Below are 71,566 nucleotides of genomic sequence, written 5' to 3' on the forward strand. Positions count from 1 at the left end.
CAAACTTTGGCAGTAGTTACTTTCAATTACATCCTTCTCAAGGGAAGAGGAATATGTGTCATAACCCTAGTAAAAAAAAAAAAATATTCTCACTTCCCATATTTGAGATATCACGAAAATCCCATTAGAAAAGATCTGGGGAGTTTTAGCATAATGAAAGCTTGAAATATTTTATCTAAACTTGCCAGGCCTGGTATAGTTTGCAGACAAAAGCATCACAAAGTGGGATGAAACCAGTCAGAAGTAAACCATGGGTTTGTTGAATTAGGTAAAATAGCTGCTTAATTCACAGAGAAAAATAACCAGTTTTGCTTTGTATCCAACCTACTGCAGAATTTAGGAAAAAATATTGGAAGCTGAATGGTCAGGACTGGGATGCTGTTTTGTGCCAGCCCAAGTGTGCAGCACAAGGAACACTTTTTCGAGGATGTAGGTACAGAAATTTCCAAGTTCAGCTTTAATTTTAATGGAAATAAGTATTGTCATTACTACTCAGATCTCTCAATTCATGTCCCATTAAGAGTGCCAGTTGTAAAGTCTATTCTTGTATTTCCCCTGTACTCAGCTCTGGTGAGACCACACCTCGAGTCCTGTGTCCAGTTCTGGGCCCCTCAGCTCAGGAAGGAGATTGAGGTCCTGGAGCAGGTCCAAAGGAGGCAACTGGGCTGGTGAAGGGACTCAAGCACAGACCCTATGAGGAGAGGCTGAGGGAGCTGGGGGTGTTGAGGCTGGAGAAGAGGAGGCTCAGGGGAGACCTCATCACTCTCTACAACTCCCTGAAAGGAGGTTGGAGCCGGGGGGGGATTGGGCTCTTTTCCCAGGCAACTCTCAGCAAGACAAGAGGGCAGGGTCTCAAGTTGTGCCAGGGGAGGTTTAGGTTGGAGATTAGAAAGAATTTCTTTCTGGAGAGGGTGATCAGGCATTGGAATGGGCTGCCCAGGGAAGTAGTGGATTCTCCGTGTCTGGAGATATTTCAAAAGAGCCTGGATGTGGCACTCAGTGCCATGGGCTGGGAACTGCAGCAGGAGTGGATCAAGGGTTGGACTTGATGATCTCTGAGGTCCCTTCCAACCCAGCCAATTCTATGATTCTATGATTCTAAGGACAGCCTGAGAAAAGTGGCTTCAAACTGGGTATTTTCCTTCCTGATCTCTTGGGAGTTATTTTTTGGAGGGATGAACCAACAGAAAACTGAACTCACCCCCAGCATTTGCAGTAGAGGAATTGGTGCCTCCTTTATGGCCGTTTCAAAGCAACAATCTGAAAATATTTTGCAAAAAAAGAGCTAGAGATGCATTTTCAAGACCAACAAAATCCCACTTCATGCCCCAGATTTAACATTCCCCCAGCCACATTCCACTGGGGAAAAACCTGACTTCTGACATTGCCTTATGCAATGTTGCTTTAAAAGGTTATTCCCACTTTTGTCTTCAAAAAGCAGTTCAGATGCTTCCAGTTATCACTTGTGTGAACAAATCATTACACATTTGTGCAGTCCTGGATAAATCACCCTCTAAATTGAAGTTCCTACATTCCTTTATTTTATTTTATAGCTCTGCTCTATAACTCTGCAATGAGTGAAGTCGAAAACCATATAAATTCTCAAGTAGTTTATATTTTCTGAACTTTTTCCCCACTGTTTGGGTCATTTCAGGCAAGCTTAATGAGGTGTGGAAGAACACTGTGTATCCTTGTAGAAGTCCTAGATTTCAGAGATTTTGGTCCTGCATTTCATCATAATTCCCACTCGAACAGAGATCTCACTTCTGTGGCATGAGATGTCTTTAGCTGATAAAACTTTTGACAATTCTTTTTGAAAGTATTTCATGCCAATTCCTGGAGGCCTGGAGGTTTTTGTTTGGGTCTTGTATTTGGGTTTTTTTTGGTTTGCTTCTGTGTAGAGGAGAGAAAAAGTCAGAAATGGCAAAGAAAAAACCAAATATTTGAATATTGCCACAGTATGGAGGGTCTTAAAGTCAATTCCTCCTGGAGCTGGAGCCAATCAAACTGTGTCTTGCATATATGAGAATTAACTAAACCAACAGATATTATTATTTCTCTGCCATCCTTTGCATGTAGGGAGGGCAATTGGACATTTTAAAGAATCTTCTTAAGGAAGAGGATGTGAACATTTTAGAAAATCAAAAATAAAGCAAAACCACAGCTTTGTCCTCCTGCTTTCACTCAAGGAGGAAAACCAGCTGAATACTGCTGATGCCAACAGACACAGCTCATATAGGATTAAAGGAATATATTTTATTAATGATTGCTGCTATAATGACAGTTTTGGGGGTTTTCATGCATATGGATACATGGCATTTATCTGTTAACAGATTCAATATTTCAGCCAATTTTTTCCTGCCCTGCAGATGTTTATAAGAAGAGGAGTCTTCATATATCATATGTGATGGCTCTTGTGAGGCTTTTACTTCTCCATTACCTTTATCAGTGTTGATAAAACTTGCTTTTTCAGCACTGTTTCAAAGTCAGATCAAATAATTACAGTGCTTATAGAAAACATTTACAGAAGCTCTTTAAATTCTGGAATCTGGACAGTAACATAGCACAACAGAAAAGTATTAAGAACCATTCATTTCTCTCAGTAACTTAATGCCAGGTGAAAAAGTAGTTTAAATTGTGAAAAAAAGCCAGGTCAAGGGTTCTTATTGAAGGAGAAGCCCTTGTGGCCTGCCTTTACTCCACTCACCACATTTTTTTAACCTTTCCTGGGGTTCCCAGAGTAATCTGCACTAATTGCTATTGATTTCTATTTCTTTCTACTTCTCAGAGCTGCCTTCTACCTGCCCTGCCCAGTCTGCCCCACAGCCAGCCATGGGCTCTCTGATGAGATGAAGGACATACAGACTGTAGAGCTTCTTGTAGGCATTGACCCCCAGTTCTGGGCTCTTCCCTGTGCTGCTTTTCTTCCAGAGCCTTTCCAAGAGTCATGTTCCAGCCTGGAAGCAAACCTCAAAAGGTATTTCCTAACCCTACCTCCAGGATGCACCAGGGTCTTTCCCCTGCACACCCAAAAGCCACAAATAAAACCCCAAAACCAAACCATCATCAGTGAACCTCCTTCAGAAGAATCATAGAATGGTTTGGGTTGGAAGGAAACTTGAAAATCATCTAGTCCCCACCCCCTGCCATGGGCAGGGACACCTTCCACCAGCCCAGGTTGCTCCAAGCCCCATCCAACCTGGAATTCAACAACTGCCAGGGATGGGGCAGCCACAGCTTCTCTGGGCAACCTGGGCCAGGGGCTCAGCACCCTCACTGAAGAGAAACAAGATAAACCAGGTGCCTCAAGTTGCCAAAGAGTGGGTGTGAGTCCACCTGTGCCTGGTTAGGGCAGGTCCTCTATTACCAGGGGCCAATAAAGGTGGGACACACACCCACAGAGAGAAGCTCACTCTGGTGCGAGGCAATGGAGAGGTCAGCAGCTCGTCGAGCCTCAGGAGCAAGAAAGGCTCCTCCTGCTACACCTCACAGTAAATAATTTCTTCCTAATATATACCCTAAAACTCCCTTATTTCAGCTTGAAGCTGATCTTTTGAAACATTTTTGACATTTTGAGTTAATGTTTTGGTTTCAGCACCTGTGTGCTCACTCTCTGATTCACAAACCTGGATCTGTTCTGCTGCCAATATCCAGTTACAGTTTATAATTCTGTCTGCTACATGATTTTCTGGTTCTTACAGACTGGTTTCTAGGTGATCATCCTTTGCTTTATTAAAGCTGGCAAAGTGACAAATCCCAAATCAAGTTACCAGGAACTTACATCACTTACACCTTGTGTTCCAAAAACTGAATCTTCTCTTCCTGACTGTGATCAATTGATAATTAGTCCAGACAGGGAAAAACCAAATAAAAAAGTCATAGCACAGCTAGGGAGAAGTCACAGGTCTTCACTGTGCTGAGTAAGAAGGAAAGCAAGCTTTCTGCATCATATTTCCAGAATTTTCCTGAAACTTCTGTTTTTTTCCTATTGTTTACCTGTAAGGCTTTGGTTGTCCAAGATATCAATATATGGAGGAAATCAGATCCTGTTCTCCAGGAAGCTTTTCAAAACAGAGCATTTAGGGTCAACAAAGAATGCAAACTCAGATCAAAACCTTGTGTAACACTCATAAAAGTTAATTTGCTGGGGAAAAAAAATGAGCAACTACAAGGCTGCTACAGAGACCAACTGTGTAATGCCTCATCAGGAACTGATGTCTGCATTCTCTGATCTTTCTCAGGGGAATCAGTAGGAATGGATCTAGAACCTCAATACCAGTGGCCATCCAGAGTATCAAGATAGCCAAGCAACTGCCATGAGGACTGGGGGCCATCAAATGGGGTGAGCAAAATCTTATTTAAATACTGTCACTCTCTGCTTGTTAATGCTGAACTTGGGACTTTATCTTCCACAGATATCTTTTATTTGATATCTTTTATCTTTTATTTGATTCTGTTTTATTATCTCACCAAGTCTTAAGCACCCTCAGTTTCAGTTTCCCTTCATCTTGTAAGAGGCTCAGAGCTCCACTTGGTCACAAACCAGGCCACAGGAGCCACTCTCTTATTTGGGGAGGAGAGACACTGTGATTGAAGTTCCTGCTATGCCACATGCCAGGCTGTTTGTCCCCCTGCCACGTGCAGATTGCACCACCCCAAAGTGAGTTACACACAGTTATTTGGAACCATATGGAGATTTTCCATGGGTGTCTGCCATCTGAATCCTTGGAGTCAGGCAACACTTTTGACATCAGCTTCCCTGGGCACTGGAATCTCAGACAAGTTCAAATATATAATTCTGTGCAGAACACTTAATTGGAAACATTATGCATTATTAAAGAAGAAAAACTGAAGGTTTATGCTCTCATGTGAATCATTTGTGGGCTGAATCCAACCTAATTTTGGATGTGTAGGATATATTACTTGCAGCAATTAGTAACACTTTCCAGGATACAGAAGGTCAGCGTGGTTTCTGGACATCTGCATTTCTGAATTTAGTTTTTAAAAAAAACCTGCAAGACCCAAAACATTAATAACATGGCTTAAAACTTCTTCCACCCATTTAATCCCCAATATACATGAGGACATTGGTTTCTCAATAGCCACTTTACCAAATTCAGAAAATGATTAAATTTACATTTTCATTTGCTGTAGTTATGGAGTTGCAGATGGCTCTTAAAATCACTCTTCTCTTCCTTGTCCATCATTCTTTCACAAAGAAGATCTTTGAGATTTCTTCTTCCTTACATATTTATGTCATGGACCATCAGGTTGTCAGCAACATGGATTGAAAAAAAATCTTCCTTTGAGTAGGAAGGAAGTAATCAAATTACTTTTGGTAATAGGTCCTGGAGCAGGTCCAAAGGAGGCAACTGGGCTGGTGAAGGGACTCGAGCACAGACCCTGTGAGGAGAGGCTGAGGGAGCTGGGGGTGTTCAGCCTGGAGAAGAGGAGGCTCGGGGGAGACCTCATCACTCTCTCCAACTCCCTGAAAGGAGGTTGGAGCCAGGGGGGGGTTGGGCTCTTTTCCCAGGCAACTCTCAGCAAGACAAAAGGGCATGGTCTCAAGTCGTGCCAGGGGAGGTTTGGGTTGGAGATTAGAAAGAATTTCTTTCTGGAGAGGGTGATCAGGCATTGGAATGGGCTGCCCAGGGAAGTAGTGGATTCTCCGTGTCTGGAGATATTTCAAAAGAGACTGGATGTGGCACTCAGTGCCATGGGCTGGGAACTGCAGCAGTAGTGGATTAAGGGTTGGACTTGATGATCTCTGAGGTCCCTTCTAACCCACCCAATTCTATGATTCTATAATGTAGTGGAACAAAGCAACCAGATGCCTCTAATTGACGAGGAGTGGGTGTGAGCTTGTATCAAGTCCACCTGTGCCCAATTAGGGCAGGCCCCCTACTGAGCATGTGCAGGACCAGGGGGCCAATAAAAGGTGAGGCTCACACCCACAGACTAGCTCACTCTTGGGCTAGTCAAGAGAGAGGCTGGTAGCTCTTCGAGCAACAGACTGATCTGGGCTAGTTCCACTTTGTGAGTGATAGACTTAGAGCACAGGTCACAAGTATGTACTGCAACACCTAGTTAGACCTTGAGGCGCGGATCCCTTAAGAAAGGTTTGTCTCGCAACACTATGAAACGGTAAACACATCTTTTCTCAGATTGAGGGGACATTTCCAAAGCTCTGAAAGACTCCCAGCATCTTTCCTTTTGCCCATTCTCTGGGTTATTTAGTGGCATCTATTGCAGAGTGCCTCACACCCCAGGCACAAAACTCTCTTTTGTTGCTGGGTAAGGATGTGGTTGCTCCTTCTTCCTTCTTGGAGTGCTGGGCTGAAAGATCCAGTTGCTGATTCTGAATGCAGAGCTCTCAGCTGTCTCCTTCAGAAATGACAGTGCCATGGCAGGTCAAGGGATGGGGAGCCTGTTTTCCCAAGGGAATCACCTTCCTGGGACACAGAACCTGGGATGTGCCACAGCTGCCTTCACACCTGGTGACCTCAAGCTGCCAGGTGCAGAAGGAAAACTTGTTTGGAAGGAGCTGGTTGTCATTTGAGGAGGTTCCAGATGTGGGGGCATGGAGCTGAGGATCTGGAAAGGTGCAAACACAGCTGTGAGGCTCTTCGAGGCAAAGGACAAGGCTCTGCAAGGCTCCTGCTCTGTGCATGAGTCCTGGCCTCACTTCTGTGCATGGTTTTCAGTGTCACTTCAACAAGAGACATTTGGCTCAGGAGAAAACCTGAGGAGCTTTAAATGCAAGGAGAAGAACTGACAAATCTAAGGGAACGTGGTCTGTGAGGCACAGAGAACTCTTCCTGACAGGATACATGAATTAGTTACAAATCCTGACTTCAAACAGGGGTTTGTACAAGGGAAAATGCAACAGCACACACTCTGGAATCCTGGTTATTCCCTGGGGGATCCCAGGAGCTCCTGGAGCTCTGCCTTAAGGCCCTGGAAACTAAAGAAGTCCCAGGAGCTTTCAGAGGATTATTCATGCAGTAATTATTATTACATAAAAGAGGAACCTGAAAGAGGCAGACTGTGCACACATTTTCATGTCCAAACTCACAGAAGAATTATTTATGAGCTGAAAGCTATGCAAAATCTATTTTTACTATTTTTGGGTGTTTTTTTTTCTCTCTTATGATCATCCACAGCCACATTCTCTGTATGTACAGTGTGAGGAATATTGGAGCTGAAGCTGACTGGCATGAAGTCTCTCCCAGTGGGTACCATGAGTAGATAAGGAGCAGGAGAATGTCCAAGGACACAGAGAAAAAAAAATGAGACTTAACAAAAAATAACTAAAATTAATGAAGTTAGTGGCTGCTCAGGCTCCTACAGAATTGATCTCTGGAGGCATAGATCATGTCCTTGAAAGGCAGCAAAGAAAAAGGAATAAAAACTTTCTCTACTTCTAAAAAATAGTTTAAAAAAAAAAGGATTTCAGCTTTCAAGGGCAGAGATTTTGGGAGGAAGGTTTTGAGAAGTAAGTTCCAATTCTAAAGTGACCTGAAAAGGGTCACACAGCAATGTGCTGTGTCTCATGAGCAGATTCCTTGAGAAGAGAGTTGGAAAAGACACCAGCTGCAGATTGTTTCTCCAGTGCCCATATGCACTGAAAAGGAACAGCACTGTTTGCATCTTGTGACAAAGTGACACTGCAGACATTTCAGAAACTTGAGGCTGAGGATCTTGCCGACTTTGGCCATCTAGTGGCATCTTTTTCACTACAAAAAAACCCAACCAAACAGATAACCAATTACTATCCATCTCCATTCTGAAGAGAAACAAAGCCCCAGAGCCTGTGCATGAAGGTGCTGGGAGCTACGTGGTTCCGACTATCTCCTGAATGTTTTGGCACACAAATCATCTCTGGATCTTCCAGAGCTTTGCTGCTTGCTGTGCTCCAGTGCCAATGTTCAGAGTTCTTGCAGCTGCTTGGGGATGAGGCTGGGGATGGGTTGTCTGAGGTGGCACCCAGTGCTTTGCACTGCTGTGACCCAGGGGTGGCTGCAAGAGGGCTGTCACTGCTGCATTTCTCCCTTGAGGAGGTAACTTTGGGGCAGAAATCACAGGATCAGCTGGGTTGAGAAGGACCTCTGAGATCATCAACTCCAACCCTGGTTCTCAGACCACATTCAGAATGCCACATTCAGTCTCTTCTTAAAAACCTCCAGGGATGGAGAATCCACCCCCTCCCTGGGCAGCCCATTCCAATGTCTGATCACCCTCTCTGCAAATAATTTTTTCCTAATATCCAACCTAAACCTCCCCTAGCAGAGTTTAAGCCCATGGCCTCTTGTCTTACTGAGAGCTGCCTGGGAGAAGAGGGCTGTCACTGCAAGAGGGCTGTCACTGCTGCATTTCTCCCTTGAGGAGGTAACTTTGGGGCAGAAATCACAGAATCAGCCAGGTTGGGAAGGACCTCTGAGATCATCAACCCTGGTTCCCAGCCCATGGCACTGAGTGCCACATCCAGTCTCTTTTGAAATATCTCCAGACACGGAGAATCCACTACTTCCCTGGGCAGCCCATTCCAATGCCTGATCACCCTCTCCAGAAAGAAATTCTTTCTAATCTCCAACCTAAACCTCCCCTGGCACAACTTGAGACCCTGCCCTCTTGTCTTACTGAGAGTTGCCTGGGAAAAGAGCCCAACCCCCCCCTGGCTCCAACCTCCTTTCAGGGAGTTGTAGAGAGTGATGAGGTCTCCCCTGAGCCTCCTCTTCTTTAGGCTGAACACCCCCAGCTCCCTCAGCCTCTCCTCACAGGACTTGTGCTGGATCCCTTCACAGCCTCCTTGCTCTCAGCCTCAATGGGGGGGATGAAATCTGCTGGAGCTGAGAGCGGCTCCTGCAGCACCCACAGCCCTGGAGCTGAGCCAGGGAGCCCTTGGTGTCCTGAGCTGCCTTCAGGTACCACAGACCCAACCCGGTTCTCTTCAGCAGACCCGGCCCGGCCCGGCCCGGCCCGGCCCAGCCCAACCCAACCCAACCCCCGGGGCCACCTCTATGCCCATGTCCCGTTACCCTTCCGGGCTGCCAGGTTAAAGCCAACAAGCAGCAAAACCCATCTCCCCTGGGCTGCGTGGCAGTCCTAGAGCTCGCTAGAGCTCGGGCGGGACCTTCCGAACCCGGTTCGGCCCACACCCCCGCCCCGGAACTGCCTTTACCGAGCCACAGACCCCGTCGGACCCCGTTAGGAAGGAGCCGCGGCTCCGCTTCCGGCGGGGCGGTGCTGGGCAGGGCCGCGGCGCCATCCGCCACCGGCAGCCCGGGCCGGGCCCGGCGCTCCCCGGCCTCGCCATGCAGCGCTTCACGGTGAACATCAAACTGCCCGCACGGACCCTGACCGGAGCCCTCAGCCCCCACAACAGAGGGGCGGCGGATTGGTGAGGGGCCGGGAGGGCTGCGGGGGGTCGATGAGGGGAGAGGGGGCGGCTGAGGCGGCCCCGCCGCTCCTTCACCTCAGCCCGGGCCGGCTCTGCCTCTTCCCGGTGTCTGCCAGGCTGTGGAGAACCGGCTGGCTCCTCCTGCCTGGGGTCCGGTCCTTTCCGGGTGGGGGTCACCGAGAATATTTTTTGGGGGGGTTTTGGGTTTTTTTCCCTCCACGCCGCGCTGGGGTGTCCGAGGCACCTTGCCAGGCACTGGGAAAGCTCCTGGGATTCCCGTTTTCTCCCCGTTCCTTGCTGGAGAGGTGGGAACCCGCTGGAGCTGCTGCTGGGAGGCTGTGAGGGGAAAGGCTGTGGCCATCCAGGGCCCTTCTGGCAATGACATTTGGAGCTTTGGCCAGGATTTTGTTGCTGCCATGAACTGTGGAGATCAGAGCAGCTTCTTCTCATCTCTGTTCTTTTCCAGAGTCTGTTTGTTTGTTTGGGGTTTTGTTTTTTTTTTTTTTAAATTCGTGGCTCTAGGCGATGAGTTGAGTCGGCTGTGCTGGGAAGCATTGCCCTGAGAGTGCTGAACCTGAGGGAGAGAAAAGGAGCTGGGTCGATTTATTTTGTAAAACTGTGGCCTTTGGGTCTGTCAGCTGGCACTGAAGTAGTTTGGAACTTTGTTTTTTCTGTGTTGAGTGTTCCTGCCTGCTTGGTGGTCACTGTTTCTTTACAGCTGTCATTTGGGGGCTGTGTTGACCTCCCCTGAAGTCAGACACAGCTCAGATTTTCTCTCTTTCTCTAGCCATTCCTTACGTGCTCATTTATTTTTTTGTTAAAAATAAAATAAATTTGGAAATGCCCTTCACGAATCCCTAAGCAATGTGTTCAATTTACAGAGCAGCTTTTTATAAATGGACCAAAAGAGCTGCCTAAGGTTCCATCAGCAAAGGGTTCAGCACTCAGTGCAGCAATGACATTATAAAATGCTTTTGAGTTTTATGTTATTAAGTAGTTTTTAGTGGGTGATGTTTGTAACCAGTAGCATCCAACTTTAAAAAAAAAAGCCTCTTTCTTGATGTTAAGTGCTGGGGTTTTTTGTCTTCTTCTTTGATGGGGTTGTATCCTTTTCTAGGGGCTGGCAAGGTTTAATTGCATATGGGTGCCATTCCCTTGTGCTGATAATTGATGCCAACACTGCCCAGACTTTGCAGGTTTTGGAAAGGCACAAAGCTGGTGTTGTCAAGGTAAGACATGTTTCACTTGATGCTGGAGTAGGTATTCTACTTCTAAATCACTAGAAATACTTCACATTAGATCATAGAATCATAGAATTGGCTGGGTTGGAAGGGACCTCAGAGATCAAGTCCAACCCTTGATCCACTACTGCTGCAGTTCCCAGCCCATGGCACTCAGTGCCACATCCAGGCTCTTTGGAAATATCTCCAGACACGGAGAATCCACCCCTTCCCTGGGCAGCCCATTCCAATGCCTGATCACCCTCTCCAGAAAGAAATTCTTTCTAATCTCCAACCTAAACCTCCCCTGGCACAACTTGAGACCCTGCCCTCTTGTCTTGCTGAGAGTTGCCTGGGAAAAGAGCCCAACCCCCCCCTGGCTCCAACCTCCTTTCAGGGAGTTGTAGAGAGTGATGAGGTCTCCCCTGAGCCTCCTCTTCTCCAGCCTCAACACCCCCAGCTCCCTCAGCCTCTCCTCATAGGGTCTGTGCTCGAGTCCCTTCACCAGCCCAGTTGCCTCCTTTGGACCTGCTCCAGGACCTCGATATCTTTCCTGAACTGAGGGGCCCAGATGGCACTTGACTTTTAAATAGAACCCTGTGCTAAAATACCTGTATTTTATATGATCTCTTTTACAGCTAAAGCAAACAGTAGGTGCTGAAATTTGAGCTGAGTTTGATGGTATAACTTTATGAAGGTATAGAAAGTACAGAATATATAGAAACATTTGTAATTCTGTGATTGGGTAGTGGCACAGAACACAGCTTTCTAAGAAAGCTTTTAGTAAGTCAGAATTTAAAAAAGCATTACAAAATCTCAGGTGAATCTCTGTTGATTCCTGTTGTGAGGGTGTAACCAGTGCACCATTCAACTAGAAAGGTGCTTTAAAGTTTTTGTTGTGTCCTTATGTATAGAAAGGAACAATAACATACAAAATAGCATTTCTTTGAGCCATAAGAAATGGCTAAAAATTAGGCTTAAATGTAAGGTACCTGTACTTTAAAATTCCTTGATTTGAAACTTCAGAAAAGCTTCAGTTTCACTTTGGATCAAGTGTGGAACAGAATGTATTTTTTTTTTTTTTTTTTTTACTGTGGAGAATGACAGTCAGGGTTTAGAGGAATGTTTGGCTGGCAGATGTAATGTTTGATAGTCCTGAGCCCAAATGCAATATTAGAAGGCAGTCAGTAATTTATGAAGTAAAATGGATATATATGGATATATATATGGATATATATAAAATGGATATATATATGAATATAGCTGGATTTGTGGATTAATTTTTTTTTTTTTGGCAAAAGAATAAGCTTGAATGTTCCTTCCAGAAACTGCACAGTTTTTTCATGTGTATTTCCTTCAAACAGACCATCTTGATACACTAATAATGTATCAGATGTGGCTACTCCAATATTTAAAAATTAAACACAATTATTTTATTGGCTTTTATATATGCTGCCTTCTGTAATGTATTTTCTAGTGTATTTCAGTGCTACAGAGTCCACTTAAGTGTATTTTTCTTATCACAGTGAACAAACTGTTCAACTCCTGACTGAAAATATTGAGTAGGTTAAACTGATGTAAATCCATCCAAATTCTTGGCCAAGAGATGCACATATAATGACACTGTAACTTTGAAAAATGGTTGTAAAATAAGGAATTAGTTTTACTGCATTAAAGAGAATCATGAAACTGACTGGAAAAACAGGAAGGTGGAAAGGTTAGGTTTAAAAATAGACACTTTATGGTTTTTCAGATTTGCTGTGACATAGTTAAAACTCATGCTAAAGTTTCACAAAGGACCAAAACCTCATTTTTTTCCCAGCATGTTGGTGTACTCACCCCAATCTTTCAGTGAAGTTTGAGGATTCTCAGGGTTACTGAGACACTGGTGTCAGCTTAGGGTTTGTGCTGCTGTAAGAAATGGTTTCTTTAGTGGCAGGTGTGAGGCAACTTCTCTGAGTGTCAGGGAGGAGAGGTTATTCCTCAGTTATCTCAGAGCAAAGGTGTGTACACGACAGCAGCTGTGGAGCAAGGGCACTAAATCAATGCCTTTGCTGGCCTTTTGGCCACTTGTTTGGGTAAACACATGCTTAGCCTCAGTCTTTACCCTTTAATATTCCAATTTTTATAATATTCTGTTTAATAATATATGTTTATAACATTTTTGTATTTTTATAATATTTTATAAAAGTATGTTATTATTTTATAATATTCCCTTTACCCTTTAATAGTCCAGTTTTTTAGTAGTTCAGTTTCTTAATATTCCAATTTTAATATTCCAATAACTGTAATTGTGTAAAAAAATAAGTATAAAAAAAGAAAATGTAAGTGGCATGGAGGTAGCAGGTCTAATGATAACTCTGCTTTAAAATGTCCACTTACTTTAGGTAATGAGTTGTGGTAAACTTAGTTTTATAGCCACGCAATTATTGTAATGATCCATTTTAATGTGCTTCAGTGATATTCACTAGCTTTGAGAAGCAGCCTTTTTTCAATAAGAAACCAAATGCTGAAGTCCAAATAGTTTCTGTATTATTTATGAGACAACTTTACAAAACCCCTTCCTTGTACTTTATTAGAAGTAGCCTGCATGAAAATGACTAATTTATGAGGAGGAAGAATGAAGAGAAATTCTGTTCTGCTTTAAACAGACATTAAATGAGAAATTATTGAGGCCATGGTCATTTCAGATACCTCTACATGTATTTGTAAGAAATTCTCTTAAATTCCTAGCTGAGTTCTTTCTTTGTTTGTAAATGCTGGAAGCTTAAACAAGCTGGAAGGGATCTGTGAGAAGCTGTCTGTGTATGACTTAAACTCTTTGTAGAACAGATTCACACCAGCAACTCAGTCAGCAGGGGAGCTTTTTCTCCAAAGCCCTCCTTCAGATTTGAAACATTTCAATACACACCACCACCTGGAATCATAGAATCAGCTGGGTTGGAAGGGACCTCAGAGATCATCAAGTCCAACCCTTGATCCACTACTGCTGCAGTTCCCAGCCCATGGCACTCAGTGCCACATCCAGGCTCTTTTGAAATATCTCCAGACACAGAGAATCCACTACTTCCCTGGGCAGCCCATTCCAATGCCTGATCACCCTCTCCAGAAAGAAATTCTTTCTAATCTCCAACCCAAACCTCCCCTGGCACAACTTGAGACCCTGCCCTCTTGTCTTGTTGAGAGTTGCCTGGGAAAAGAGCCCAACCCCCCCCTGGCTCCAACCTCCTTTCAGGGAGTTGTAGAGAGTGATGAGGTCTCCCCTGAGCCTCCTCTTCTCCAGGCTGAACATCCCCAGCTCCCTCAGCCTCTCCTCATAGGATCTGTGCTCGAGTCCCTTCACCAGCCCAGTTGCCTCCTTTGGACCTGCTCCAGGACCTCAATCTCCTTCCTGAGCTGAGGGGCCCAGAACTGGACACAGGACTCGAGGTGTGGCCTCACCAGGGCTGAGTATAGGGGCAGAATCCCTTCCTTGGACCTGCTGGCCACGCTGTTCCTGATCCAGGCCAGGATGCCATTGGCCTTGGCCACCTGGGCACACTGCTGGCTCATGTTCAGCTTCCTGTCAATCCAAACTCCAAGGTCCCTCTCTGTCTGGCAATCAGAGAGCAAAGAGAAAAGCAATTGTTTCATCATCCTTTGGCAGTCTGATTAACTGGTTTTTCTTTTCAAAAATTCTTCCTCACATCTGGGTGTTATAACCATGTCTGGAATAGGTAATGGTTGCAGTGAAATGGATCCATCTCACTTAGCAGGTAAATTCCCATTAACCTGGCATTAAAATTTCTTTCTTTTGTAATTGCCCTCAGTCTCTCTTTGGGGCAGAAGTTCACCTTTTTTTTGCAGATAGCAAAACAAGTTCATATTGAATAGATAAGGAAGGAGTCAGTATTACGTCCTTAGATTATAAACAGAATTGTAGACAGAGTGTTTCAGATTGCAAGACACTCAGTTTTCATGAACTTTGCCAAACTTTCAAGCCCATGAAGCTTGAAATCCCAAACCAGAAAATGGTGTTTGGAAATCAGTGGTGGTGACAGTCTGAAAAGGACTAAAAAGATCAAAATACAGTGATAGCTTGACAAAATACCATGAATGACTTACCTTCCTTCCACCCCAATACCTGAGATATATTTGACATAGGAGGAAATAATGCTTTATGATGTATTTAAAAGTTGGATGGTAAATTTTCATCTTGTTTGAAAAGTTAAATTTTCAAGCTGTTTTGGTAATCAGTGAGGGAAGGTTTGTTTGTAGTTGCCCACAGAACCTTAAAGATTTAGTGCCTTCTAAATATTTGAGTGAAGTTTTTGTATACATAGCATGTATTTATGGCTTGTTGTAGTCCAGGAATAAGGATTGTTGATTTATGTAATTTGAAAATATCACTAATGCAGTCATGCAGCACATTTGAAACAAACTTTTAATTTGCACAACTGAGAGTAGCTTAAAGATGTTCTTACACTGATGCTATTTATTATTAACTGCTACTATGCCTTTTTTTTATTTTTGAGGTCATTATTACTTGCTTATCTCTCTGAAAAACAGGAAGTAAGGTGTCTTGTATATATTTGCTGCCTTTGACCACTTTCCATCTATATTTTCAGGTTAAATGGGCTAAAGAAAATTACCATCACAATCTTGGCTCTCCATATTCTTTACGCTTGGCTTCTGCTGATGTTACTGGGAAGATCATTGTGTGGGATGTGGCAACAGGAGCAGCTCGTTGTGAAATACAAGAACATGCAAAACCAATCCAAGGTAATGGTAGTGATGTTTGTTTGGAGGTTACTTGACGGAGCATCCCTAGAAATCCATCCCCAAGGCTTTGCAAACTGTGCTCAGTTCTGCCATTGAATTTTGCTGTTGGGATTGGTAGCCTTGGCTATGTTTGTCTGTTTCTTTTCTGGGTAAACCTAAGACTTGTTGCCTCCCAGGGGGATGCTGTGATGTTTAAGATTGTCCAAGATGTTTTGACAAAAAGTTACAGGCTATTTTGTTCATGTTATTGATTAAAACAATAATTCCTACAGTCCCAAGTGCATAAAGTCAGGCCATAAATGGAATTTATTTTTTGGATCTGTGAAATAAAAACATCTTGTTGCTCACAAGTCACTCATCATTTCTTTAAACTTGAGGTATAACAGAAGAATAATAACTTTAAAATACAACACATTTTTTTTGAAAATTAACTACACTGTTTGTTCTTCCTTCTTTCTTGTGACAGACATGCAGTGGCTGTGGAATCAAGATGCTTCTAGAGATTTACTGCTTGCAGTTCACCCACCCAATTATATTGTGCTGTGGAATGCAGACACAGGCACCAAACTTTGGAAGAAAAGTTATGCTGAAAATATCCTGTCTTTTTCATTTGACCCCTTTGATCCATCACACTTAGCTTGTAAGTTTTGATGTATAAAACAGTGTGACCTTAATATGTGTGGCCAGGAAAAATGTTAATATTGATATTAAGTTAATAGATTGGGGAGAATAATGTCATTAATGACCAGAAGTCTCAAAACAAAGACAGGGGAGTCTTTGGCCAGTGTGCAGTCTTCTGCAATGAGATGCCAAAAGTAGAAAAGAAGGTAGTAGTTATCTGAAAAGAAATATTTGAGGCTCTTGAAAGAAGGTGGAAAGCATGGAGACAGGGATCTGGAGGAAGCCAAGTATAATGAGCCCTGTTAAACTGATGCAAAAAAAAAAAAAGAAAAAAGATAATTGAGGATGGATGCAGAGGGAGAATCCAGTGAGTTGAGTAGACCAAGAATAAATGTTTCAACAGAAAGGATTCTTCTTTGCAGAATCTGTAAACATCAGCTTCAGAAGCAGTTTAGAAGTTAATGGGGGTGCAGTGTAGATTTGTTTCCATTTTAGCAGAAGAAAACTGAAAAATAGAAAAGTCACCATTTTATTCTTTAATTTAACCTGCTCACTCTTGATCTGTTATAAGACAGTGCAGCTTCCAAGCTTTGTATTTGTGTTCTTTATCTGCTGTAACATTAAACCATCTATAAAAATGTTGTAAGATCCTAACTAAATCTTTACAGCTTAGCTGAAGCTTCATTCTGTAACATAAATAATGTGAGTTCAGGATTCTTTGAGCCATGCTCTGCATGACAAAAAAAAAAAAAATGGCAACCTAGCCAATGGGGGAACATCCCTGCCTTCTGTTTGCATTGTGAAGCTTAAAGAAAAATACTTGATGAAAGAGAATAACTACTGAATAAACCAGAGGTATCTGCCAGAGGTCCCCACAGTATGTTTTAATTATAGACTTAATTTTCAAAAATTGAGTTTTGCAGTTATTAATGAATTATAATGAACCACCTGCTTCTCTTTCTGTAGAAGGTCCTGGTTGTCTGGAACGATGAGTTTTCTACCTAATGCAGTTATACTAAAGTTATTAGCATTTTTTATCCCCCTCACCAAAATTTCATTAAAATGGAACCCCACAATCAATTTTCAGATGTATTTTGCTATAATAAAAATTGGTTTTATTATATTAATAGTAATAATAATTATTATATTGTTATTAACAGTGCTCACCAGTGAAGGAATAGTGTTCATCTCTGACTTCTCTCCGTCCAAAGCTCCTGCCAGCTCAGGGAAGAAAGTTTACATCACAAGTCCCCACTCCAGTCCTTCTCATAACAAGCTGGCTGCTGCTACAGGGGCCAAAAAGGCTCTTGATAAAGTAAAAATCTTAATCAGTAATGAAAAACCAAGGTAGGTTGCAAATATTTGTTCTCAGATAATGTTTTGTGTAATTGTATTTTTTAGAGATTTAACTAGATTAAAGCCTACAAGATAATTAGCTTTAAAAAAGAAAATCCATGGAGGCAGGCAGGTGTTTGGGTGTCTTACATGAGGACATGGACAGTCATTCATCCAGTTCTGTTCATAAAACCAGCCATATCATCCCACCATGTTTTACATAAGTTAATGACATAATGTTCTCCTGTTTTTAATGGATTTTTATGCATGTGTAAATTCAGAAACATTATTTTTGGAGGAAAAAAAAAAAAGGTGAAAATGGGCTAATGTAATATTGCAGTTGTTGAATGCAGCTGTTAGGGATGTAACACTAGAATTAAAATTCTTTAAGTACTGATACCTGAGCTGTCATTCTGCTGTTGTATGTGATACTGCAGTAGGAGGTATTTTTAAGTTAAAAGTGTATAATTCAAGTTAGAATTTCTACATATATGTTTGTCTATTTTTTGTCTATATATTGTCTATATATTTTTGTCTATTATTTGTCTATTTTTTTTGTCTTCTAAAACTGAAGTTGTTGCAGTTTGAGATTTGGTCGTTTTTTATTATTATTAGAAATTCTCTAGATCACTTTCCTTTGGTTGGTATAAATTTTTTTTCCTTTTGTACTTTCTATTTGAGTAATAAAAATATTTCTCAAACATCTGAAGAATTTGAGAACAAACTAATCAGACTGTACTGTCAGTTTGCACTTGAACCCCAAATTTCCTGCAAATACGAAATGCCTACTCTGTTTTAATAAGGTTTAAATTGCAGACTTTTTAATATGAAGTTAAAGGGCACAATCTTGTCAATTTGTGTTTTATAATGCTTGATTTGTGCTACATTGGGTGGAACACCTGATTTGTAAATACTGAGAGAGCACATCTGCTGCTGCAGCCTTTTGTGTGCTCCATGCTCACAGCAGATGAGCAGAGATCCTCATCTCTTCCTGCATTCTCCTGTTTGCATTTTAAGTTCTATGTGAACATTGCCAAGGGTGTGATTATCTTCTCTTTTTCTCCCTCATTTTCCATCTAAAACACCTGAAATTAGTAAAATGGAAAAAAAGGGGAATAAAAAATTGTAGCATCAATGGTTTACCTGGTGTTCTGTGAGTTCAGGGAAACTTTGGGGAGAGAGGAACAGGAGATTGTCAGGAAAGGGATGGCAGGGACAAGGTGAATCATTCCCTTGAAGCAAGGAATGCAGTGTGAGGAGAGTGTAAGGAGTGTTTAGTGTGTGGTAGAATGAGAAGATTAAAAAAACCTGGAAGGGATGATGCATTAAATCAGATCAGAGCCCTTGGAATCTGAGCACAGTGTGAGGATGCTTTTCTTCAGTGTGACTGAATGCAATCCTCTGGATTGCATGTGCCTAATGAACCTCTCTGCATTACAGTCCACAAAATTATGAACATTCCTGCTCTTTGCTGCTTCCTTTGAGTTTGAGGAGCAGTATGCTTGACAGGCTAGTTCTATTCATTTTCAAAATGCATTATAATATGAAAAATGAAGTAAGCACTGTGTTAAAAGCTAATGTCCCATGAATAGCAGTAAATGTCATGGCAGCCAGCACTGTTCATAATTGAATTGCTTTGTGTTTGAGATGTGCATGGATTTGACTTGTTCCATTTGAATTACATGTTATTTAAAAAAATTATTCTATAATCTTATTTAGACAAAAGTCAACAGACTGTGTGTCTTTTTAAAGGTCAGTGATGCTTTGCACTGCTGTAGCAATTAAATGGAAATCTACAGTTCTCTAGTGATGAAAATAGGGAATAAGTGAAAAAGGCAGCTGCAGGAATCTTCATCATGTTCAATTTTGTTTAGAACTTGAAATATTTGTTGATACTTCATTAAAGTTTGTATCTGATGTTTTGCAGTGCTGAATCTGTAACACTCAATGACTGCCTTCAGTTGTCATATTTGCCTTCCAAAAGAAACTACATGCTGTTACTGTATCCCAGAGAAATTCTGATTCTTGACTTGGAAGTGAATCAGACAGTGGGTGTGATTGCAATTGAAAGAACAGGTGTTCCTTTCATACAGGTAAGGAAAAATCTGGTTTTTATCATTTTAATAGTTTATTAAGTTCACATCTAATTTCTTGACCCACTGGTAGTTGTGTTTTGAGAATGAAGAGAATGAAGTTTACTCATCAGAGGGGTAAAAGTGTCCTCTGAAGCAAGCATTGTTTTAATTCACTTTTCTGAACTCTGCAGCAAACTCACTTCATTTTGTGGTGTTACCACAAGTTACCAGTGTGGAAACAGGGCTGTGGAAGAGTGACTTTCTGAGTCTGCCTTTGCTTAATTAGACAGCTTATTGAAGCATTTTTATTCTCTTGGAATCATGAATTCTGCTAGTAAAATATTGTCATTTTTTTAAAGAAAAAGTGATAGCTAAAAAGAATTAAAACAATCCCAAATAAGCTATCAGTGCAAACAAAAACTTTCAATGAGTTTCTCAAATGACTTCCTCAGAGAAGGAAAAAACAAAACAAAAAAACCCAAAATAAAAACAAACAAACAAACAAAAAAACCACCTAAAAATATATTGAAGTGTTGCATCAATGGCAGCATGCTTAGTCACTTGCTTATACATCAGAAATGGTTCATTTGCAAGTAGCCTTTGTAAAGGATAATATTTTGATAACTTTATATGATGATGTGGTATTTCTTTACCTAGGTAATTCCTTGTTTCCAGAGGGATGGGTTGTTTTGTCTACATGAAAATGGTTGTGTCACTTTACGAGTTCGCAGATCTAACTGCAGCATAACTGGAACTCCAAATGAAGAGCCAGGTATGTTTTATGTCAGAAATGTCCAGAGTGAACTTTGACTTCATATTCATACTTCATATTAATGAATACTTTAATGTTAATCATCACACCTCATACAGGAGGGTGAGTTACAGCCCTCCTGGTAGTTTTTTTCCCCTCATACATTAAATTTAAATTTACGCTGCATTCTCCCAGAATTATTTTTGACTTCCCTGGAATGTAATGCAAAATCTTAATACCCTGAAAATGCTTTTTTCACTGAACAATACTTTAATTATGAAGTGGCTCTACAGTTGTGTAGGAAAGTTTTACCTAAATGAATATTAGTTTGTTCTTTTTATCTTGAAAAAACCCCAGATTTTTCAGGCAAACACGTGGCTTTGGGTGTATTTTGATTAATTGGGAGAACTGATTTTCAGAAGTAATATATGGGCTTAATTTTAGATTAAAATCTAAATTATTAAACCTTTGTCTCTTCTGACATGTTACTAAGAATAAACTTTTAAGTATAGAGGAGAAGACTGGAAAAAAGAATGGAAAACCTAGTTCTAGGAATGTAATTAAGTTATTATTTCATTAGAGTTTGTTTTGGGTTTGGCAGTTTGGTTATTTTGAGTGAGCTACACTACTTGCTTCTGGGTTTACCCATAAACCAAATGAGTTTTGGATTGTGGGGAGCAGGAGCACTTTTCCACCCAGATATGAAGCAGTAGTTTTTTAGGTTTTGCAAGATTTAGGTGGAATAAGATATTATTAAAAAAAAAACAACTTTGGAGAACCTTTCAAAGATGTGTTATGTATAGCAAGATCAACAGTATACAGGTTTTTTGTTATTTTTCCTTGTTGTTCCAGAGGAAGCTTGTGGATTTGCTCTCTTTGCAATTTACCTCTGTTGATTGATCACATCCTCTCTCTTCCATCCTAATTGTTCATCAGTTGTGGTGTCATTGCTGTTACAGATCCAGAGCCAGTTCAGGAGCTGATTTATGATTTAAGAAGTCAGTGTGATGCCATCAGGGTGACAAAAACAGTTCGACCCTTCAGCATGGTGTGTTGCCCAGTCAATGAGAATTCTGCAGCCCTCGTAGTCAGTGATGGCAGGATAATGATCTGGGAATTAAAATCTAGTTTTTCTGGCAGAAATGTGCGGAACAGGTAATGGGTTTTATTTTCCATATCAAGGATTTTGTCTGTTAAATTTACAAGTGGTGTGTAGTATTGAATTTGACAAGTGTGTGTGTAGTATTGCGTTTGACACCATCTCCCACAGCATCCTCCTGAAGAAGCTGTCAGCCCACAGCTTGGACAGGAGCACCCTGTGCTGGGTTAGGAACTGGCTGGAGGGCCGGGCCCAGAGAGTGGTGCTGAACGGGGCTGCATCAAAATGGCGGCCGGTCACTAGTGGTGTCCCCAGGGATCAGTGTAGGGCCCAGTGCTGTTCAATATCTTCATTGATGATTTAGATGAGGGGATTGAGTCCACCATCAGCAAATTCGCAGACTACACTAAGCTGGGGGGAAGTGTGGATCAGCTGGAAGGCAGGAGGGCTCTGCAGAGGGACCTGGACAGGCTGGAGAGTTGGGCTGATTCCAATGGAATGAGGTTCAACACGGCCAAGTGCCGGGTCCTGCACTTTGGCCACAACCATGAGGTTGGACCCACACATTGGCCACAACCCCAAGCAGCGCTACAGGCTGGGGACAGAGTGGTTGGAGAACAGCCAAACAGAAAGGGACCTGGGAGTTTGGATTGCCAGTAAGCTGAACATGAGCCAGCAGTGTACCCAAGTGGCCAAGAAGGCCAATGGCATCCTGGCCTGGATCAGGAACAGCGTGGCCAGCAGGTCCAGGGAAGGGATTCTGCCCCTGTACTCAGCCCTGGTGAGGCCACACCTTGAGTACTGTGTCCAGTTCTGGGCCCCTCACACATTCAGGAAGGATATCGAGGTCCTGGAGCAGGTCCAAAGGAAGCAACTGGGCTGGTGAAGGGACTCGAGCACAGATCCTATGAGGAGAGGCTGAGGGAGCTGGGGGTGTTGAGGCTGGAGAAGAGGAGGCTCAGGGGAGACCTCATCACTCTCTACAACTCCCTGAAAGGAGGTTGGGGCCAGGGGGGGGGTTGGTCTCTTTTCCCAGGCAACTCTCAGCAAGACAAGAGGGCAGGGTCTCAAGTTGTGCCAGGGGAAGTTTAGGTTGGAGATTAGAAAGAATTTCTTTCTGGAGAGGGTGATCAGGCATTGGAATGGGCTGCCCAGGGAAGTAGTGGATTCTCCGTGTCTGGAGATATTTCAAAAGAGACTGGATGTGGCACTCAGTGCCATGGTCTAGCAACCGCAACGATGGTTCAAGGGTTGGACTTGATGATCCCTGAGGTCCCTTCCAACCCAGCCAATTCTATGATTCTATGAATGGTGTGCTAAAAGCAGCAGTGATGTCCCTGTGGGCATGGTAGTGTGACACGTGGCATACATGGGTATGGATGAAAGGAAGAGGAGCAAAAGTGAAGAAATTATATTTACTCTTCTTTCTTTAAAAAAATAATTCCGTACTAAGTGGTTGGACTAAGGAAACAGTAGACAGGAATGAAGTTTCACCTTATTTTAAAGCAATGTTTTCTTGTAATTTGTCTTTCTTCATGCTTTATAATTTTCCTCAGGAATGAATCCCTCACTTTCAGTCACATGGAAGGATTGCAAAATGAGTTTGGAAAGGACTACATTTTTAGTTTTTACCTTAGGGCAAAGGTTTTTAGCTAGGTATGTGTGAATTTGACACAGAGCAGTATTCAGGCTGCACAGCAGATGGCTGGAATACAGTGGTACAGACAATATCTTTATGTCCAAACCCTCCAGAGTTTTAGATTTTGAGTGGTGTCTAAAAATACTTTGTGAAATACTACAGTTCTTTGAATGTGTAGTGTACTATGGTCATTCTGCTACAAAAAACCAAAGAAGTTATTGCCAACAATGAAATACAGAGTTCTTAGCAGACTTTAAAATACCAGAAACACCACATTTTCAACATAGATCCTCTTGTTGCTCATCACTGATTTACTATTTGATTCTTGGTGTTCCCAAAAATACTCTTAGATGGATTCTTTGTGTTGAGCTCTCCAAGACAGCTGTTTAGGATCTGTGTATTGCTGGGTTTTACTTCTTGGATTCTTAGGCTTATTTCTAAAACATTTGATTTTTGTCATTGTTGTATAACCAGGAGAAAAGTAGCACTAAGATCCACTGGGTGCTGAGGGTTCTGGATATGGTTGAATTGTACTGACAAATAAAGCATATTTCTTGTTGGCACAAAGTCTTTAATAGGTGTGGAAAGAGTTTTCCTTCATGAGCTCTTGATCCTGCTGCATTTGGTGGTGTTTTAAATTAAAAAAAAACAACACCTCAAAGTTTCTTAAATTGAGATTTGAAAGAATAAGGCTTTGTAGATGCCTGAAACTGCTTTTTTCCTACAGCTGGGTGCAGGCAGTAACCTTTGCTCTTTGCTTATGACACAGCTGTCCTCAAGCCCAGCAGTAGTTCAAGTTTGGGCATCTATTCTTAAATACTGAAATATTTCTCATTGTTCTTCAGTTGTGTTCATTTAACATTGCTCTACATATGAACACACATTAACACCCCATTCAGTTTTTGGGTACAGTCCAGGAAAAGGGATATATTGATTTTTTTGTTTTGTTTGTTTGTTATATTTGAGTGTCTGTGTAAGGAAGATGAAAAATATTTTAAATTTTGTACATTTTAGTGTGCATTGTCTCCTGGTAGAGTTGTTCATGAAGTAAATGAATAATTTTTATATTAAATGAATATAAGAATAATTTTCTCAAAATACACTGCAACTAGTAAGTGGTAGGAATGTGAAGAAACAACCTGAGTAAAAAACAAGATTGAGGGTCCAGGTGATCCAGCTCATATTAGGAATCTCTTTTTGTTTCTTTTACAGCAGTTCAAATGCATCACCTTTGTATTCCCCCATCTCATTCTGTGGAATTCCAGTAGGAGCATTCCAAAATAAACTTCCAGACCTTTCCCTAGACAACATGATTGGTAAGAATTTCTTTCACTGTTATTACTGGTACTCATTTCTAGGATTTTTGAGTCATTGTACATCTTAGCTTATTGAAGGACATGTAAGAATTATTTTCTGTGTAATTTAAGTTGTAATTCTCAAAGAAAAGAATTCCAGCTTGCTAAAGTAATTATCAAATTAATCTTTTTGAGGATTTTACACAGAGGACCAGTGTTCAAAGTTCATTTTCTCCAAGGAAATAAAAGTAATTTAAAATGGAATGTGGCCAGAACAAAGTAATTTTTAAAAGTAATCTTAAACAGGTGAAAAAAATTTATCTGACGTATCCCATCTTTGCAGAATCTACAAAGCAACTGATGCCTCAGAATGTTCCATAAAAAAGGTTGCCTTTATCTTTTAAAACAAATTTTTCTTGGAAAAGTTAGTAGTGCTGCTCAGAGATGCCAAGGTGCAGATTTTGATTTGGTGTGATAGAAGTTGTCTGTATTAGCAGGTCCAGGTGCAGCTTACCACTGGGGGAGGCTCTTTTGCATTTTATCTTGAGTGTTTAAGCACTTCTGGTGTGATTTTTCTCTTATTCACATTTCCTCTAGTCCTTTACATCATAGCTGTTAATTTGTATCATGTGTGTTGCTACAGCTGACTGCAGGATGTATACAGCCCTGGAATTACATCCTTTTTCTGCCCATCTTTTTATTGTATCTGAGTAAATTCACTGTATTTCTAGTAGTGGATTGCACTCTTTATTTTACTGTGTTGAGTTATACCTCCACAAGCCTATGAATTGGTCTAATAAGTTTAAAATATTTATATATAAACTTAAAAAAATAAAAGGAGAAGAAAAAAGAAAAAGAAAAAGTTCTCAAAGAAGACTGAAATGGTTGCACTAACTTTTTTTTTTTTCCCCCTCTTCCTTCCTGATTTTTTTCTTCCCCTTCTAAGTGTTAGGAAAGAAAGCCAGTGGTGGAGAAATTAGGTGGGGTGCAGTCTTTTAAAAAGTTTTCTCTTAGAGTTCCACAGGAAGGAATGCCCCTTTAAATAAACCTTTCTATGTTAGGTCACTTGTAATTTTTGTGCTATAAATGCTGTGTCTAAAACTGTAAGAGATCAGAATTTCTTTTGGTACTAACAAGGTTTCAATTTTTAAGCAGGGCAAGGCACAATTGCTGGAGAAGAACAGTTTAAAAGTTCTTTTTTGCAAGAAGTGCATCTCAAGTTTTTGCTGACTGGGCTTCTTTCAGGACTTCCTCTGCCTCCTTTTGCCATCCGTATGTGCCCTCCTCTTACAACTAAAAACATAAAACAATATGAGCCAATCCTGGCTGTTGGTAAGTATCTTGAGTAGTTTATTGGTGGCTCTGAAAATACTAGAATCTAGATTAATTACAGTTATAAATAATTTTTGATCCTATGGAACCCTTGTGTTAATTTGCATCAATAGTCTTTGGATATTGTTTTTACTGCTTTGTGTTTAAGGGTTGCTATCTGAAAATTTGCAGTGTATTAGCAAGTTTGTATTTATCCTTTCTTTTACCCTGATATTGGTCTGATCAGTGTTTTACATGCTGCTCTCCCTTCATTCTGTCACTAAATATGGACTTCTGCAGCACTGCATTCCTAGAATAACTAAATTAACAGAGACTGTACATTTGTTATGAGGTAAGTATCTAAAAATAGACTCAAGCACCATTTTTCTGATTTAATCTATTCAGTCTTATTAAAAATTAACTCACCTAGATACTCCAATAGTTGCCAGTGAGCACCTGATTTATGAACTCAAGAGTTCTTCCTGTTGAAATCTTGATTTTTAATGCTGTGCTGTTTGAGACCACATCAGGGATTTCACAGTGTATCCACAGAGGCTGCTCTCTTGATCTTCAGGCTGTAATTTGATTGTAGTAGCTTGTAAAATTGGGTTGTTTAAACATGCTCTTGATATGCCTAAGATAGCAGTGGATTGCAAAGAGGAAAGTTACACAGGAACTTGCAAAAGAGGATCTCACTCCAGTAGTGAAAATTATATAATAATACTTGTGCCTATATATTCAAGTCTTGTTATACTTCTGTTATTGCTCAGCTAAAAAAAGTTCTATTCATAGTTGTGCTTTGATTACATGACAAGATGCCACTGAAATGTAACTTTCTATGTAAACTGTAGCTATTAAAACAGGTGAAATATAAAGATTAAGGCACCAGTGGGCAGATATAAACTGCATTTGCAGCAAGGTCTGCAGCATTCTAGGCTTAAGGTTTATTTATTAAATTTGACATGAGTATAAAGAAAAAAAAACAAAGGAAAGGTAGGACTTTGCAGTGTTTAATAGAAAATGTTATCTTTGCTTTATTTTCAACTTGTTTCATTTTGTATTTGGTCTAACTGAAGCCAATAGCTATTAAGTTACTGATTTGTAATTTGCTGTTATTTCAGGGAAGAGAAAGCAAAATTTATTTAATGATTCAGTAAAATCTACCTGTGTTTCTGCCCTGGGTTAATGGATGGGTAGCACTTAATATTCTTCCTTGTGGCATTTACTCATCTTGAGTAATCAAAACAGAAAGAAACCTTCCTTTCTTCTGTAACTGGGCATGTTATGAAAGTGCAAGAGGAATTAACAGGTTTTTCCACAGTTAGGTCCAGGAAAGTGTTTTGATCAAAATGAATTTGATTGACTACGGAGATTCTTGGAGGGTTTAGTATTTGGGGTTTAAGCTAGAAACTAGAACTAGAAATTAAAATACCTTTTCTAAAATTGTAAAATATAATTTACATGTGTTTAAAAAAGGCAAAGAGAAGAATATCTGTAAATCCTGCATTTCACTGAAGTGTGGTAGAGAAGAAGAAAAGTCTTATTTTTTTTTTAATCACCCTTTACAGGTACAAGTAATGGCTCTGTCCTGGTGTTTCATCTGACAAGTGGTCTCTTACACAAAGAGTTAAGCATCCATTCCTGTGAAGTCAAGTAAGATTTTAAATATAATTCCTACTATAATCCTTGGAGACAAACTTTAAAACATCTAACATTGTACTAGCAAACTGGGTGTCTTGTTTCATTTTTAAAAATGCTCAAAAAAATTGCCTGTTGAGTAGTCTTAACAGTATCTTTGCTATGTATAAGCTGTAACATATTGTCAAAATTAGAGTGAACTGAATGTTTGATCAGCAGCTGTGCCTGTGATCTAGGATGTGGATCAGCTGCTTCCAGGCTCCTTTAGGTATTGAGGCAAGGAGCAGCAGAAATACTTCAGAGCACACAGAAAGGAAAAGTCCATCAGGCTGTGCTAGGAGCATAAATGAGGGGAAAAATACAGAGGGAGAGTGTGAGCAGGAGGTCAGTCTGTCTTCCTTCAGGATACAGGGCAATGCAGTTAATTCTTACTCCAACAGAAATTCAGGAGAACCATGAAATAGGTCTGATCCCTGCGTGTGGTAAGGTGAGGATTATAATGTATCTTCAGTGCAGAGAATATATTTGAGACATGTAAATGAAGTCTTTGCAAGGAAGTGGTGCATTTGCAATGCATCTCACTGACACTTCTGCTCATTCTGATAGATATATGGATGGATAACTATGACTAGAGCAGTGCTTATTATTTTTCACTGAGGCACAGCAAGGTCAAGGTTGCAACAGCTTTAATTTTTAAGTTTAAAATCTCAGTGACTGCAACAGGTATGTGTATTGCCTGCAGGAAAAACTTGAAAATTACTGCATTACATCTAAGTTTGAGCAGTTGAATTGAGGCTGATTCCCCTTTTGGAGGCTGCTTTACAAGCATTCATCACCTCCTTAAAAAAACTTTCCTCACAGAGAGGAAGATGGTTGAGAAATAGGCACCATTTCTGTGTTGGTGAGCTTGACTCACTGCTGTGCATTAGGAAATCTGTGTTGCCTGACAAGTGTGAGCAGTGAAATCCTGTGTGTTTGCAGTTGAAGTCTTAAGTTCCTTTACAACATATACAGTTACTTTAAATGTGCCATGTTCAGAACTTAATTGTAATTTCTTTTCCTTAACTGGCCTATTCCTAAAAAAAGAAAAATGTGCTCCATGCTGCTGGTCACTTTTGGACATGTAGGCCATACAAATATGTTTGATCCACAAGAAAAATCCTTTCTAACTAATAAAATTTGAATCTGAGAGGATTTTCTGATAATATGATTAAGTTTTTAAATACAGTTTTCTTTCAGATATAGATTTATTTCCAGATTTACCTTTCTCCTCTCCTTACAGTTCTTATAAATTGAGTACCAGCTGCCTTGTTATAAATGTTACAACAGTCCCTTTCCAACTAGCAAAGCCATTTGTGTTTTTGTCTGCCTCAGTACACTCCATAATTTCTTTGTATTGTAACCATTAATCAGAATGAGTCTTCCCTCTGAAGTAACTGAGACAAGCTGAATGTGTGGAATCCCTGAATATTTGAAGTTTACAGTTAAATGTAACCTTTAATTCAACAAACATGTCTTTTATTAGGAAGTTTTGCAAATTGGAGGTGTTTCAACTTGAACCACAGTCTTCAGATTCTCATTTACATGTGTGATAGTAAAAAAACCAATATTGTTTTAGGTGCAAGCATTTAGCTAAGCTCAGGTTTCCTTTTGATTACCAGTGTCTTGGGTTTCTGTTAATTTTCATTGATATTGACAGATGGCCACTCAGCAGCAAAGAAAAAGGACTTGTCTTGTAAATCTGAACTGATGAAAGACAGAGATAAAATGCTTCTGGCTTTGAATGAGAGTGATGAAAAACTGCTGTCAGTAACTATGCATTATGAGTATTTTTCAAAAAAAATATAGTAGAATAATAGAAATTAGAAATGTGTTGGGATTCATATTTCTTCCATTTCTGAAAGCTCCCTCTACTTGCAAACCTTTGGAGATTTGCTGTATCACACATGGATTTCTATTTCTATTTTGATTAGTGATTTAATACTTCAAATTTTAATTGAAATGATTGGTTGACCTTTTGTAGGTCCTAATGGGAAAAATACTGGGTGTTCATTTTTTAATTCACTCGAGGACTTAAGAAGAAAGCTTCCCAACTTTTTTAAAGCTTGAACTGAAAAAATAAAGAAAAATATAGTGGTAGCTTGTATGTGCCAAATATTGCAAGAGTGCCTTTTTGTTTTCACCCCCCCTACATTGCATTTAGGAAACCTCTGTTTAATACAGTTGGATTTATTGACAGTAAGTTATAGTTATTTATCTCATATTTCCTATATATTCTTGCAAAGCAGACCATGATTTTATGATAGATCTAACAGAATAACAGTTGTCCTGAAAATCTGTGTAATCTCTATTTGAAGAATTTGGGGGAAACCTAAATCCTTTTGCCTGTGTTTAAATGAATTTGGGCATATGTAGGTATTAGAACAGTCTCAGTTTTCTTTTAGGCTTCCTTGATTTATTGCACAGGTAAAGCACTCCAGTATTTTTTCTGGCACAAAACATGTGTGGAAAAAAAGGCAAGGAGAAAACTCTCTCATTTTGGAACAGTACCACCTAGTGCTGCTTTCTGTCCTTCCGTGGCCTGTGATGGTTCTGACTCTGTTATATGCAGACTTCACATCTTTGTAACACTTCAAGGTCATTTAATTTGTGGCTGCCTTGGCATCATCTGAAAAATCAAAATAATAAACCAGGCTTTCAGTTTTTAGTCTTGGAAATTTGTTCAGTCACTTTCTTCTTTTATTGGCTTTGTTTCTTCTCTATCTGGATGGAAAGAATCACATCTTCATCCCCCACCCCCCCACCATCACCCAGAGGAACATTTTTCTTTTTTTTTTATGCTGACATATTATGACAAATTTGAGTTACTTAGTAATTCTTCCCATCTGGTAACCCCCTGCTTTAATCAAAGAAGTGCTTTTAGTCTTCTCTAGTACTGAGTTTTTGTGAGGGATTTTTGCAAAAGTTACTGGGTGTTTCTCACTGAAATTTTTGTTTTAACCACTAGAACTAGAACTTAAAAAGAAACTCTGATTTAATTTGGTAACTTTATATATACATCATAATTGTGCAGCTTCTTTTTATCCCTAAAGATAGAGTTTCCATAATATGTAGAAAATTACTTCTATGCTGTTTTCAAATTGAGTAAGAAATTACTGTTCTTCAGGCTGTTTTCCAGCCATTCAGTTATTTTGGCTAATAATCTCCATGTGCTTTTCTGATGACAGGGGAATTGAGTGGATAAGCTTGACTGGGTTTATTTCCTTTGCCACATCAACACCCAACAATCTGGGGCTGGTGAGGAATGAGCTGCAGCTGGTGGATCTACCTACAGGTTAGTATTCCCTGAGAAACTGCTACAGGAGGCTGACAGATTTGCTGGGGAGTGACAAACAGAAGTTCTTACCACTTTGTTTTTATCATTTCTTCTGTTCTCATGATAAATAAAATAATAAAGAGGAGTTTTAATTGGTTTTTCTCTTCTGTCTTAGTGAAGCCACAGAATTGTGTCCATCTGGTGCTCTGCAGACAGACTTGACACAACATCTTTGCAGAGATGTAGCATGGATTTATTTAAGGAATTCAAAAGTGTTAGCAGGAGGTTTTGGGGTATTCACACTGCGTGGGTATTAGTGATGGATCTTTTTCACAAAATGCTCATATTTCCAAATGTGTTTTGTCACAGTCTGCACTTGTTATTTTCCTTTCACTGAGCACCTGAAATATTGTTGAGTCATTTATTGCAGTTTGTGCCAGCAAGAGATAATTTTTCAGTGTAGGCTGGGTGCATGGACAGAATTTGAGTGTGAGTATTAATATAAAATGGCTATTTTAAAGTGGGAACTTCTTCAAAGAATTGGAAGAGTTAAAAATAAAACTTAAAAAGACAGAGTTGATAGTGAAACAAACTGATTCTGTGTGCTTTTCAACTGCTGTGGCCTTATGATGGATGATATATGTCTGTGATTGACTTCAGTACTTGCACGAGACTAGGAGGTATAATTAGAAAGAGTAAAGAGACCAAAATAGGAAGTACAGCAATAATTTTTAATTATTTTTGAACGGGAAAATATAGAGCCATTTAATTTCTGATTGAGGAGCCTGAATCTTGTAACACATGGCTAATCCTGAGTTGCTTTGTGTAGCACAAAGTGATCTTTTTTTTTTTTTTTTAAGCTTATGAAAAAGGTTCAGTTTTTGTATTTCCAGGGTGGTGCACAAAGGGGCTATTTTTTTAACATAGCAATATTGTATTTTTTTTTTCCTGAGGATGTCTTTTGTTCACTTGTTTAACCTGAAACAAGAAAAGGCATGTGCTATGTAAAATTCATTTCATGTAAAATGGGATCTTAGCCAGGTGGGGGTTGGTCTCTTTAGCCAGACAACTTTCAACAAGACAAGAGGGCAGGGTCTTAAGTTGTGCCAGGGGAAGTTTTGGTTGGATATTAGAAAGAATTTCTTTACAGAGAGAGTGATCAAGCATTGGAATGGGCTGCCCAGGGAAGTAGTGGATTCTCCGTGTCTGGAGATATTTCAAAAGAGACTGGATGTGGCACTCAGTGCCATGGGCTGGGAACTGCAGTGGGAGTGGATCAAGGGTTGGACTTGATGATCTCTGAGGTCCCTTCCAACCCAGCCAATTCTATGATTCTGTTTCACTCAGCTTGTAAATCAGTAATGAAACATTTATGAACATTAGTAATAAAATGCTCAGTATTTCTGTAGGCACCCAAGTTCCAAGAAAGTGTGAATACCTGATAAATGTTACTTTTCCTCTTTTAGACCTAACAAGAACTTATTAACTGATTGTTGGGTCTTCTTCCATCATTAATTAGCCCAACTTTGAATTCTAGTTTTAGGAAAACCATGCTGGTTTGTATGTACTTGATGAACTGAAAAAAAATCTCATTTATGTTTCTGAACACTAATAAGGAATAAAATTCCTAGGGTGTTTGACCACTAATGAATACATCTAGAAGGCTTCCTGTAGCCTGGCCTTTGATATGAGAGCTCTAATTAGCATTGTTGATAACTGAATTTATTCTCATAATTGGCATGAGTAATTTAGCTATGAGCAGTCCTAAGAGTGGCTGAAGTTTGAAAACTTGAATTTTCCTTGAAAGCCAAGAAGAGTGAAAATTGCAGAGAAGATGCTGTGATACCCTGGTGTTTGTAGATCATTAGTTGTTCTAGTGACATTTATAACAACTTTGGTTCTGCAGCACGTTGTACAGGTGACTGAAAAATTTGTTTGGAATAGGATTATGAATTCTTAGAGTTGATTCTTCTATCTGGAAAGAGAGTGTAGAATGAGTTGGTACTTAAACATGGAAATACTTTCAGACTGAGTTTATGGCAGAGTTAATTTATCTTGCACAACTTGAAATCTACTCTGGAACTTCCTTCTTGGCCAAATACATGTTCATTGGCTTTGAGTGGAAAATAACCTCTTTGAACCCTCTTTATTTATGTAATACTGATGGTGCATCAATCTCAGTGTTTTTGTTCAGAAGTCAGATGTTGGACTAGATTGGACAAAAGAATTTATCTTATATTTAATTCTTTGAAATGCAGTGAAACTTCAACATGGATGAGAATAATGTAAGCTGCAACAGTTTACTTGGAGATGTTCTAGTTTAGTTCATAAACTATTTCTGTTTACAAACACCATAATTTATAAACTATTTGTCTGTTTTTATTTAGTTTGGTAACAATTCCTGTTTCCCTTCCCCTCTTGCTTTGGTGTTCCAGGCAGGAGCATTGCATTTCGTGGGGAGCGAGGCAATGATGAGCCAGCTATTGAAATGATCAAGGTGTCTCATTTGAAGTAAGTAGCTTAGCCTTGTGAGGCTTAAATTTTACTGTACTAAGATCCTCAGGAATTAATAGAAATTCCAGAAATAAAACACTTTTCAGAAAAATGTGCATGGGATCAAGAGAAAAATATTCATATAGAATACTGTTTCAAAGTGCAAAACCTCTGAATGTTTCCGTGGGTGACTTTGTCACTTCAGGAGCCAATCAAGTTTTGAAATCCTTCATTTATATTTTAGTTCTTTTAAGAATTGTTGTCACTGAACAGACATTTATATTAGGGAGAATAAAAGTGCTGAACAAATATCAGCTCTGGTTGTGTTGTGAATTAATTCCCTTTTCTAAAACATAAGCCCTATTTAAAACTAGGAGATTGGCAATACAGTAGGGGTGGTTTTCATGTGTTTATTTTTTAAGTATGTATTTCACACCTTTATATTATAATTGCCTACTTAAACTAGATGTGAGTATAGTTTTTTAGAAGTCAGCTGATAATAAACACATTGTTTAACACTGAATCCTGCTTATTTTGAGATCAAGCCTGTGACAGGAGCCCTGGGTCTTTGTAGTAGCAAAGATAACAAGTGGTACTCTGAGACTGCTTTACTTTCCTGTGGAAATTACAGAGAAATTTAATATTTTTCCTCCAGTGTAAAGATTAAAAAAAAAAAAAAAAAAAAAGAATTTGGAAGATTTCAACCATATAATGAGGCTCTTATTAATATATTAAAAATTAAGAGCTGCTGTGGACTTAGATGAAGAGACTAGAATGTTAAGTGAGAACAAAAAAGGTTGAATAGAGATTAATGCAGTTGAGTAGCTGCAGAAGCTTTCTATTTTCAGGTTATATATGAAAAGTTGGAAGATGTTTTGGTCATGAAGCTCCACAGACAAAAGGTCTGAAGGCATGACTGATAAGTCGTTTAGTGTAAGAGGATTTTATGTTCATTTATCACTGGATTAGGGAAGTGAAATATGTCTGGAGTAGAGAAAAAAAAAATCTGTCCAACCTGCAGTCTTGGTATGTCTGGTATCTTGTGCTGTCATGAACTTGGTCTGAATGTATCTAAATTAGAGGTGCTGCTGCTTTCTCAGAATTCCTTCCCTTGTCTCCTTTAGAGTAATTGGCAGTGCCACCTGAGAGAAATTTCTGTTAGCTTTGAAGGAGGACTCTTTTCCACATCTATGCTTTTACACCTCAGTAACTTGAGAAAATCACAAGCTCCAGAGTGGGATTTGAGCCCAAATACTTTACTCTTCTTCCTCTTCTTTTTGGGGGATTCCAGAGTGCTGCTGTGAACAACACTTGTGAAGTAAAATAGTGAAATCAGAATTAAATGGTTGCTTTTAATTTAGTAAAATCTTGTTTGTTCTAGGCAGTATCTAGCTGTTGTATTTAAAGACAAACCACTGGAGATCTGGGATGTCAGAACATGCACTCTGCTCAGAGAAATGTCCAAAAACTTCCCTACAGCAACTGCTTTGGTAAGTAATAAAAATATGTTTAATAAAAACATAATATCATAGAGTCATAGAATCATAGAATTAGCCGGGTTGGAAGGGACCTCAGAGATCATCTAGTCCAACCCTTGACCCACCGGAGCAGTTGCTAGACCATGGCACTGAGTGCCACATCCAGTCTTTTTTTAAATGTCTCCAGGGATGGAGAATCTACCACCTCACCGGGCAGTCCATTCCATAGCCTAATCACCCTCTCCGTGAAGAAATTCTTTCTAATATCTAACCTAAACCTCCCCTGGCACAACTTAAGACTGTGTCCTCTTGTCTTGTTGAAGGTCGTCTGTGAAAAGAGTCCAGTTCCCACCTCGCTACAGCCTCCTTTCAGGTAGTTGTAGACAGCAATGAGGTCTCCCCTGAGCCTCCTCTGAGATAGCATAAAAAACTATGAAGAATTTTGCAGCAAAATGTTACTGTATCATAAATACAAGTGCTGTCACCCTTCCATTTTCATCTGTCATCAGATAGAGGCAAGAAAAAAAGGAGATATTTGGGAGGAGTCTGACCTGCTCCTTGAGTGATAGGGGAGGTATCAAAGAAAGCAGTCTTCAGAGAAATCATTATAATTAAACAGAAAGATCCACAGTAAATTCAGGGAGTAAACATTTGACTGTTCCCTTTTTCCTGGACACTTTTTCATAGGAATGGTCACCTTCTCATAACCTAAAAAGCCTGAGGAAGAAGCAATTAGCAGCCCGTGAGGCCATGGCCCGACAGACAGTTGCATCAGATACTGAAGTCAGCAGTGTAGAGTCTTCTGTTATCAGGTATTTTGGTCTGCATCAGTTGTTTTTCAGCCCTCTGCCATTGTTCTACAGAACAGAATATTTTGGAAGTGATTCCTGAATGAATACACATCATGCAAAACAACTTCATGGGCCTCCCTTTAGCTTTTAGATGATAAAATTTACTACAGAATGGAAGAAGCTGTGGTTGTAGCAGCTGTTTCTTGAAGTATTCTCTAGAATACTACCTGTTCCTTGAAGTAAAACACTTACTTTTTACTTTGTGGCCCCCTAACCATTGCCACAAGTGTATAAATGAGTTAACTGTTATTTTGCTGGGTTGTTTTGAAGGAAACACATGTTTTTTGTGCTGCCACTGTGCATTAGTTAGGGAGAAATTGCCTTGCAACTCTTGATTTCAAGAAAAAAATACTTGTGTTTCATTGTATTCTCTTTAAAGCTTGTTACAGGAAGCTGAGAGCAAATCAGAGCTGAGCCAGAACATTTCTGCCAGAGAGCACTTTGTGTTTACAGGTGCTGATGGGCAGGTTTATCATCTCACAGTAGAAGGAAACACAGTCAAAGACAGTGCAAGAATTCCACCTGACGTGAGTTCTAATTCCCTGTATCATTTGAGACAGGGGCTGCTTTTGAAGTGTTTTGGACTTAAAAATAGGAATTGTATTATTTTTTTTTTCCTACATTAACGAAGTCTGTCATATTGGTATTTCCTTGCAACAAGAAACAGAAAAGTAATTCCATTGCTTTCAACCCAAAATTTCTTTGAAGGAAATGTCTGTTGAAATATATTGAAGGAAATGCTACTGTTTTCAGAAATGCTTCTATTCAACAGAATTGTTCCTGTTTTAACTGAGCAGAATTTGGTCTCTTGTGTCACTTAATATTTTTTTTTAAATGTAATACTAATGTTGAAATGTTTATTGCTGTGTTTGCCTCTGTTAATCACAAGATTTGTTCTGCTTTTTAAATTTTTCTAGGGAAGTATGGGTAGTATTACATGTATTGCCTGGAAAGGGGATATCCTGGTTCTTGGAGATGTTGATGGAAACTTAAACTTCTGGGATTTGAAAGCTAGAGTATCCAGGTATGAATGCAAATTAAGTCTGATAAGCATGAGATACTGAGCAGTCAAGTGGTTTTGCCCTTTTTATTTTTGTTCTTCACTCTAACTGGTCATCAGTGGTGCTTGAGGGGAAAAATACAAGTGTTGTGGAATAAAATTTTAGAAAATGCCTTTGTTACCCTTCTCAACATTTCATTTCTTGTGTTTTTACATGGAGTAACATTTTATCAAAGTTTTAAAACCAACTAGATACCTTTCTTATGCTAAATCTGCAATGGCAAAGTATTGTGTTTATTTCAAGAATTTAATCTTTCAAGTTTTCATGATGATTTGAGGAGTCACCTCTGTCTGTATATAAATATATCCAGGAACGTGTGTGTATATCTCTATATTGTTCTCAGTCTGTACAATATGCCCTGCAATGTTCCTGGAAAGGATTTAACCACCCACAATACTAGGTACAGAATGAAATGTTCCTGGAAAGGATTTAACCACCCACAATATTAGGTACAGAATGATTGGTATTAATCTTACTCTTTTTTTTTTTTTCTTTCCTTAGGGGGATTCCCACACATCGTAGCTGGGTGAAAAAGATCCGGTTTGCCCCAGGGAAAGGAAACCAAAAGCTTCTTGCAATGTACAATGATGGAGCAGAAATTTGGGATTCAAAAGAGGTAAGCATCTGATGTTTTGATATGCTCTTCTCTGCAAAATATACATATTACTTCTGAAAACCAGGGCAACTCAGACATTAAGATTTACTTGTCATGATTTCTTGCTGACGGTTGTGTAATAAAGTTATATGGCTTTCCTCAGAAGACTTAGTTCCTATAAAGCATTTTTAAGTCATCATCAATGTAGAGTACCTTTCTTCATAAAGCTGTCAATGTCTCTGAGATACTCTTTGTCATTCTCTTCTAATGTTTTTGGGGCAGACACTGAAAATTTCATGAAGCTTCAATTGTAGAATTAAATCTGTGGATGGGAGAGTTTTTCCTACAGGTTTCTTCTCTATGGTGCATATTAAAGAGTATGTATTCTTCAGTGCATAGATTTAATTTCTTAGGGAATACAAGAAAGCTAGACCCTGGTTAATTAAAGTTATCTAGCTTCTCATCTTTCTCAGAAAGTCTGTAGCAATGCTCAGAAATCTTCTGGGTATTGCTTCATAGGTCTTTCAGGGGATTATAGTACCATGGGGAAGGAAAGGTAATTGTGCTATTTTAGTTTAGCTGCCTGGAGTATGTTCAGGGTATGAAGCAGGAATTTTAATTTTTTTTCTATTAAATTTGTAGTTCCTAACTCAGACACTAAATTCTCAATCTGAGCTTCCCTCTGATTATAAGAATTGGACAGTAGATACAAGTAACACCTGTGAGTTATATGGGTGGGGTAGAATATTATCCCCTGAGTCTCTCCTTCAGGAACACCTGAGTAATTTTGATGCCATCTGATGCTCCTTTTGTAGCTGTTCTGTCTCTTTCTCAGGTAAAAGAGAGTTTCCTACATGAAAGCATTTTAAATTTGTTTTCAGCTGAAAATCTTTCATGTTATCTGTACAAATATTTTGTAGTCTGCCCTGTTATTCATATAGTCTTCTCTTTAGAGTTTCACATTTGCCTACAATCAGATACCTTCTATTTTCCTCAGAGTGAAGAGCAATCATCCTCTAGATGATTGTTGTGCTTTACATCTCTAGCTCCATGTTTTGCTTTAGAACAAGTGAAAGGAAGCAGCAGAATATTGATTGCTGAGGAGGCTTTGTTAATATTTCTTTATATTAACAATTGTAATGTTCTGTGGTGCTACAGAAGGGTCACAAAATGTCTCTTAACTACTGACCTGTGCAGTTTTAGAAGGTTTTGTGTCTTTGCTTTGTTTGTGGACAATAAATCCTCCTGTTCTCATCACATTATGGTAATAGCACATCCAAATGTATTTCTAGAAAAGCTCAGTATTTATCAAGAAATTAAGAGTTTATGAAGACCATGAGTTAATGAGAACCTCACTGTTCCCTTGGTGCACATATGATAGCTCAGGGTCTGAAATTAAAGATGCAATCTGAATTTCCACCACTTTATCATGAAAATTTCACATATCAGGAAAGGTAACAAACAGACAGCTCTACAGCTGTGCTCAAAAGGATCTTTTCTCAGCTCTCAGTTGGGAAAAAACATTGTTTTAGGGCAACCACGTGCCCTGCTCCAAGGTTTTGAAATTCCTGACTCTCCAGAAGAGCCCATCATTAAAATTTATGACTAACTTCACCTTTTATTGCAAATTCTGTGGTGTGCCTGATAGGCAAGTGACCGTGTCTTACACTGTGTGACAGAGAACCTACTAAAAATGAAAAACAACTTTTCAAGGTACAAATGGTGAGCAGTTTAAGAAGTGGAAGAAATGTCAATTTCCGAATCCTGGATGTGGACTGGTGCACCTCAGACAAAGTGGTTTTGGCATCAGATGATGGGTGCATCAGAGTTCTAGACTTGTCCATGAAACCCTCGTGTTTTAGAATGGATGAGCAGGACTTAATAGGTATGTGGATTCCTGGTTTTTTTTGTTATGAACTGCTAGATGTGTCATTCTGAAAGCAGGCCATAAAAGTGTTCAGCACTACTATTAAGAGATTTTTCACCTGGAGAGGCTTAGGTGTCCCTGAAGTAGTTTTCATGGATAAATTTCATGCATTTACATTTTTTTTAGCCTCAGGTCATATGGATGTTCTGTTTTGTGCAAGCTTAATCTCAGGAAACTATACTTTTAAAATCCTGAATATGAATTGGGAAGAAAAAAGCTTTTTGTCCAGGTGTCTAGCAAGTTCACCTAAAAAGCATTGGCACATCAATTAGGTATCAGAACCTACATCACTGATAAGTCATTACATACTTTTGAAACTTTTGCTCCTGTGTGAAAATGTCTTTCCATTTATTTTAAGCAGTTTCTAGGCTGACTGGTTTTGAAATTAGATTTTTCTACTGAGCTCTAAGATAATATTCATGCTGTTTGAGTCTTGCCATATGTTTAAGAAGGGAATTTAAGTATTTAGCTATTTAAATAAGCTACACTTTTAAATTTTTTTTTTTCATTACCACCATTCCAAATAACTGCTTTTGTTTGGTCTTCACTGTCAATGCTGATTTATGCATACAATTCCCTGGACACATGTAGATTCTGATTAAGACACATGTAATAAAACTGTGGGAGCTGTGGTGTGGGATGTTTGAGTAAACTCATAATTTCTCACAGCTGCTTTTACTATCAGATGAATGCTCTGTAATACTAAGCTATGAAAATTAATATTCTAAATGCAAGCACTCTGAAATTAGGGTATGTCAGGGTTAAGGTTACATGAGATTTAGCTGTCCTGCCTCTGTGATAATGTTTTCATTACAAAATCCCATTTACAAGATTCCTGCATCATTCAGTGCATATCAAGTCCAAGGAGTTGCCAAATAGTGAATATTGTGGCTGGTTGCTACTTGTTTTACTCCTAAATTCACCTTGTACTGAATACAGACTTACCAACTACTAAATTTGTATGACAGAAATTAGTACAATAATTTTCCTCTTATTTATTTGCTAATACAGGGGTGTATTAAACTTTACAACATCCTTTTGGGATGCTGGGATGTCCTTGTATTAAACTACAGACACAATGAGTGCACAGTAAAACTGAAACATACATTGTGGTACCTTTTGGTGTAGCTGTTCTTATTTTCCAGCATGTCCTTGTAGTAGCAATGATCATCATATACAACACTACATAATGCCAGGGTAATGTAATCCAGGAGTCTGTGGCTAAATTCAATATAGAATGTCCTGCAATTCTCATTTGGGCATGGCTGATAACCTTGTGCCTTCTCTAAAGTATATATTTGAGTATAAAGATAAGGTTTTATGTCTGGTAATCCATGCTGTGTCTATGAGAAGAATGTGATTTATGTTTTTTTTTTTCTGGTGTGTGCAAACAAGGTTGTGTGCTTTACTGGTTCTGAACTCAGTGTTATTGCACATTAGCCACTCAGCCATGAATCTTTTCCTTTCTTCACAGAACCTGTGTGGTGTCCCTATCTGCTTGTTCCAAGGGCTTCATTAGCTTTAAAAGCATTCCTGTTGCATCAGCCATGGAATGAGAAGTATTCTCTGGATATTACAAGCATGTAAGAAGAAACACATATATAGAATAGTGTGTTTGGTTTTGTTTTTTTTTAAATCCTGTGTCTTTTATTGGTCATTCTTTGCAAATAGCTCTTAGATATATTTGTTTCCTTACTTTTTGGGACAGTCAAAAAGATAAGAATAGATTCACTATTACTATAGGTACAAAAAAAGAGAAAAGGCTTTAAGGTCAAATATTTAATTTCTCTGACTTTCAGTAGCCCTGGGCTATTGAAAACTGCTCAGGGCTTTAAGGTGCTGACAATCTTTTTAGGCAATTACAGGTTATATTTACAGTTTATATTACTTCAGAGAATAACTGGATGTTTTCTTTGTTCAAGAAACTCTTGCAAGCACAGAGTTTGTTCCTGAAGTGCAATTGAAAGTGACAGTTTAGCTGGTTGTCTAACAGACATATCTGGATTATTTTTATTGAATTCTGCTTCACATCATACTAGGAGCATCTTTCTGTGTTCTTTATTGTGTCTGTGTACTGCTGGTGGTCACAGAATAATGGGATAAACATTGTGATTTTGATTAGTTTTAAAGTTAATGAATAAAAGTAGGAGACAGGAGATTTTTGCCACTGACTCTGGTTTTTAGAACCAGTTACTAGAGAAATCTTACATGAATGGCCCATCATAAGAGTATGAAAGTTTCCATATATATTCTTGTGTTTTCCTACTAACAGTAACACTCTTCCATTTCATATAATTCTGTTGTTTTGGTAACATAGGAAACCTTTTTATTTTTTTTTTTTTCTTTAATGCAGTGATTATCCTGAGAACGAAAATATTAAAAACCTTCTTCAGGAGCAGTTGAATTCATTGTCCAAGTAAGAATTTTTCTTTTAATATGTGAGTAAGCTAGTGAATTCAGAGAAGGCAAAAGAAAAAAACATTTGTGGCAATCTACATTTTAAGAAAGAAAGAAATAAAGAATGCTTTTTGGCTGTCTAAAAATAAGCTAATAAGTAATGTCAGACTTTATTTTCAGCAGTTTATTTTTTATGTAACTCCTATAAGTGTGCTTTATTAATTTTATTGCAGTCTTAAAATTTTTATTTATATTTTTTCTGACTAAAACTATAACACAGTCTCAATTTAAAAAAAAAAAATAATAAAACTCTATCAAAGAAGTTTGTAAAATATTGACCCAACAACCAAAATTTGCTGTTCTGACTATACCAAGTGTGATGAAAGTCAGTATTGAATTTTTAACATTAACTTAACAGAGTAGCAGCTGATAAGAGTTTTAGAGACACTGATTAGGGTTAGTATGTAATTTTAATTTGACCAGTGAGCACTCATAGTTTTCTAAGCAGTGTTTCTCCATTTTCTATGGTTCTTTGCTGTTAGTCCAGACTGTGGTGGAAAATGCCATTTAAATACTCCAATGTTTGTTAAGATATTTAAGCTCTAAGGAAGGAAAGACAATTCTAAAAGTATTTTATTCACCATATGCTTCCAGAGTAATGTTCATGCATGTTACCCTGCTTACACAGAAAGCAGCTTTTCACATACCATTTCAACTCTGAAAATAACATTTGAAGCCAGTAAACAGAAGTTTTCCCCTTTTCTGTCTTTTCACTTAATAGGGGAAAAAAGTTAACAGTGTATTTTTAATCAGCCTGAAACATATGTAGAAAATATAAGTTCATGCATGTGAATCTCTTATGATATGGCAATACAGGGTTGCAAAATTATTTGTAATTAAATTAATTAATCTTAATTTGTAGGATCATTGAAGATTAATTTTTATAGCTTCTTATGCACCCTTGTGGTTGGTTGCTTTATTACAAGATTGTGGGGTTCCTGGCAGACTCACTATTTGTATTTAAAGTGGTAGTAAGTGACTTGCTACTTGAGAGAAATTATGTATACTTCTTTTTGTAATTATATTGATAGATACATTTTTTTTCTGCTCAGAAAAGACATTGTGTATTAATTTTATTCTGATTTTTTTTCAATTGGTAGGCAGTGTATCCTCAAAGACAAACCTGCACAGTGTTCTTTGTGCTTTCTCTTTTTTCAGTGACATAAAGAAACTTTTGCTTGATCCAGATTTTACTCTCTTGCAAAGATGTCTCCTAGTTGCCAGGTAGTAATAAAATCTTGATCCTATTAATACTAATTAATGTAATGAAGTTTAAGCACTCAACTAATTCACTTTTCACTGCAATCTTTGTTACTCAGGTATTAGGGTGTTGTTAGAACTGAGAATAGAAATGTTACTGCAACAGTTTTATTTCTGGTTTTAGTTTTATTATACTCAGAGAGTATAATATAGTATAAAATAGTAACTTTATAAAATATATATAATATCTATTATTAAATAGTAACTTTAAATATAAAATAGTATAAAATATATAAAATAGTAACTTTCTTGTAGTTGAAAGAGGATATACATAATTTTGTGTAAAATAATAATAAAATCTCAATTTCCATGTATTTATATGCAGTTTAATTGTTGTTTTCATAATCTTTTGGGCAACCTCTTACTTACCTAGCTTGCTGAATGTCATTCCTGAATCTTGTAATTGCTCCCACTGATAATGCCAAGTCCTTGTGGTGCCTGCAAGAATGCATGGTCTTTGGAAAGAGGTGGTTTGAATGTGTAATATTTTTATGTATCATGAGTAAAAATGTAAACATATTTCCCATTTTGATTTTTATCTTCTCAGACTCTATGGGGATGAATCTGAACTGCATTTCTGGACTATTGCTGCCCACTATTTGCACAGCTTAGCCCAGGAAAAGCCAGCAAAAGCACCAGACACAGCTATCCTTCAAGAACAGCTGATCAGTCCTTTGGATATATGCTATGATTTACTGTGTGAAAATTCTTACTTCCAGGTATTCCAAGGAGTCAAAAAATAGATTTAGTGAGAATGTGATCAGGAGATTTAACTCACAGCATTGTAACTTTCTTGTTATCTTGGAGTTTTGCACTGTACATGTTTCACTTTCACTAGTAACATGCAGCTCTAGATTGAATGTCCCAATTATTTAAACATAAACAGCTCTTTAGCACTCCCAAAAATACTTCCATATTTTTTAAATGATTTTTTTTGTTGTTCCTTATGGCAGTCTTAACTTTTACTACTTCTTCATGCAGAAATTCCAGCTTGAAAGGGTAAATCTCCAGGAGGTGAAGAGATCAACATATGATCATACCAGGAAATGTGCTGATCAGCTCCTTCTCTTGGGCCAGGTTTGTGGGTAATATTTTAATTTTTTGTTCTTCCCTATCTATGTACTTATCCCATTCAATTAAAGGTTTGTCTAACTCTTCTTATGTTGTTTCATACTTTTTTTCAGCCAGTGGGGAGGTTTTTACTCTCTCAATATGTTATTATGCTGCAGATTCAGTGTAATGACATGGCATGTGGTAAGCTTTGGTATTTTGTGTCAGAATGCAAGCTTTTCTGGGAAACCTATAAACATCTTTCTTTCCAAATGGTGACTAGAAAAGAAAAATCACATTTTGAGTTTCCCAGAAATAACTTAAAATGAACATCTTTGACATAAGTAACCCTGCATTTACTACTCTTGTTTCAGGTTACAAAGGACACATCTGAGCTTTTGGCAGATGTGTACTGAGCAGTGAAACACTGAACAGAGCTGCTCACTGACATCCTGATCACAAGATTGTTGCATTTGTACAATATATATCATAACTTTTTCCCTACTAAGGTTGTGCTGCATCCATTGCCAAAAATAGCTTTGGTGTTACTAGCTGGAATTTAAATTTCTGTGTCACTGAGCATTTGAGCATGTCAACAAATATTGCCAGTAAAAGAAGCCAGAAATATTTAGTCTAGACAATCTGCTTAAGATTCCAGGTTGTAGGAATTTAACAATACCAGTTTACTGAATCACTCTATTTCAGTCTGTGTTTAATGGGGCTTCTCATTATTTCCCTAATTATCTCAGCTATCAGGTAGACTGACCTCACCAAACTGACATCTGTAAGAGTTGGGCATCTCATTTTACTAACAGGCAGGGATGGCAAACCTGCAGTAATTCATTCAGTTTGGAGACAGGTGTCTGCAGCCAGAGTGATGGGCCCTGCTGGTTAGGTGTTCATCTGGAGATAACACTTTAGATTTTACATTTCTTTTAAAATATCAAGTATTGAATCAGTCCTTGAGATCTTGGGTAGTTACTGCATCTTCACAGTTTTATTTCTTCTCTGCTTATATTAAATGTTTCTCTTCCTTTTATAACTCTGCAAAGTCCTATGTGAACAAGGAAATAAATACTCTGAATTAAGTTTTTATTTGGCCTCTTCCAGAAATGTTAAACATGGTGATTAAACATGGTGCTCATGATGGGTGTTTAGATACCATCCTTACTAAGGATGCTTTATTGAGATGGAATCTTAATTATTACTCTGCTGGTGGATACTTTTATAGTCTGATTTAGAATAAGTTTCATTGTTCCATGCTTTCAAAGGGTAAAAATATATAATTGTTGATTGTGCTGTGGCTAAAGTTGTATTTTTTTTTTCTCTTTCCAGACTGACAGAGCAGTACAACTATTGCTAGAAACAAGTTCAGAGAATGCACATTATTACTGTGACTCACTCAAAGCTTGCTTGGTCACAACTGTCACCTCCTCAGGCCCCTCTCAAAGTACCATCAAACTGGTAGCAACCAACATGATAGCCAGTGGAAAGCTTGCAGGTAAAATGTGACTGTAGTTTTACTCTTCCTTATAAACCAGGAGTTTTTATCTTATTAAGGCTGCTGGTGGACATGGATGAACAGTGAGTTGCAACAGATCTTATATATTGCATATGTTATGATATGCACTGCCTACAATAATTAACACAAAACTGAGTAGTAACCCAGCTATAAAGCTCAATATGTTTTGATTAATCTTCACTGGAAAATGTATTTCTGGAAAAATTCTCTTTAAGAACTGCTTGCACTGAAAGAGGCTGAGCATGCAAAGTAAGTGTTTTCCCCTTTCCTAATTAAAGAATTAATTTTAAAATGCTTTCTTTCTACTCAAGTCAAAATGCAGATTTAATTTCCTTTCCAGTTCAGAGCTTGTTTCAAAAAGTGTGTTTTCTTACATGTGCAGGCTGATGTTGCTTAGTGCAGGGCATGTTTGCAGTGTGATGATTGACTGAAATCTTCAAATGTCTGTACTTGCCTGGAAAACACCTCCCACTCTTGACAGTGGGCACCTCACTGTTAGTAACTACACCATGGACAACACTAAAATAAAGGATTCCTTCTGAAATCTGTTTATTTGACTTGCAAAGATCACTATCTCTTAATGAGGAGAGGTCTGAAGAACTCCTTGTATTTGGGACAGAGCTAAATTAAAGATTTGCAAGTTCCTTCTAAGCTGTGTAGCACAGGACAGAGTCCTGATGACTGCCACCCAGATTCCATGGGCAGCCAAGCCATACAAGTTGGGGTTTTTCAACATCTTCCTATGCTAAGAAGGGTGTAAGAGTGATTTCTGGGGATGACTGATCTGTGGGGTACTTTTTATTTTCCAGAGGGGGTGCAGTTGCTGTGTCTGATTGATAAGGCAGCTGATGCCTGTCGCTACCTGCAGACTTACGGCGAATGGAATCGTGCAGCATGGCTTGCAAAGGTTTGTGCCTCCTCAGCTTTCAGGTGCTGACTTCAATCACCCACTCAGTATCTGTGGGTGTGAAGGCTGATGAGGGTGCTGAAGTTCTCCAGAGGTGAAAAAACTGGAACACCAATTTGAAGAAGTTCTTCAGTACGAGTGTGGCGAGACTCTGGAACACATTCTCACCAGAGAAGTGGTGACTGCTCCCTCCCTGGAGGTGTTCAAGGCCAGGTTGGATGAGCCTTGAGCATCCTTGTCTGGATGAGAGGCATCTCTGCCCGTGGCTCGGTGGTTGGAGGAGAAGATCTCTAAGGTCCCTTCCAACCTAAGCCATTCTACAATGATTCTGTGAAATAATCATCAGTTCTTTCAATGAGTTAAGCTATAACAAGCCCATCCATTCAGTCAGTGTGGACAGATTCTTCTTCATCCTTTTGACTGAAGAGGACTGCCCTGGTCATCCAAATGACAGGATTTGGGCCTAAAAATAAAAAGAAAATTAATAATAAAATAATAAATAATAAAAAAAGATGTTTCGTTATTAAGTCTTAAGTAAAAGATGAAGATTTCTATCTTCTTGATACTTCAAGTTTTAGAAAAGCCTTGTGATAAAAATAATGTTGGTCACATGGAAATGTGGAGTGACCTGAGTGGAGAGTTTTATAGCTATATATTTTCCTTTTTATATATATATGTGTGTGTATATATATATATATGTGCGTGTGTATGTAAATATATATTAAAAAAATACATAAATATACTTACTCAGGGGATAAGTGTACTTCTTAAAAGAAAACCTGTGATTTTAGTTGCTTTTACTTTTCTCCAAAGGGTTTCATTGTAAAAAAATGATAGAGTGCTCTCTTTAGTTGTCAGCTGAGGCTCCCTAACTGGTTTTCCTGTCTCCTGCAGGTCCGGTTGAACTCCGAGGAATGTGCTGATGTCCTGAAGCGCTGGGTAGATCACCTCTGCTCTCCTCAAGTCAACCAGAAGTCCAAAGCCATTCTTGTCCTCTTGTCACTTGGATGCTTTACAAAAGTTGCAGAGATGTTGCACAGGTGAAGCACAATCTGTGTATTTTTTCGTATCCAAATTTTTTTTTGGTTAAATGTTTGTAACTCTGTAGCCAAGAGGTATTCATGGGGTCTGCAGTTCCATTTCTGACATTTGTGTCTATTTTTAGCATGTTCCTCTTCGATAAAGTTTGTGGTGCATTGTTCCTGTGTGCTTGAGCTTATCTTGTTGCAGTTTCAATACATATTCTTGCATTTAATGTATTGCAGGCTTTAGGATTGCTAGCACCCATTTACCAAGCAGTAACAACTTGTAGTAGCTATGATTATTTCTGTAGTAGCTATGATTATTTCTGTAGTAGCTATGATTATTAGCTGAGCCCTTGATCTTTCCAAAATTTTGCCTTGAGTGTCCCTTCCTTGCATTCAAGGAGGAAGAGGGAATGTAAGGAGGGGAGGGGAAGTGGGAAGGAGGAAGGAGGGCAGTGCCGGAGGAGCATGGGGCAGTGTGTGGGGACAGTAGGACCTGTTCCTAAGTGCTGTCTTGGCAGCATTCTTAGCCCTGAGGAAAGCATTGTCAGGATGTAGTGAAGGCTTAAGGCCTGTGCAGCATGAAGGTGCAGAGAGCAAGGTGGAGCAGCACTGGAAAGTGAGGGCAGTGTGAACATATTCTTTGGTGATCTTCAGAAGCCTCACTGATCCCTTAGTGCAGGAGAGATTTGCCACTCCAGACCTAGTACCAAATCCTAGAAAGTGCAAATGTTTTGATGCAATGTCCTGGAATACTTTTCTATTTTCATGTCCTAACAAATTATTTTTATTTTTTTTTCTCCATTTGCCAGTATGAGGTACTTTGATAGAGCAGCTTTATTTGTTGAAGCTTGCCTGAAGTATGGTGTGTTTGAAATGAATGATGATACAAATATCCTTTTTCTGAAACCCCCTGTTTGCACCTGTGAACTGCACACAGTGAGTATGCCTGAGCCAATGGTAGATGAATTAATGTGCACAGAAATGAGAGTTCCTGTTTTCTAGTTTGTAGTTTGAAGGAAGTGAAACAAGTGAAAAGGAGTTATTTGCATAAATCTGTAAAGTCACCTCCTCCTGATGATCTATGAGGCTTGTGGAACTGGAAGACAAACTGAAAGTCAAAGGATAACTGTAGAAAAGAATAAAGAATATAATGTTATGTAAAGATAAAATGTTCTTTGCAGAACTTACAATTATTACTGCAGATTGTGTAGTGAAATGAATGATTTGGGTGATCTTTTTAATGCTGTATCAGGAAAAAATATCCCTGCATTGAACTCCCCTCTACACCAAATACTGTTTCATTGATTGAAGTCTGTTAGGAAAGTGTCAGTTTTGAGAAAGTGAAAGCAAATTAAATGTCAGGATCAAATAAGCTCAAAAGGTAGTAAGTATTTTAAAAATGTTTCTGAAATGTATTGCTCACTGCAGTCTGCACACCTGACAGTTGCTCTAACTTCTGGATTTAGGTATATGCAGTAAATAATCATGCTTAAGTAGTACCTGATGCTCTTCTATGGAGTTGTCACTGATGTCAGCTTGTGAGGGGAAAGAAGATGGTGAATTTTTTTCTTTTTGTGTTTTCCTTAATGCTTCATTCACATAAATTGATCCATGCTGTATATGCAGATTATGCCAGAAGCTTGAAGGTCCTGGGCTTTAAACAAGGAGCTGTTCTCTTTGCCTCAAAAGCAGGAGAAAGTGGTAAAGAGCTGCTTATGGAGCTCAAACAGCCTAAAGAGGAAGAGACCCAGGACTAAGAACTTTGGTTTTGAGGATCTTTGGGTTGTCTGTCAGTCTGAGAGTCCACTGTGTGAAAACACATTTTTCTCTTGAATCCCTGAAATAGCTGCCTGTGATTTGAGCAAATATTGTTAAATGTGTGTGGAGGCAAGATTGAGAACTGCTTTGTGTTTGTTAAAGATGTCTCCATTTTCACAAGAGGGGAGAGAAGCCTGTGATAAAGTTAGACATGAGGATTTGCAACTTTTTCCACTCTAACAGAAGTCAAATTTAGAAATGTGCTGAAAGAGTTCTATATCTGTGTAAAAGTCTGCTCCATTTACTTTTAAAAATCAGATCTTTAGAGTTCTTCACTGCTGTTGTATTTATATGTATAAATGATTGAATCTGTACTATAAAAATATAAATATATTTAAAGAATAAATATAGATCACAAAACACCCAGCTCTTTCCTGGAACATCATGTTTTCTCAGTCCAGTTTTTCTGTTTAAAGTTACTGCTATTTGAAATCAGTATTGTCAATAATGACTGGATATATGTCAATAATAACTGTCTGGAAAGAAATCTTTAACAGATTAATTTCCAAAAGCCTCCTAACATTCCAAAAATCCATGAAATGTCCTTTTTTTTTTTCAATAAAGTGTTGTTATATTCTTTGTTACTCTGAAGTGTGCACTCCTTGCACACCTTAGGGACTAAATTCTGCCTTGTGCTGACTGGTTCCTGGGATCAAAGGATGGGAGAAGATCCTACCTCAAAAGCAGCAAGGTAGGCTCCTGCAGAGTATTCAGGAGACTGATAATGCTGTCTCCACAGTTCCTGTTTTGTTTGTTACTTGGAAGTGTGATTAACAATAGGTAGGAAAAAGATTGTGCAAAGCCAAAATGTTGGCTTTTTAGATACTTTTTATGCTAACACATACTCCAAATACTTAAGGATGCCACCAGTAACTTCTTCAGTGATTTTTTTTTTTTTTTGTGCCAGTATTTCAGTATTTAAATACTGTTTTCCTTCTTGTTCCTCGTGTCAGACATATCTTTTGTATTCATGGATCTCTTTGGCTGAGAAATTCCCCAGCTGAAGAGCAGATGCTGCTGTTGCATTGCCCTTGCAAACTGAAAACTGTGGCATGTGGAAATCAGTCTTGGCTAAAAAGCAGAATTATTCTGTTTACAGAGTTGCTGGATCTACTGAAGTTTAGTACTCTGTAGTGAAAAGACTCATCATGTAAACTTTAAATGTTATTGATATTTTGTGTACTTGAGGTGATTGTGCATTGGGTTCTCCTTCTGTAAGAGTATTTGTGATACATAATCTACTCCCCTTCCTAGAGGACCACCAGCTTCAGGCCATCTCTGACTCCAGAAACATTTCCATTCAAATCTAAGGTAGCATTTCTGTTCCAATTTGAAAGGTTGGGCTTTTCAATAATGATGTTTTTTTAATACAAACTGAAAATATGAGTGGTGTTGCTCGAAGTGAATGTAAATGGTTTCACTGCAAGGTCTCTTTATTTCTTCTCCCCACATCTTACATAGACTGTAAAATACTTTCTGTCCAGTGTATTATAAATAATTCTTCTGTGTTGTAGTTTGGGAAAGGAAGTGTACAGTGAAATTTGCCTTAAGCTTGAACTGGTGAACAACTGAGTTGAGTAAAATGAACTCTTGTTACCAGTGGGATGAGTTCTGGCTCACATCAACTGCTACAACACTCCTCAGTTCCTACTCGTGGTTATGGTTCCATGGATGAGGTTACTCCAGAGTTCCTATGAGCACATGCAACTTGTTCTTTGACAGATTACACAGAATTGCTTTGCCAGCACATCTCTGGAAGGAAAAAATCTGCTTTAATACACACTTGGATTTATAAATTGCTTGTTTTTAAGACACAAAGGCCTTTTAATACTGAATGTTTCTAAATACTTTAAATTGTGAAGGTTGTAGAATACTGTGTGGCATTCCCTGTTGAAACCTTTATGATGAAAATAGAGTGTAAAAGTGATTGAAAAGGTTATTTAGGTAATAATGCATTCACACTACAGTAATAAAACCAAACTTTTAAAATATCCTTGTGTCTTTATTTAATACAAAAATGTCTTCTGTTGCACTGGGATTTTGCATGCTGGTTGTGTAAAGGTTGTCACTTTTCCTTCTGGACTCTTAGAGTGCCCAGGGCTGGTTTTAGTACAGAAAATGATAAATTAACTTTTGTACTAATCAGTTTTCTGTATCAGTTCTAATGACATGTTGGGTTTGAGTAGCATCAATCCTCAGCCTTTACAAGCAAACATAAAATTGTGTAGGTTAAATTAGAGAAGCTTATGATAAATACTGTCATGGGACCTTTGTTGTAGTACTTACAGAAATGGGTCTGTGGCTTTTGGTTGGTTTTTTGGTTTATTTTTTCAATTCTTGATGTGATTCTCTTAAGTCCAAATTGTTTCAGTGTTATGGGAATGAATGCACTTGTTCTGGCTGTAAGTAAAAAGTGTACAAAATAGCCAAGCAGCTTAGTTGCAATATGAGCAAGGTCTAATTGGAGTTTTAATTGAAGCATCCCAGGAAAGGCAGTTTCTATAAATTAATCATCTTTTGGCTAGAAAAAGCTTGGATCAGTTTCTGAAGTACTTCTTCAAAACTTGACTTTGCCTGTCTGTATTGTGAGTGTGAGTATATACACACACACAAACATACAAACACATTTGATTCAGGGGCAATAATTATGAAAAATGACAACAGGAATTATTTGATTGCAGTGTAAAAATGATGAGTACAAGGTTTCAAATTATTTTTGATTTCCTGTAATTAAAATGCAAGCAGTCTGCCAACCCAGAGGCTTTGCAGCCAGATTGAGGCATTTATTATACATCAAGGAAACCTGGCCCAGAATGTTGATGTGTTCAGTGTCTGAGTAAATAATCTCTGGGAGATGAGGTTTTGCAGCAGCTGGACAAGGATGATCACTGATTCTTTAATGGAAGGGAGTTTGCTTTGGGTGATCACTGAAAATTGCATCCTAAAAATTCAAATTTAATTGCTGATGAGCACCAGAATAAGAACAGCTTTGCAAAGAGGATTTTTTTTTCCTTCTTCTACTTAATAATTATTGTATTTGTTACTTTCTCAGAAGAATTGGGCATAACTTTGATATCAATGTCAGCCTGGTAAGAGAATTCATTAATGAGCTCAGGGTAAATATTTTATACCCATTGATCTAAGTAGTGGCATAAATTTCTTTTAACAAGTGATACTGATACCTATTAATACTTTGGAATTGGGATGTCTTGAGCATGTTTTAAGTTTTTACTGAAGATAGAAGCCACAGCTGTGTTAGTTCTTCAGGATCTCATCTCCTGGAAGGCAGCAAAGTTGAGCCAGGATTAGAAAGTGTTGGCTAGTTTTAAGGTAGCAAGTTTCATCATTCCACTGTATGAGGATTATTGAAAAGTGGCACTGAAAAATCCCTGTGTTAAGTCAGAAAAATCAAAGAGGAGAAAAACAAACTCGTTTTGCTTAGGTCTTACCAAGATTTTTCATGCATGGAGTTGAATTGGTGAGAGAGAATTTTTACAGGAATTTACTGTACAGAGTCAATGCTGTGGGAAGAAGAGGCTCTGCCTCCTTGTCCATTACCTGTTCCCTAGAAAAATGAGTAAAAACTAACAAATTGGGAAGGGAGGAGAACTTGGCAGTTCTTGAATTCATTTGGAGAGGTGAGTTTTCCTTAATGTCTGGGGGTAAGAGGCTTTGAAAAGGCTTTTGTTAAGGTGTAGGAATTGGGAAAATTGGGGGGAATTTGCAGGTTCTCAAGGTGTAAATACTTTTGTAAGTGACACATTTAATACAGGATTATTCATATAGAGAATCAATGGTGTGTCCTCACCTCTCCAACTGTTATAGTACTAAAACCTGAAATAATAAAATCAATATTTTTTCATTTCCCAAAAAGAAGCTATGAAAATAATTCAATTTTTACAACTTGATGCCTATTTGCACAAGCTGCTTATGTGTCAGATGTTGGGTGGTGGAGATGTGACCTAATAGGACTAGGAAGCTACCCCACAGGTAAAATGTATTTTGTATCCACCTGTTGATTCAAGGGGCAAAGAGGGACCTTAATTCATTTTCTTTGAAGCCAGCTGGTGCATTTGGGAACAGTGAAGTTCAGTTCTTTTCCAAAGAAACTGTGGTACAAGCTTTGCAGATCCCAAACAAACTCCTTGAAGGATGGGCAGATATCAAAAGTGATTCTGTCCCTGTACTCAGCCCTGGTGAGGCCACACTTCGAATCCTGCGTCCAGTTCTGGGCCCCTCAGCTCAGGAAGGAGATTGAGGTGCTGGAGCAGGTCCAGAGAAGAGCAAGGAGGCTGTGAAGGGATCCAGCACAAGTGCTGTGAGGAAGGGCTGAGGGAGCTGGGGGTGTTGAGGCTGGAGAAGAGGAGGCTCAGGGGAGACCTCATCACTCTCTACAACTCCCTGAAAGGAGGTTGGAGCCAGGGGGGGGTTGGGCTCTTTTCCCAGGCAACTCTCAGCAAGACAAGAGGGCAGGGTCTCAAGTTGTGCCAGGGGAGGTTTAGGTTGGAGATTAGAAAGAATTTCTTTCTGGAGAGGGTGATCAGCCATTGGAATGGGCTGCCCAGGGAAGTAGTGGATTCTCCGTGTCTGGAGATATTTCAAAAGAGACTGGATGTGGCACTCAGTGCCATGGGCTGGGAACTGCAGCAGGAGTGGATCAAGGGTTGGACTTGATGATCTCTGAGGTCCCTTCCAACCCAGCCAATTCTATGCATTCTATGAATTCTATGAAAATATGGGCTAAAGTTTCCTGTTCATATGTTAAGTATTGTGGTTTTCTCCTTTTAAAAAATGCCTCCCTTCAGACAAGTCTTGATGATGTGCAGTGAATTCATAGAATCAGAGAATCAAGAATTAAGAGATCCTACAGAAGTACCCACTGACAAGTCAAATAGAAGACACTAATTCCTGCAGATTTTAACAACAGCAAACAATGGAGACTGGAAAACCACAGATAAGGGCTGTTATAAGAACCAACCACCAGAAGGCTTCCGACCTCCTGTAATCAAGAACTTTGAGCTGTTCAGAGCTCTCTTGTTATTTTGCTGTCCCCTCTATCTGAACAAATGAAGTTGTGATGAGTTGGGAATGGAATCACCAGACAGCTAAAATGTGAGATACTGAAAAGGGTAAAATGAAATGGAGGGGGTAGATAGTTTGATTACAGCTGGTACCATCTCATTCTATTTATCATAATAGAAAAGGTGTAAGTATATCCAAATTAGGGAATATAGAGGGTTTTTTTCTTTCAAAAAAACATGATTTGCATATTCTAGATTTATTGGTGTTAAAGCTGGTATTGATTTATTTTGTTTGTCTTCGATGGCTTTCCAGCTTGGACATGGAAATTCTGGAAGGAAAGGAAAAGCAGAAGAAAGGAACCAACATACCCAAAATGCAGCTACAGAAGGTGAGTGGTGGAGGAGGGAAGCAAGAGTTGGGTTTCAAGCTTGCAAATTTTTGCTAAGCAAAAAGGTGGTATTAAGTTCTTCCATGGTATTCACTGAAATTGTTGGTCCCTTTTCAAATGTTAAGGGGATTGCAATCATCATTCCTCATGAAATGGATCAGGAGCAGAGCAGTAGATGCTGGAGGTTAGAGTGAGGATTATCTTAGCCCCAAATTCTCCAGGCTGTAAAGGCATGAGAATCTAAATACTTCTCTGGACTGGTTTGTGTGGCCCAACTTAATGATTTTCTTTCTGGGGCTAAGTCCATAGGTTGCAAAAACTCTTTCCCTGTGTCACTGTCACCACCACTTCATGTGGCAGATCCTGTCTGTGTGCTCCATTCCAGAGGCTGCTTTCCAGAGGGTGACTGAGTGACAGTGTTCAGCATTATATATTTTTCAAACCAGGTGCCAAAAGGTGCCTTAAAAAAAATAAAAATTAATATTTTTGTCATTATTTTTCATCTTACAGTAGCAGGGAGATAATAGAGTTATTATTTGTCTGGCTCCTATTTCACTTGCTGTAACTAATAAAAAGCAACGAGGCAACATAGTTCAGTTGCAGAAAGAAAGCTGTCTTTGTGCTTCTTCTTGTGAGTGGTCATTTGTTTTCCAATCCTTTTTCATAGTTATGGCCCTAGTGAGTCAATCCTCTGTGATTGTGTGATACCTGGGTTTTTGGGGTTTTTTTTTTGCATCATGGACTCATGAATAATATTATTCTGACATCCCCTTGAAAATATTTTTCCCAGTCTTGTTTGTAAATTAAATTTTACAGTAGCTTCTACCAAGCAGCCACAGATCTTGACTCTAAAAAATATGCATAGTGTAATTCTTCATGGATCACTGTTTCTTGGCAGTATAAATCCATAATATCCATAACCCCCTCATGGTGAAGCTGCTCCTTTTCCCATGGCTGCTGACATACAGGCAAAGGTTACCACATTTCTACATACCCTATTCCAAGTATTTTTTTTAGTTGTTGTCTTCAAGGTTGTTTCTCTTCTTTCAGTCTGTACAGAAGGTGGGAGATGTTTCTCCAGCACCTTGAGGGCATCTGCTGGAGAGTCCCTGGAACGTGGTTGCTGGATCAGCTAGGACTTAATTTTCAAACATGTTTTCACTGCAAAGTGCAGTGCGTGCATATTGGGAGGCATAATACTTAAATATTAACTCATTTCAGCAGGTTTCCAAATACTCTGGGTATTTTACCACTGAGACTGTATGTGGGGTTTTTCTTACTGTGCCAGGTGACAGTGGTTGTCAAGTACCAGCATTTGCTTCTTCTAAGTTTCTGCATTTGCTGTTTAATTAGAAATATCTAATTTTACCCTTTCTGCTTTCTATCTCAAATAAGTCTTTATACAAGCAGCTAATTAATCTGGAGTATAATCTTATGTGCAGGACAAGCTATGTCAAAAGTTTTGTTGCTGGTCCACAGCTATGAATGCAGCAGCTTTATTCTCCTTTTTGCACAAGATTTCCACTCCTTTTTCTGCCAGAGGAAGTAACTTTGAAACCAGAGAATTATGCATGTCGAGAGCCATGTGAGCAGAAATCCATTTTTTTTTTTTTGAGAATAATTTGATCTTTCCTCATACTCAGAAGCATCCTTACGACTTCTGAATCATTTTTGGCCATTGCCAGCTGAGAGCAAAGTCAGAACTTCTTCTCTTGGCCTCTCAGGATAGCAAGGAAGAGCTTTTCTGATTAAGGAGGTCAGTGGCTTTTGATGTTGATGCTTCTTTTGCTACATATCTGTTGCTCTGCTCCCTTGCCAAAGAGGGCTGAGCTGTGCTGTTAGCACATGCTTTTTGGCTGGAGAAAGCAGACTTGGCAGAACCACCCTTGGTTGGAAGGGTTTCAACCTAAAGCCCAAGCCATGTGCTGAAGGAAGGGTTCTCTGAGCATCTCTATCACCCCTGAGCATCCAAGAACCCCCTTTCATTACTCAACAGTTTCTCCTGAACAAGTTGAGATAAGCCACTTCTGAATAGAAATAATATTAATTAGTTTTGGTTTTTTTTTTTTGTTTGTTCCTTGACTGATAAGAGAATTCCCCCAAAGGCCTTTTCTGCTCTTAATTCTTTGGATAATCTGGCAGATCTTTACAGCCCTTTGGCTACATCTCATCTCTTTTTTTCAGGGCTAAAGGAGTGCACCCTGTCCATCCTCTTGGCTAGGAACCAGGTAGTCACACAAGCCCAGGGCTAAGCCAGACCCTGGAGAGGGGAGATCAATAAATGATGTGTTCTTGTGCCCAGGTTTTCTCCCCTCCCGTCCCTGCTCCTCTCTGCATCTTCTCCCTCCCCTTGTGGCAGAGATGTCTGGAGACTGAACTGCCTGGAAAATGGGGTTTTATTTGGTTAAAGGTCTTCATGGTGGTTTTTATTCAGATGAACATTTTGTTGGAGCATTTCCCTGGCCTGGTTCACTGGATGCTGATGGAGGTGAATGCAGATGTGAGTGGTCAGGGTCACCTGGCTTCAGGCTGTGCAGACATGAAACCAGACTCTTGATTGCAACCTCTGGGGGGAGGGAGATATGTGGGGGAGTTGGGTTTTTTATTTGGAATGACAACATCTGACTTGCAACACCTGTATTTGAAGATAGCAACTCAGTCATTTGTGTTGGAGGTAGCAAGCATCAGGTGTTCATGGTGTGCACCATCAGAAATCATTAAAAAAAACCAAACCAAAGCACAAGCAACAGGTATGAGAATCTGCAGATTATCTGAGTCTTTTCTACCTCACCATGTTCTTAGTTCAGTAACTTCTTGCACCTGAAATTTTAACTGCTGTGCACAGTAACTGAAGTGTTATATCTTGGCTTTTGGTTGCTTCTATACAACCTATCCCTAGCATACAGAATAACTGATTAATCTGGAGCACTTGTTTGCTTGGTTTTGAGTTCTTAGCAACCCAAATATTTTATTTCTACAATCTGAGACCGTTTTGCAGGTTATTAACACTGATTCTTTGCTTTTTGAATGTTGCTTAACTAAGCAGGAGTTGCCCCATACAAAATACTCTACACACCATCTCATTCTTCCTACTTTTGGGAAAAGAGGGCAGGCACAGCCATTTCCCTAAAATGGAACAAAATGGAGTATTTTCTTTCCTCCTTTCCTCCAGAAAAATAGTTCTTAAATACTTATCAAGCCAACAATGACTTTTCTCTCTGTTTCTTCCAGTTCTATTCTGTGGTTTCCCTCAGCATCTGCTTTCTTTTTCCACTCTCCAAAGTGAAGCCTGGCTTTGATTAAAAAGCAAGCTGAAAGGCAGATTAATGCATCACAAGAAAAAGCAGCCTTGCTGATAGGAAAAGAGAGCAGGAAGGTAATTTGCCAGTGATCACCTGGTCCTGGTGTCTTATGGTAGCAACTTCTTCTGCCAGGAGGACTCAGCCAGTGTATGGGGAGATTTATTATTATTTTATGCCTCAAAATGCCAAGACACAGTCTTTGTACTGAACTGGGATCATCTGTTTATCCTTTCTGACTGCTTTGCAGGCAAATTCCTCAGCCACAAAATTATTTGCAAAGTACATTTTCCCCTTGTCACTGGGTTTTCATGTATGTTGAACTTTAAAAATGTTTGTGTTTCAGTGATGTTCCAGTCCTTTGTGATAATTCCTCCTGCAGCTTTGGCTTTCCAGCCTAAGAGGGTAATGTGAAATCAGAACCAGATCAGTTATTATCCTAAGCAGACCCCACAGGCAAATTCATTCTTAGTGCTCCTCAGCTGTTCTTCAAAGAAATGCTGAATGGGTTAAATAATAATAGAAAAGGTAGAACAGAATTAACCAAGCAAAGAAGAAAAAAAAACACCAAAAAAACCCCCCCCAAAACCCCAAAACAAACCAAAACCCACAGTAAATATATTAGGGGTCAATGAGTAATTAAATATTGAGGAAGGGAAGGGAGAAATAAAGATCAGACAGTGATGGAGAGGAGAGATGTGTGTGCAGAATGAGGTGAGTATTTTTTTTCTATAAGCTGAAAGAGTCACAGGGCTCTTCCTTTACCACCTGAAGGCAACATGAAGGCTGAGCTGCTTTCCTCCTCAGCAGCTTCTGGAGAATCTCTGAGGCTCCAGCAGGGCTCAGCTGAGCATCCTCCTCCCCAGCACCCACCCCTTGGCTGGCCAGGGACCAAGTCTCTTCTGGGCTTCAACCTGAATCTGCTGCTCCAGGAGAAGTTCAAAGCAGAAAGTAGCTACCTTGCTTCTCATTTCTTCTTATTTCACTTATTTGGGGGTGTTTTGTTTGTTAGGGGTTTTTGGTTGGTTGGTTTGTTGGTTTGGTTTTTTCCTTTATTTTGTGCCTTAGCCCATTCAGCAAGCTCTCATGGGTGCTTTCCCTTTTCAGCCTCAGTTTCCCCTAACCCTAAAACTTCTGCCCCATCCCTCAGGTTTTTAATAACCCATCATTAAGAGCCCTAATAAGGTGTTGTTTCATTTTAATCCTCGCAGGCCGATTTCCAGCTCCTGCAGGAGAGGGCAGCAGAGATCAGCAAATGCAGCAGCTGGGGAACAGTCCCTTGCAGGGAATTATAGTGAATTAAGAGTTTGTGGGGTTTTTTTCCCCCCTTATATTCAGTCCTTCAAACTCCGAGGTGTCAGCAGCAGGACCAGTCTCGGTTGTGGATTTTAGTGTCAATTATAAAGAGGTGCAACCTGCTTGGAATGGAAAGAAGGACACAGAGAGCCCCCCAGGTTTTTTCTCCTGTAGGAGGAGTAGGAGCTGGGGTTGTTATTAAAACAGGAGACCACACCTCACTTGAAATCTGTTTGAATTTGGCAAGTAAAAAAAAAAAAAAAAAAAGGCTTGAAAATCATAAATTAGTACAATTTCCAACAGTATTTTGCATCTAATGCAGGCAAGGTGCTTTAAAACTAGATTGGGGTCCAGTCTAGCTTGGTTTGTTTCTGCTCTGAAGGGTTTGCCTCAATTATTTAGTACTGGGGAGCTTTGATTTTCTAGAGAGCACTGAGAGCAGATCTGGTGTTTGACAGAAATTGTGTCCTAGGGTCCAGTGACAAAACTGAACTCTTTCTGCCTTTACCTGAAAGATCAGGGGATGCTTGTGCCAATAACCCAGAGAAAATAGGAGGCAGAGTTCCTGCTAACCAGCAGGGATCGCAGCAGCTTGTTTTTTCTGTAGGAAGGAGCAAAGAGCAGACAAAATTCCCAATAGGAAAGGCTTTCTCTGATGGTTTTCAAAACCCCATCCCTTGGCATTTGCTGGTATGGGTGCTCCTGCTAAGCAGCATATTGTTGTCTGTGACTTTTAGGATGATTTTAGCATATTTAAGTAAAATGTACAAGTACTGGGAGCACAACCAAGCACTGGTGTGTTTTAGACAACAAATATGCTGAATTAATTGTTTATTAGTGGTATTAAAGCATGAAGCATTGGCTTCATGGAATCCCCTCTGAGAGGAAACCAAACAGCTCTTTCTCTTTCCACATGCATCCTGGTCATGGTGCTTAAGGACCTCTGTGAGGTGACCTGGAGCCCAGGGGAGGTTGAGTTCTCTGGGAAGTGATCCCTGCATTTTCAGCTGCAAAACCAACAGAAAAACCCCCAAAATAAAAGGGTTTATTTATTTGGTAGAAGCACCTAATATTCCTAACTAGTGATGGAAGTCCAGAGGGACTGATTCTTGAGGCCCAGATTCTCAAAGGATGTGGTGTCCTTTGAACTAGTTGGGTGTCCCTGGGGAGTTTTGGGGGGTGCTGGGCATGGGGGGGGGTTGTTCTAATTCCTAAAGCAAAGCAGCTCACTTTCTGGCTGCAGTTCTTCAGCTACTGTGGTCAACCATGGTAGGAAAAAAGGAAAGCAGTGGCAAGAAAACAAGAGCAATGATGAGTTTGGTATTGAAAGGGATCTCACCTTTATCCTGAGAGCATCCCTGAGGAGTTTGTGCCACCCTCCAGAATCCTTCATTTCCTTGCCCTTTTTCTATTGCAGGCTCATGAATTAGAAGAGCTGAGGACCATGTTTGTACCTTGTGTGTCATTCCCAGCATTTCTGAGGAAAGAGCATGGCTTGTCAGGAAGAAAATGAACCAAAGAACCCGAGGCCAAGTACTGTGCAGTGTCCTGACACAAGAAGGGGTTGTGGTGAATGTGAAGGTGAGTATTGGCCAATGCTTTCTTTGCACACAGATGATTTATTTTAGGAAACCAGTCGTTGTGTTTTAAAGCACAGACCTGCTCCTGCCCACACCCTAGATTTAAGGATTTCAGAAATTATTATTTATACAGAGCTGGTTGTCCTTATTGAATTGGCCTTCTCCCAGCTTGAAATCCCCTCTGGGATCCTGTTTGGTGTCTGAGGGATGGCAGGGATGGAAGAGCATCACAGCAGGAGGCTGTTTGCTGCACCCATGGGCTGGAGTTGGCCGCACCACAGAGCAGGGAGGGAGGAAAAGCCCCCCTTTGCTCCAGGAGTCTGGGGGCTGCTTTCTCTCAGCTCTTGGGGACTGTGCTTGCTTAGGACATGTTCAGCTAGGAGTTTGAGGAGGTAGTAAGATGATCTGAGTAATGAGTGTTACTCAGTCTTACCCTTGCAGGTCTGGTTGGGAGCCAGCTCAGCCTGACAGCAGCTGCATCCCAGGGGACTGATAAATTGCCTACAGAAATACAGATGATGGAAACCCTGGTGATGGCAGGGCAGCTCCTTCCCCAAAAGCAGTTCTGGGGTCACTGATGCAGCCTGTGCTTAGATCTCTTCTAAGAGATCTGAGAAATCCATTTCCCTCTCTCAGCCCAGCAGCAAAACTGGGGGAGCACTGGCAGGGAGATGCTGGTTCCCCTGATTTGGGCTTGTCAGGTTGTCTGTTTTTGGGGTTTTGTCCTTGATCCTCATGTGAATCAGGTTTACCTGCTCTGAAAGACCCCATTTCATCTTAAAAGGTAAATTTCTGCTGGCTTCTTGCTCTGGTGGTGAGAACTTCCAAGGAATCCTTTCAGCAGATTTATCCACAGGTCACTCTTCACTTGGTAAGGCCAGGACACCTTGACTTGGTAAGGCCAGGATGCTCATGAAAATAAGCAGCCTGGTTTAAAACAGGTTAACTGAAACTTCCAAAAAACCTAATTAAACCAAACTGGAACACCACAGCTCATGCTTGATGCAGGGAAACTTGAACTCTGTTCTCCAGCTCTCATCATGATGGGAGCTCAGAGCAATGCTGGTTCTTGAACACTTTGGCTCTTTAGGCAGTCTCTGTGCATGTCAAGTGAATCCAATTTTGGTTCAAATGTCCAGTGCAACCACATAGTGCTCTGCATTTAATTCATGGGGCTGACTGGACCCACCCATCTACCTTGGCATCATCTGCAGAATACTAGGAGTCAGAAAAACAGGGGAAAAAAGCAAAAAAACCCCAACAACAAAACAAACAAAAAGATGCAAATAGTCTACTAAAATCCTCTATGTTCTATGTAATTTTTGCCTTACTAGAGTATTGATTTATACTTTAAGTATATTATATTCTTGCACAGTAACTAAATGTAACTCTCTGTACCTCAAGTCTGTGTCTGTCTTCCAAAGTAAAAATCAGACTTAATGAGGAAAAAAGGCAAAATTGTTTTCTTTCAAAATTTCAACAATTAAATTTGTTTTGTGGAGATCTTTGACTAGCTATGCAACTCCTAGAAACATTTTAAAATATGTATCAAGAAAACAATCCATTTTGAGTAGAGCTCTTTGTCACAGAGACCTTCCAGTACAAACTGGTGTCAAATCCATCTGCACTAATGGAGGAGAAAATAAGCAGTAGGAAAGAACCATGGACTTTCCTTTTTAGGGCTCTGCAGAGGGACAGACTGGAGAGTTGGGCTGATTCCAACAGGATGAGGTTCAACACGGCCAAGTGCCGGGTCCTGCACTTTGGCCACAACAACCCCATGGGGAGCTCCAGGCTGGGCACAGAGTGGCAGAAAGGGACCTGGGAGTCTGGATTGCCAGGAAGCTGAACATGAGCCAGCAGTGTGCCCAGGTGGCCAAGAAGGCCAATGGCATCCTGGCCTGGATCAGGAACAGCATGGCCATCAGGTCCAAGGAAGTAATTCTGCCCCTGTACTCAGCCCTGGTGAGGCCACAGCTTGAGTCCTGTGTCTAGTTCTGGACCCCTCAGCTCAGGAAGGAGATTGAGGTGCTGGAGCAGGTCCAAAGGAGGCAACTGGGCTGGTGAAGGGACTGGAGAACAGATCCTATGAGGAGAGGCTGAGGGAGCTGGGGGTGTTGAGGCTGGAGAAGAGGAGGCTCAGGGGAGACCTCATCACTCTCTACAACTCCCTGAAAGGAGGTTGGAGCCAGGGGGGGGTTGGGCTCTTTTCCCAGATGACTTTCAGCAAGACAAGAGGGCAGGGTCTCAAGTTGTGCCAGGAGAGGTTTAGGTTGGAGATTAGAAAGAATTTCTTTCTGGAGAGGGTGATCAGGCATTGGAATGGGCTGCCCAGGGAAGTAGTGGATTCTCCGTGTCTGGAGATCTTTCCAAAGAGCCTGGATGTGGCACTGAGTGCCATGGGCTGGGAACTGCAGGGGGAGTGGATCAAGGGTTGGACTTGATGATCTCTGAGGTCCCTTCCAACCCAGCCTGTTCTATGATTCTATGACTGGAACATTTTCCTGGGTCAGATGTTGGCACAACATTCAGTACTGCTGGACACCCCTCCTTGGGGTTGGAAGGAATATTGCTGGTAAGGCAAGGAGCACTTTGGAGATCTTAGCAAGAGGGGCAGAAAGTGACTGAAGATGTTGGCCACCCTTGTGTGTATTAAAGTGTCTTTTTTTCTCCACAAATCCAAACCAAAAACCCAAGAGGTGGGCAGCACAGCCCTGCCAGGGGCTGAGCATTGCTCTGCTCCAAGAGTTGCTCTCATCCTTGGCAAAGTCATCACAACCAGAGCAAACAGGGACAGTGTTGTGCATCTCAGGAACTACTGTAGCTGGAAGGAAAGGAGAAATCCCAACAGCAGAGAAACCTTTTTAGAGTATAGCATTTGATGAGCCAAACTTATCATTTCAGTTTTAATCACCTGCATTGCTGGTAGTTGGCTCAGGTGGTTCTCAAGATCCAGTTGGTTGCTCTTCACTTTTTTTACTCACTTTTTTCCCATTTAGAAGGCTTTCTGCTAGCAAAACCTCCCTTTCTTTTTCCTATTTCACTCCTCTAAATGATAATGTGCTTTCTTGGGGGAACGACTTCTACTGCAAGGCTCAGTTCCTTCCAAAATCTTTCCTTTTTTTCATGTCCCTGGGCTCTTATCCTTGCCAGCTCTTTTCTCAGGTTCCATGCTGCCTATATCTGTAACTTCTGAAGATGGTTTTCTTGTCAGTGCCCCTCTAGCAGAGGGGTTTATGGCAACAGTTCTCTCAGAATGAATATTTTGTAGGGATTAAAAGCTTCAATTCATGTTCTTTTGGTTTCATACTTTTAAAAAACATTTTATGTGCAAATCATTGGCTGCTCCTTCATTTTTTGCTTCCAAGACTTTTAACTATTTTTAATTTTGTTCTTTTTTCTTTCACAGGTTCTCTGTGGGACTCCAGCTCAGGATACAGTACAAAAAGTGAGTTAAGAGTTAATTTCTTGGGCTCAGTCCCATACTATTGTCTGCCCTCTGACTCAGTAACTAAAATTCTTCAAATGAGATGGGAACAGTTGCATTGACATGAGGTGAATAATCCCCAAGAGAGCTTTTCACATTCACTGTGCTGTGTCTTCAGGATGTAACTGGGCAGAGTTTTTCTGAAGAGAATTACATACCAGCTGAGGATCTGCCCAAAGATTCCTGATGTACTGGGCCTCCAGTCAGTTCATTCATGCTAAGTTGTGCAAAGAGAATCAGATGACAGTGCATGTAAAATAATAATAATGATTCAAAAATGACCAGCAAAGCAAATTCATATTTGCTTGGAAAGCTTGTAGAAAAGAATTGGATTCTTTTCTGCAATTTTGGCAGGTTCTGATTCAGCTCTGGCAGTAATTATGCAGAGCAAAGATGGATTCTGTGTGTGAGAGAGAAAAAATCCACAGGATTCCCAGGGAGACTTGACAGTCAATGCAATTAAACTGATTTCTGACATCTCTGGACAGTGGGAAAGGATAGAAATGAAGCTCATCCTTGATATAAATGAATTCTTAAGGTAAAAAAGCCAGATTGTCTTCCAAGATGTGACGTGATTCTGCAGCTGCCCCGTGGCTGCTGGGGAGGCATCAGACCATCTCTTAGATGCCCTCTCCAGATGAAGAGTCCCTATAAAATGTCAGTTTCTGCTAACCCCTCCTGTGCTCTATTTCCAGGCTGAATTATTCCAGCTTCAGCTTCATCACAAAGTCAACCTTGGGGTGTTCCTGTACCTGGGAGCTGGAAGGCTGCTGGACACCAGCCAGGTCCCATCCCCTCTGCTGGGCTGGTGGCTTTGGAAGTAGCATTGAGAACCAGGGTCACCCAGTTCCTGACTGGGAGCATCTCCTGTGGGATGAGTCCCTGCGCCAGGGTTTTCACTGCTGTCTCCCCTCCTTTTCTCAGTGCAATCATTGCCCACCGAGGGGCTTCTCAAAGTACAAAGTGATGTTTTCTAAGACAATGCATCCAGGGAAATTCAGCATTTCTGGCTCCTTTGTGTCACAGAGTCATTCTGTTTCATTGGAAGAGCCCTGCTGAAACACTGCTGGGGAGTTTTGCCAAGTCCCTGGCTCTGATCTCCTTCCCCCTTTCACGCAGGCATCGTTTCACCCCTGTCTGCTGGAGGCAGATTTCATTCTGATCAGATTTCAGCTTCTAAAAATCATTTCTGAGCCTCCCAGTAGCAGTGATTCCTGCAGTAAAGACTTTCCTCAAGCAGTCTTGTGTAATATTAGGCAAGCTACCCAGCCAGAGCAGAAAAATCCAGACATGGATAACACTACAAATGGTTTCTGTGCTGCTAAGGGAAAGAAAGTGTGTCCTTAGGCACAGGTCTTGGTGATATTTCTAGAGAGAAATAATAGCTTGATCTGTTATTTCTTCAATGGGTATCAGTGGTTACAAAGAAAGCCAAAGTCCTGTCTGTAACTTTGCTCTCCATTTCTTTAGGGTGTCCTAACACCATGCCCAAACCTTCACTGCCCCATCTCTGAGACAGCAGATTCCTCACATGTTCAACACTGCTGGTTCCAGAATAAAAGCAGCTTTCCAGTAGCTGTTGAGAATGGAATCTATAAGGATAGGTTACTTTAAATCTTGTTTCCAACCCACTTAATGGAGAGCCCAAAGTGCATCTGGTGTAATGCTGCAAGGACTCACTGTGTCCCTTATTACCAAGTGAAATCCAGGCCATGAATTCAAATAGAGGGGTAACTGTGAAATCATTAGGGTTTGTTGGTGGAGTTGTTTGGTTAGTTATTTGGTTAATTTTTTTTTAACAGGAGAAGCTGTCAGATCTTCTTACTAGGAAACCAGCATCTTTTATTAGCTACTTTATTTTCACATTATGCATCCAGCAGAACTCTTTTATCACTCTATCATCATCTTCCACCAACTTTAAGATTCCAGGAAAACTGTAACAAATTCTTGCAGTCAGCCTGATCTGAAGCTGACGCCGAGCAGCTCCAGGTGTGTTGCTTGGTTCTTGTCTCCAGCACAGCACAACCTCATTGGAAAGGTTGGACTCATTATCCAGGACAGGAGTCTAAGTAAGGTAAAATTCAGCCAAATATCAATAAACAATTAACTGGACCAAGGTTTCTCCCTAGGACTATTGACTACATGATCCCAAAAGCAATGCTCTAGCCTTTCCTGGCAGGAGCAGGAGGAGGATGGAGGTCTGGGCTCTGAGCTGCCATGTGAGTAACTCAATTCTGTCTGTAAATCAAGGGTAATTTTTGTCTTCCTCTAGCAAATTCCCTGAAATCTGGAGGTTAGGAGTTATGGGATCCTTGTGGGGGCACTGAAAAGATAAATTGGATGGCAAACCATGTAGTGTGCTGTATGGTATAGTTGCTTGTACCTATTGCAAAATCAGGAGCTGATGGCCATTGACCTATCCCTTACTGTACCCTGCAGTGAGCATCTCTTGGGATGCCACCATCAATTCATAAACAGATTGCAATGCAGAAACCTAAATGCAACCTAAAACATTCCTAAGGTTCCATAACAAACTGGTTGAGGTGAAGAATTTAAGGTTTTGTAATAAATTAATAATGTAAGCAAGGAATGGCAACAGGCTCTGCAGAAATGAGCTGTTTCTGCTCCCTTCATGGCAGAGAGAAGTTTTCTGGTGACTGAAACACCCAAAGCTGCTTGGAGGAGTTTTCCATCTTCTGAAAAGACCAGTCAGGCTTTTCCAGAGACACCAAGTAGGTTGGCTTCCTGAAAACCAGGACAATTTCACTAAAAATAAGCAACTGGGACCACCTTAGAATCATAGAAAGAGAGGAGTTGGAAGGTACCTCAAAACATCATTGAGTCCAACCCTCCTGCCAAAGCAGAGTCACCTATTGCAGGTCACACAGGGACACATCCAGGTGGGCTTTGAATGGGAAGGAGGCTCCACAACCTCCCTGGGCAACTCTGTCACCCTCACAGTGACAAAATTCTTCCTAATATTTATACAGAACCACCTGTGCTTCAGTTTAAAACTGTTGCCCCTTGTCCTGTTGTCAGTCACCCCTGAGAAAAGCTTTATTCCATCCTCCTGACACTCACCCCTTACATATTTATAAATATTGGTGACTTCACCCCTCATCCTCCTCTTTTCCCAGCTGCAGAGCCCCAGCTCCCTCAGCCTTTCTTCACCAGGAGATGTTCCACTCCCTTCAGCATCTTTGCTGCTCCGTGCTGGGCTCTCTCCAGCAGTTCCCGCTCCTTCTGGAACCTGTGAGCACCTGGCCAACAGGTGAGTAGCTGGCCACAAGGCTATTAAATATCTCCAAGTATTTACTTTCTTGTTGTATTGGTTTGGGGTTTTTTTAGGGCAAAAATCCCCAGGTAACCTTTTGTTTTTCCAAGCTCTTGCAGCACACATTCTTGTTGTCTCGTACCTCTTAATGCAAAACCCCTTCCCTGACCTCTTCCTCCTCCCTCCCATTTCCTCCAGAAGCTGGGATGGAAACTTAGGCTTAAACCCTGCTACATCTTTGCTGACCCCCTGTCTCACAAAAAGCCTTTGCTTATAGTCATGCAACAAGGTGAGCAGCACTGGGACATGGAATTAGGGTAGGGAGCAGAAGGTGTTAACCAAGAATATTCTCCCCATCTCCATAATAGTTTTCTCTGAAGTGGTTTATTCATACTCCAAATCAGAGGAGGCCAAAAAGGGAGCTCTAGCTCTAAGGCAAGCACAGTGTGTACTTAATAAAAGGAAGCTTTCAAGAGAGGAATGTGTGAGCTCATGCAATCCTAGAGCAAGAGTAGCTCAGGCTTCAACAAGTTGTGTGCATTTTTGTGTCTGTGGCTGATAACTTGTCCCTGCTTGCCAGTGATGATTATCTCCCACTAAATGAATGCTCAGCTCTTAGTGGTCAAGAGATTCAAGGCTGAAGTGAACCACCCTTAATTTGGCAGAGGTTACTGAGGTACATATAAACACGTCTATTTAGCACCAGTTTGGTTGGTGAACGAGCATCCAGCTGGATTACTTAAGGAAAAATGATAATGAAAAAAAATCAGATTGAAAATATGACATGTTTCAAATCATAATGAAAGCCAAGCCCATCAGAGCAAGTGTGAATATCCTTGATATTCTGATATCCTGAAATTGCTAAGGGAAATTTTGGAATTGACATCAGAGAAAGTTTAGTTTTAAGGAAACCAAGGCACACATGTTAGCAACAGATTGTCCAGGGGCAGAAGATTTAAGTGACTGGCTTCTCATGATCTTTTATGCTCTAGTTTCTGCCTGCATAAAATGTTTTTGCTGTCTATATAAAATCCATTCTCTATTTTCTCTTAAAACACTTTGCCTTTTGAATTTAATTGGCACCCAGCTACTCCAGTGTGTTCAGCCATAAACTCCTCCATATAGATTATACACCTCAACTACTAAAAGCTTTTGTTAAGAGGGGAGAAAAGTATGCTCCTGAGCTATTGGAAAGTTCAGGAGGTGAAAAACATTTCCTGCTTCTATAAATGACACGTTGGAAAATAAAGTGTTTCATTACAGCAGTCATTTGGGAGCTGCAGCTGGCAACTCTTGCCTTGGGGGGAACAATGGTCGTGGCTTTGACAGTAGCAAAATAACCCTGTAGGTATGAGATGGGCACCAGGATTCAGAAAGGGGTAGTCCTGCCTTCAGCTGAGCTTGCCCCTCCTGTCAGCAGGTTTTGGGGAGCAGGTGTGAAGGCACAAAGGGAAATATTCCTAGAAAAAGCTTAATTCTGGGGGAAAGATGAAGGAGGGAGAATGAATGAACTCCAAGCACTCCAGGGCAGTTCAGGCTAAAAGAAAACTCTGGGGAGCTCTAATCCAACCTCCTGCTTTGAGCAAGGGAAACTTTGGGATCCCAGTAGTTGGTGCTGGGGGAACTGCAGTCTGGGCTTGGAAACATCTAATGATGGAGACCTCAGAACCTCTTGGGGCAACCTCTGGGGGGGAAACCCAGAGGGGTTGGGGGGAAAACCCCCAACCTTATGGGGAAAAGCTTTTCTGTCAGCATGTCAAACCACTTGGCTCTAGACATTGGGAATCATGAGACAAAGGTGACCACTGAAGACTTTTGAGGAACTTCTCCTTTTGTGAAAAGACAGGAACATCACCATCAGTCTTCTGGAGTCAGAGCTCAGTCACTAGCCCACTCTGTTTTAGGAGAATATTTGTCCAGTTTGCTGATGGAGCCATTCCTACTAAAATTCAGTATTTCTGAGTGTCAAAGTGAGTAGGAGTTTGTTGGTCGGACCCTGGTTGAAAGGCAGCAGATAGGAATTCTTGCCAGTGTTTTTGCTCTGCAGTATTTCCTATGGGGTCTCACCTGGCAGATGTCCTCTGCTCCTACCTGATGGATGAAATCCATCAGGCTGTGTAGGAAAAAAAGAGTAGCTGGTTCCTAGTGCCAGGTGGAGCTTTGGCAGTCTTACCCCTGTCTTTCCCAGGGGTTTCAGGTGCCTTCAACCATCACAGAAGGTCTGACCAGGGTTTCTTAATCCTATGCTTTCCATGAGCAACCAGCCATGAGTTTTCAAGCTAGGTTGTAGGACCCAGGGGACACCAGAGGAGAGTTTTGCTCTTTGTTTCACCTCCCATGCTGCAAAGATGCCTCAAAGGACAGAAACTGCTCTCAAGTTTCAACTTTAAACACTGAAAACATCTGAAGAGCATCAGAAAGTTGCTCTGGGGGCAGCATCCTACAGACCTGAAGTCTTGAGAACCCATTTTAGTGATGGTTTAGTAGGACTCTTCAAAGACTCCTGCTGAAACACCTTGGCTGACCAAAGCCAAGAAATCTGAATATTGTATAATCTCATCTCCTGTTGATACCTGTTAAATTAGATATATATCACTGATCCTGGGTGTCTGGAAGTAATCTGAGCTCTGTTGAGAAGTCCTTAGGTTATTCTTTTTTTTCCTCTCTTGACGTGCTTATTTTTCTTTTACAATTTAGCTTCATAGCTGGTATACAGCTATCAGGTTTTATTTGGCAGTGGGAACATAGGAGGTAGAAGTTTTGAATTTATTTTCTGGTTGATGCTGCCCTCTCTGGTGGCCATTATGCACCCAAAAAATAGGCTTTGCTTTTTATCACCTAACTAGGCTTTCTAGCTATTGCTTAGCAAAGTCTTTGAAGAGGAGGGATTTTTAATATCAGTGCAATGATATCTTTTCATGCTCTATTCTGTGTAGATATAGATTTTAAAGAATATTTACATGTATAAATTAATCTGAATGTTTTGCTTTCTGACACTTGAGGAAAGACCATTGACAAATCTAGACGTTTACCAGGGTAATAGCTCTGTTTATCACCAACTTTAGCTGTAAAGTTTGACCAGCGTTGGGCCTAGGTTGATGTTTTAAAAAGTTTTTTCACACCAAATGCTATCTGAAATTGAAAATTTTAATTTTAAAGCATTTCAGGGAAAAACAGAAGGCTCTGAAAGGTGTGTGCTCAGGTAAGTGGTCTTCACCCTCTCAACTCTGTTACTGTGGATGAATGACTGAAGGTTGCAAGAATAGAACCAGAGCAAATACTTGATTTAGTGGGATAATATTCTGAGTGCTTTCAAATGTTACTCAGGATACTCTAATGCATATTTATTCTTTTCTGGAAATGTTTGCTGTTCCAAATTTATTTTGATTTCTTTATAGGTAGTATTTGATGTATGCTTATTCCAGCTTGTAACAGACCAGTGTGTAACAGATACTTTCCAACCATTTTAAACACTTTCAAATTAAGCAACCATAGGTTAGAACACATTCTTTAAAAAATCCAACAAAAGAAAACAAAACCAAATCCCAAACCTTTTCAGTTTCTTTCATTGTGAAGTAAAGGCTAAGATCTCAAGGTAAAATAAAATAAAAATATTAGTTTAGTCTAAGCTTTGAAATGGATTTTGAGATGTTTACATCCTCCAAAAAGTAATTTTGAAGTCCCTCATGGGAAAATCCAGGGGAAAATGTACATACTTAATAAGGTATTTTGCTGGGATTTAGAGACCTATTCCATGGAATAGGAATTGTTTGGATTTGGATTCTTTGGTTTTGCCAGACACTGACCCAAATGCCTCCATGGAGCTCTTGCATCCTTCTGAGATGGCTTCACATCTGCCATGGCTATGGATGGTGTCACCAACCCTCACCTTCTCATGGCTGGCTCATGATCACTGTGTCACCTGAGAGGTAGGTGCACATGGCTTTCTTCCCTTTGGAGTTCTTAATTCTCCCAGAATTGTTCAGATCACACCAAACTCTTGATTACCCAGTGCTTAATATCATCCATCTCTGATGGAGTCCATCTCTACTAGGTGAAGTTTTGTGGACTTAGGAGCAGAAACCTCACAGAGCTAAAGGAAAAGATGGAGGCAGCCTGGTTGATGCCAAGGAAACTTAAGAACTCATTTGGTCTCCACCATTGTTGTTGAGGTGGAGTTAAACCTCTCAGGGCTCTTCCAAATAATGCAACCACTGGGAACTGGGTTATTTTGGCCACAAAAGTTTAGACATGAAAAGGAAATCTCCATGCTGTGCAATCCAGCCTTAACTATGGAACTCATTTCTGCAGA

The 71,566-nt window shown here is 39.9% G+C and overlaps 1 protein-coding gene across 4 annotated transcripts; it reads left to right on the forward strand.

Moving 5' to 3' along the window:
* The first annotated feature begins 9,221 nt into the window (after nucleotides 1-9,221).
* WDR11 (WD repeat domain 11) lies at nucleotides 9,222-50,667 on the forward strand. 4 transcript variants are annotated; one of them, XM_030453235.1, is made up of 29 exons: nucleotides 9,222-9,400; nucleotides 10,518-10,629; nucleotides 15,228-15,381; nucleotides 15,848-16,021; nucleotides 17,163-17,349; nucleotides 19,265-19,430; nucleotides 20,070-20,184; nucleotides 21,123-21,318; nucleotides 24,114-24,217; nucleotides 25,349-25,528; nucleotides 27,076-27,160; nucleotides 30,373-30,479; nucleotides 32,897-32,972; nucleotides 34,336-34,444; nucleotides 35,120-35,244; nucleotides 35,663-35,810; nucleotides 36,201-36,307; nucleotides 36,846-36,960; nucleotides 38,653-38,824; nucleotides 40,341-40,449; nucleotides 41,220-41,282; nucleotides 42,482-42,547; nucleotides 43,131-43,302; nucleotides 43,565-43,660; nucleotides 44,969-45,134; nucleotides 45,965-46,062; nucleotides 46,957-47,102; nucleotides 47,900-47,979; nucleotides 48,690-50,667. In XM_030453235.1, the coding sequence occupies exons 1-29, from the start codon at nucleotides 9,315-9,317 to the stop codon at nucleotides 48,845-48,847; spliced, it is 3,672 nt and encodes a 1,223-aa protein (XP_030309095.1). In that variant the 5' UTR covers nucleotides 9,222-9,314; the 3' UTR covers nucleotides 48,848-50,667. The 4 variants fall into 4 exon arrangements, with proteins under 4 accessions (XP_030309095.1, XP_030309096.1, XP_030309097.1 ...); XM_030453236.1 differs by having other exon boundaries at nucleotides 25,352-25,528; XM_030453237.1 differs by having other exon boundaries at nucleotides 24,117-24,217.
* The last annotated feature ends 20,899 nt before the right edge of the window (nucleotides 50,668-71,566 follow it).

The sequence above is a fragment of the Calypte anna genome, chromosome 6, assembly GCF_003957555.1.
Source record: "Calypte anna isolate BGI_N300 chromosome 6, bCalAnn1_v1.p, whole genome shotgun sequence".
Lineage (NCBI taxonomy): Eukaryota > Metazoa > Chordata > Aves > Apodiformes > Trochilidae > Calypte > Calypte anna.

What these genes read in the sequence shown, in the direction of transcription:
- WDR11 (XM_030453235.1), top strand. Translation starts at nt 9,315, where the DNA reads ATGCAGCGCTTCACGGTGAACATCAAACTGCCCGCACGGACCCTGACC. An exon ending in TGATCCATCACACTTAGCTT is followed by an intron (nt 16,022 to 17,162) that starts GTAAGTTTTGAT and finishes TGTTATTAACAG; the next exon opens with TGCTCACCAGTGAAGGAATA. An exon ending in GGATGAGCAGGACTTAATAG is followed by an intron (nt 38,825 to 40,340) that starts GTATGTGGATTC and finishes CTTTCTTCACAG; the next exon opens with AACCTGTGTGGTGTCCCTAT.